The 66,323-nt window shown below is 42.2% G+C and overlaps 2 protein-coding genes and 1 long non-coding RNA gene across 3 annotated transcripts; 1 reads left to right on the top strand and 2 right to left on the bottom strand.

The window, feature by feature from the left end:
* Positions 1 to 320: 320 nt before the first annotated feature.
* LOC134440686 (leukocyte cell-derived chemotaxin-2-like) lies at positions 321 to 4,499 on the bottom strand. The gene is made up of 4 exons (XM_063190816.1): positions 4,414 to 4,499; positions 3,474 to 3,594; positions 2,742 to 2,911; positions 321 to 819 (listed from the first exon to the last, which is right to left on the bottom strand). Exons 1-4 carry the CDS (start codon positions 4,451 to 4,453, stop codon positions 638 to 640), a joined length of 513 nt encoding a protein of 170 aa, XP_063046886.1. The 5' UTR covers positions 4,454 to 4,499; the 3' UTR covers positions 321 to 637.
* Positions 4,500 to 16,722: 12,223 nt separating this feature from the next.
* Positions 16,723 to 58,371, top strand: LOC134440335 (organic cation/carnitine transporter 2-like). Its single transcript, XM_063190370.1, has 10 exons — positions 16,723 to 17,085; positions 50,468 to 50,571; positions 51,271 to 51,425; positions 51,567 to 51,738; positions 52,539 to 52,680; positions 53,179 to 53,285; positions 53,454 to 53,668; positions 54,388 to 54,570; positions 57,906 to 58,041; positions 58,225 to 58,371. Exons 1-10 carry the CDS (start codon positions 16,723 to 16,725, stop codon positions 58,337 to 58,339), a joined length of 1,692 nt encoding a protein of 563 aa, XP_063046440.1. The 3' UTR covers positions 58,340 to 58,371.
* LOC134440338 (uncharacterized) lies at positions 38,612 to 43,417 on the bottom strand. Its single transcript, XR_010032947.1, has 5 exons — positions 43,353 to 43,417; positions 42,413 to 42,462; positions 41,710 to 41,812; positions 39,479 to 39,542; positions 38,612 to 39,055 (listed from the first exon to the last, which is right to left on the bottom strand). It is a non-coding gene; the product is annotated as an uncharacterized LOC134440338 (long non-coding RNA).
* Positions 58,372 to 66,323: the final 7,952 nt, after the last annotated feature.

Below are 66,323 nucleotides of genomic sequence, written 5' to 3'. Positions count from 1 at the left end.
ATATCCTCCGCGCTCTTGCACTTCACAATCTGGTGCGTCTCGGGAAAGGACTTGGTTCCTTTCTTCCCCTGCATTTATCATTGAATATCAGGCAAGGTATCAAACAGAACTGACACAGAGCAACCAATGCAGACCAATGCAAACAAAAAGTGCAATCTAAGTGGGTGGTGGTGGTTGAGGAGATAGGCTTTAGATCAGAGGGTTGCAGGTTCGAATCACACCCTTCAACTCCTTATCTCACTCCCTGGTTGAAGTCCCTTGAGCAAGGCACCTAAACCACACTGCTCCAGTGACTGTATCCAATACCCTGTACCTTAAATAACTGTAAGTCGTTTTGGATAAAAGCGTCAGCGAAGTATAATGTGATGTAATGTAATTATGCAAAGCACAAAGGATAATAAGTATCGATGTATTTTCTGACTGCAAAACAAGACATTCTATATAGAGAAGCAAGTGAATATTTCATCATATTCTCATAAATGGGCTTGACCAATAGGCCTACTCAACGTTGTTGATCAGAAAATATGCCATCATCATAAGGAGGATATCACAAACAGGAAATACAGTGTCTGTTCATATGTTTTCTGTCAGAACATGTCAGACACCATTGTATTGTCGTTTGTAGAATTTGGCAGTTTCAAAAATACTTAGTTGGGTCAGATTTGTCACACATCTGGACATGAATGTGAGATGTGATACCAGGGTAGACGTCCTGCATGTTGAGCATCACACCGATCCTAGCACCCTGCTCCAGAGTGCCAGAGTACTGGTCTGGCTTCACGTAGAACAGCTTGACACACAGATCTTGGAATTTTGGTTCTACAAGCAAAAAAGAGATAAATACGTAAGGGTTAACGTTCGGCGAGAAGGTCGCTACCGTGGAATAGCAGCACGACAGAGAGAATCTTTAGACCCCGACGCGGAGCGGAGGGGTCTTGTTCTCTCTGAAGTGCTGCTATTCCACAAAGCGACCGACTCGCCGAAAGTTAACCCGCTTATTATATGGATATACTTAAATGATTCACACATGGCGGGGACATTTCTTTAGACCTATTTAATGTTAACCCTGTGAAACCTGAACCATGAAAGCAATGAGAGAAAATTCAAATTTTTTGGAATTTGCTTCAATATTGGTCCCTTATAAGAAATGTAAAAAAAAAAATCAAAATTTTGTTAAGGTCGCTGAGATATTTAATGCATCATATATGATGCATCAGGCTTTTAATGAATGAAAATTCCAATTTCATGACCATTGAAAAATGACTTTTAATGCATTTACAACTTTTTTTTTAATTTAAAAAAGTTGTCAGACAATTTAATTTGAGGATTATCTTTAGATATTTAGTGAGATCCTGCCATTTTTTTAAGCCTATCCTTGTTTTAGCAGGACCATATTTTACATTTCCCACAGCCTGGTTGGGTAATTTTTTAAAATCTATGTAAAAACATAGCTGATCGAATGCTCAACAACCTATTTATGAGTGTAATATAGATCATTATTCATTTTTGATGTGTAATTTGAATATATGGGTCCATTACTACAATTGGACCATTTCTCCATTCACTTCAATGCATTTTTTACGAGATCATAATTTCAACATTTTGCATTACATTTTCAAAATTGCAAGTAAAACCTGTTTCTTAAGGCAATATCTTTGTCTTGAAGTAAAACAACTTGTGTGTTTTGTTAAACGATCGTCGTGGTGTGCTTTGTAAGTTTCCCTATGGAGCAAATGCATTGATGGCTGACTTCCTGCCACCGCCGGATGGTGCTTATATGTCTCATCAGTTTTAGCACGATCTCTCTGCAACACGGTGTAAAAATATAAACTCTTCCTTGCTTAATTGCACAAAGCAAGTGTTCAAATTAAAGGATGTAGAGTTATATTTCGGAAATTTGTACACAAACCTTATGCAATTTGACGAAATCTCAGCGTCGGTCAGGGAAACCGCTTCTACCCCATTTTCCTGTTTTTCGCCGAGCTGTGGTCAACTTGTTGTCGACCGCTGCTCTCTTGTGGCGGTTTCCGTGTACTGCAGGACGTTTGGAAATGACACGCAGGATGTTTTTCAGATCGATTTTTTTTTGTGTCAGCGTGGAGAGGGCTTTGAATTTGATGAGACATATATGATGCATCCGGCGCGATAGGGTTAAGATTGTTGCTGCGCAAAACAAAACAGTGCCGTTGTGGAACACCGCTAGGCAACAGCTAGGTAGCCAGGACAACAGGTGTTGTCTATCACAGCAGCTGATTAGAGTCTTGTTGAAAAGTCGCTTTAGCAGTGAAAAGTCTTGTTGCCATTGACAGCGGTCTGTTATAGACCAACCCGTCCGTTATCGAAAAATAACAGACGTGCGAACGTTGGGGAGCCCCGTTGAAATGAATGGAGCATTCGACCGATGACGTCACACCATATAATAATTACTGATAACAGTGTCAAAATCAACAAGATGGAGCACTGTCAAGAAGACATCACAACTGTCTGCCTTATACTTATTATTAGGGAGGGGTTAAAATAGCTAATACTGTCGTGTATTTTGTGCTGCAATATGGGCCTTGTGTAAGGAATCGCCTATCAATCAGACTGGGAACTAAAGGCTATTGGGCATTCCTTCTATTTAAGCTAGTAAGTGTTCAAATTATTTGTCTTTCTATTTTATGGAGTGAAATGCTTCTATCTACACAATGAAAATTAACGTTAAGAATAACATTCTGCTCTTGAAAATGACAATGGCTAACCTGCTCCGATGATTTTTACCCCGTCGTTGATCTGATCTTTGGGGGAAGGAGCAGGCCAGCGATAAGGAACGGATACGCCCTCCAGAGTCAATTTAAATGGTGCACGGACTGTGGCACCATCCTTGCATTTTATGTCAATGCCCTCATGTGTTCTCTGGTTTCCATTCGATCTGTAAAAAAGTAAATTTTAATTCCTTAAAAAAATGTTTCTATTTTGTTCAGCTTCATTATGTGTTTGCACTGCAACTGATTGTATGGCATTGTTAGCCTATATCAACAGGGACATCAGATACCACCTCATGAAGAAAACTTCCTTTCTCATTCACAGTGTGTACGGTTTACTATTTTATGGACTAGCAGCCTTTGACTTCTTGTGTGTCATCCAGGGCTGAACTGGGACCAGATAAATGACTCGAGCACTGTTGGAATAGACCACTACATACTATAAAGATCAGTCCACGCCAATTGAACCAATCTCCACACACTCAAAAAATGCAGAGTGCATGGAGATTTGTTCAGTTGGCGTGGTATGAGCCATGAATGATGGGCTCAGTCCAGCGTGTTAAGGAGGCACCAATAAGCCACCTCAGCTAAATTGTGGTCCGATCTCTAAGGTAAAAAAAAACAAAAAACACACAAGCTTCGGTCCCTGAGGACTGTTGGCCCACCAGGAAAATGTGTGTCAGATAACAAGTCCAGTCCTGGTGTCATTCATGCGTCTATGTCTTTTACCTCCTGCCCGCACCATAGCCTCCACAGCCGTAATTATCACAATCTCTGACTTTGTTGAAAAAGACTCTGGTGCACAGTCGACCAAATTTTGCCTGGCGAGCCATGAAGAAAGGCTGGGTCTCTAAAAAATGAAAACAGAAGTTATGCCAAGAACTATGACGCTATATTTTTCATTTGTGTTTTTATGTCTATAGGCCTACAGTACTGATATCCAACAAACCAATGGAGTATCAAACTTCCAGAGTAAACCTTTATAACCCCAGATAGATTTACAACAGTGTGGAGAGGCAAATCACTCCAACAGTGGAGTCAAAAGTCAGTGTAAAATGTTGCAGGTGTCCAGTGTAACTGTAGCTAGATGATTTCTTCACATCCCAGTGTTGATATTCACACAATACTGAATAGAATTGGCAAACGTTGCACTGAGTAAAAACATTTTTAGTAGGACCAGTTGTTATCTGAAATTGAATTCATTTCAACTCTAAATTAGTTATATTGACACACCCAACTTCTTACAATCCAGTGGCTGTGCATTAAACAATTTGATCAATATGTTATTGACAGTACAAGATAGGCCTACTTCTCTTTTTGTCAGATGAAAACATTGTCTTTTTTATTAGAGCTGTAATGACCTAACACCAGAGACAATAAAGTCTGTTTTTTTCTGACTTCAATGTGAATAATTGGCTAAGCCCTTTATGTCACAATAACCATTGGTGATGAATGGATTTAGAAGATTATCGTGACATATTCAGTACAACATGTTACTTTCTCCCCCATTTCTGACTTGTAATACAGTACATTACCAAAGCATAGTACTACAACTACATTCACAACTTCTACCAGCCAGCATAGTCAAAGACAACACTGATAACAGCAGCTTAGAGTCATGCTTTCTTCTATCCACAGTGTAGCCCATTATAACAGCTGTATGACATACCCTTCCACAACAGAAGCACCAGTATGACTATGAGCTTCATTCTTCTCTTTGTTTCCAGTGATGATCTGTAATGTAACTACTGCAGGTGTGTGACTGGGGTGTTTGAATATGGGACTACAGCTTAGGTGTTTTTATGTACACTGAGGACAATAGGTCTTTAACGGAAAGTATCCTCATCCAAACCACTCCCACACGCATGCATGCATGCACGCACGCACGCACACAGGGATGCTGTCATGCACGCACACACGCGCTGACACACACACACACACACACACACACACACACACACACACACACACACACACACACACACACACACACACACACACACACACACACACACACACACACACACACACACACACACACATGGGCGAGCACAATGTTTTATCATTGGGGCAGGCCTGAATCTGTCCATTGATGGGACAAATAAAAGTTTCTTGGTCTGAACTTGACTGAACACAAACATATACACACACAGGTGCGCGCGCACCACAAACAGGGGCATGCATAGTACTTGTCTGGTTTCATGTACCACAGCTTAAAACAAAGAATTTCTACAAGCAAAAAAGAAAATCCTACTGATAACAGTGTCAACATTAGAAGAGCAACGAAACAGAGCACTGTAAATAAGACATCATAACTGTCTGTTTTAATTAACAGGGAATATCTTATATAATTTGTGCTGCAATATAATAGTTCTTGTGTAAGAAATAGCCTATCAATCAGACTGGGAAATTGAAGAGATGAGAAAATATAGGCCTACTGAGCATTCCTTCTATATACGGTAAGCTTGTAATTTCCCAAATAATGCCAAAGGTTTGACTTTCCATTTTTATTTTTCTACACAATGAATGTGTTTTATGTTGGATGGTGAAGTGTGCACAACAACAACAACTACATGTCTTTATATATAATAGCACAATATCACAGCTGTACAGTTGACTACAGGCTATGTGAAGATGTGGGATCAGACCTTACATGAGCATATTTCAGCAGACTACGCCTATTCTTGTATGAGCATGCAAAGGAATTCTTGTATGAGCATCCTTCTATATTGTAGCCTAGAGCCTGTTTCATTATGGCCTTGAGAACTTTGCCGAAAAAAGCAATGGCTAAAGAAAATTGCCTGTCTGTAAGCTGGAAAGCATATCACTTCACTCAAAAGGAGAGTTCATTCTTTTCTCTTGAATGTCTATAGAACACTAAGTAATATTTTCAGACGTTTTTGAGACAAAATTGTGTGGATATACTGTATGTTCAATAGCCAGGGCGTGGAATGACAATGATAGCCACAAAACACATTAACCATGTCAACCAATAGCAGGGTTTGACAAGCAGGTCAGTTGTCCCAGGCCCAGAGAGAGACAGGGCCAATAATTGGGTCCTCATTACATTGTTTGGTATTGGTGGTGGCCCTGTCAACTGATTTTGTCCTTGGCCCAGTCAAAGCTAGCCCTGCATAGAAGTATTATTCACCTCACATGCTCCTAATGTTAAAGGCCAACTTCCGATAAAACTCAGTTTTACTCACTCCTTTCGAAGATCGGACGGTCACCCCAAGTTAAACTCACTTGCAAGGCTCTCATAGCGGTGCGTCAACTCTCCTGGCTGTGTTTCCCGGTGTTTCCCAATTTACATAAATAATGCAGAGAAACGAGCGAATCACGAAAGCCTTTCTGTGTTTCGTCACGTCGAAAGAAGGCGTTGCCCACAAAGGTTTATATCGACCCATTTATCTAAAAACATGTCGAGTAATTTTTTTCTGCTTGTTTTCAAAACAAGCAACGTCTGGTTGCCCGAAACATAGCTTAGCTTAGCTATCAGCTGGTTGCTACTCTCAGGTACACACACAGCACAAAGCCTCATACATAAAGCCAGCTCACTCTGGTTGCTCCGTGCCTGCAGCTCACCTAGGGGTCGCTGTCGAAAGAGCACAGCCCTGAATGGAGCCTGCACGCCTCCGTTGGCGCCCCTATAGTGCAGTACCACCCGGGGAAGTGGCGACTCTGTTTCCCATTACATTCTCTCCAAGAACTGGAGGACTGAGCCAATCAGAGACGCGTTTCTTCGAGAGCAGGAGGAGTGAGCCAATCAGAGACGCATTTCCACGAGAAACACGGAACACTCTCTCGTTTCTCCACAAGCCACCTTGCCAGCTTGCAAAAACGTCTTGAAACAAAGCAACCAGAACGTTTTTTTTAAAACAGGACCAACGCGTAACACATTCAATAACAATTGGGAACACGGCAATATTAATTAAATGACGTTGAGAGGCCATCTTTAACAACTGTCATGTTTGTGCAAGTTGATCCGACTCTCTTCAGTGAACAGTACACTATGCTGTTGCGGTGTCCTGGCCAAGGTCAACATGGTCCCCAAGGTTCAACAGTGTTCTTTCTTCTTATTTTATACTAATGTGGTCCTTTCAGTAGTGTCTTTCACACCATTATGAGTTGATTGGCGATTAATAAGTAATAAAACTAATAAAATAATCTGCCATATTATTGAGTCAGGCCAGCCCTGTGGTATGTAGTAAGACATAGCTTAGTGTGAGGTTTTTTTTTTCATCTCAATAAAAGGAGACTAGGAACACAGGTTAATGACAACTTTACTAACTTATTGACATTTTTCATCGAACATACAGCAACACAATTATATTCAAAACAAAGAGAATCAAATTTTCTTATAAGGAAAATGCAAACAAAAAAGTGTCAGTGAAAATATAACAAAGCACAGGGAGTAGGCGTATCACTGTATTGCTTTAGTATACATAAAGGACAATCTTCAAAGACGCAGTGGAATATTTCTTTATCATATTTCTTTAAAATGGGCTTAACTTGACATCATGTCTCAGCCAACCAGGAAATCCATTTCATGTTCATGTATTTTCTGTGAAAACATCAAGATCTGCAATGTACGCAGACCATAGTTCGGTGTGCGTAAAGGGGTTAAAAAGGATTAAAAAATACATCTTTGGGTGAGTGTCACATGATGTGTGATGGAATGCAGGATTTTCAAAAGTACTGGTTGGGTTCGACCTGTTGCACAACTGCACGTGTGTGTGAGATGTCATTCTGGGGTAAGCCTTCTGCATGGGAAGCATCACACCAATCCTCTGACCCTTCTTTACAAAACCTCGAATCTTGTCTGGCTTCAGGTAAAACATCTTCACACACAGACCTTTGAAGTCGCCTATCAAGAGGAGAAGATCAACAACACCATTAGTAGTCATATAAGACATGCTCAAGACAACTGCTTTCCTAATCTTAATTCTTTAAGAATGGATAGCTTCTTTGTGCAGATTACTGAACTGATTAAGACTTGGTCATCACCGTTCTAGTTATAGGCTCTGCAGCACATACTGTAGGGATTTTAAAAGTAATTCACTAAAATCTTCCATGTTAGTTTTGCTCTGTGTAAGGAATATCAGGAGAGAATGAAAAAGAGATACTTGATGGCGACTATGGGTTAATTCAATTAATTGAATGTATAATGTCTTGGATTTCTTTGGTTGCTACAAAATCATAGAGAATAATGCTCTCAGTATTGTTGTGCTGCATGGGAGAGAAAAATGAACATGGCCAACCTTCACCAGTGAAAGCCACCCCATTGTTGATAATTTTTTGGTGTGGTTTTGGGAATCTATACGGACTAGATTTGCGTGTCAGCGTCAAATCAAACGGTGCGTAGACTGTGGTCCCGTCATTGCAAGCTATGTCAATGCCCTTGTGTCTTCCCCCATTTCTGTACAAAAACAAACGTGAACAATGTTAACTTTTTTTTGTTCCATTGGGTTCTAATGTAGCCTATCACGGAACTAAATTGGTAGACCACTGATACACCAACAGGACCAATATGCACATTTATGAAGATAGAATAGACAGTAGGAAACTGTTAACTACTTTATTTGCTTGAAACAGAGGACTGACAATATGTTTTCTTTCATTTTCTGTTATTTAAAAGCGTTTTTAAGTTGCATCATAGTGCCCACAACCCCAACCACAACAGTCATATTCTCTGCGCAGGTTATTGGGATTTCCACTGCAGAGTTGACCAAACTTCACCTGGGAAAATACTGTTAGGCGAATGAAAACATCAGTACTTCAGTTGATGCTATCGTTTTTTTTGTGTATTTCAGCATGGCAAGGGCTTGTTGTGATATCCATTGGCCACTGCTGAGCAGTGCAACATTTGGATTACATTGGCAGTTACTTGATCAGGGGTACGTTTATCGACATTATCGTTGCTAACTCAGTTAGCAACTTACTTGTTTGCAATGCAATTTCCCATCGGGAACCAAGTAAGTTGCTAACTGGTAAGCAATGATGTTTTCAAGAAACAGGTTTTTTCCAAGTTTATAGCATACACAAGGCGCTTGACTAATTGTGTCATGTCAAGTCTTTTTCATTACATTGTGAGGATTAATCTCTGTGTTGCAGCAGTATTCTGTCATACCTCTTTTCTGATTCTGAAAATATGATCCTTAATACTAATAGGGACATGGCTAACACAAACACTTCATGTGACAACCATGGACCAGAGATGATCTGATTTGGAAGAATATTGCTGTGACCACATGTTCAGTTGCCACATGTCCTTCACACATGGCAGTAGCATGTCTACATCCTCTTGATTTGCATGTAGAGTATAGTATATTGCTTTATGACATTGCCAATGCATTCATCACTTTTATCTGTCAGCATGCGGTGTAAAGCATAAAATATGAACAGCTACTGTACCAATCATTCACTGGTGTTTTTTGCTGTCTTAATTCAACACTCAGAGACTAGGATAATCCATAGCAGACTTCATCACTTTGTGCATATCTTATTCAACACATGGGTAATTAAATTTTACATTTTTGTATGCATACATAGGTCACACCCTCTAATGTTTAACACTGAGAAGTACACTCTGTGCAAGGTGTCCTGACTTTCCACAACTTGAGAATAAATCCTATAGAATAGAACTAACAGAACTTTGGGAGTATTAATAATAGAAAAAGTAATGATGAAAAAAATAATAATGAAAAATGGACACTCTACCTGCCGGTACCAGCAGGGTCAGTATGATTATCAGCCTCATTCTTTCTTCTTCTCCTTGTGCGGCTTGCTGCGTTGGATTCGAAAATGCTGCTCAGTGACTGTGGTCTGTGTTTGGAGGACAGCTGAGGGGCTTTTATGTGAACCAAAGACAAATATCCTCTTGTGGAAAGTACTGTCCCCAAAACCACTCCTACGCACACTTGAACACCTCACCCACCCACCTACCTTTCCACACACACACACACACACACACACACACACACACACACACACACACACACACACACACACACACACACACACACACACACACACACACACACACACACACACACACACCTGAATGGACAATGAAAGGTCATGCTTTGTTTTTAACAGCACCATGATAATTGAGGAAGTGGTCTAGAAAAACACGTCTTTCGTGGTAATTCATTCATTATTAGTGGACCTAGTCTAGTACAATGTTCATTTTTTATCATCTGTGTTTTGAGAAAACGTGGATTAGCGGTAAAGCACTGTCCAAAACAGAATTATCAAATAGATGTGTCATGAGACTAGGCCCAATGAATATTGGACTGGATCTGGAATATGCGACTGGTAAAAAGAGAAGTGAAAACCCTGCCACAGTGGAGAATCAATGATTGCAACAGTTATTTAGTTGCAGCATACATGTTACAGCCCCTGGAGAAATCTTCTTTGCTAAAGGGCATTTTTAGAAATGATCCCTAATTTCCGGCCTATAAGCTGCTACTATGTTTCTACAGCTGCAGACAGGGAGCGTACCTATGTTCCCCGGGTCCTATGTTCCCCTGTCTTTGTATGGGAGCGGGGAACATAGGACCCCTTTTCTAAAAGAGGGTTCTATGTTCCCCGCATTGTATGTTTCCATTTTTCAAATTGTGCCCTTCCCAAAACCATCCCTAAACCTAACCTGTCAGAAATGCAATGTTTCTGAGTTGTAAATTTGTGCCCTAACCAAAACTATCCCTAAACCTAACCTGTCACAGTTGCAACAGCAAGCTGCACTTCGCCATGTGGCAGCAGTCTACTTTGAAGCAGTGGGGAACATAGAACCCTTTTTTGAAAAAAGGGTCCTATGTTCCCTGGTAGAGGGGAACATAGGACCCGGGGAACATAGGACCTGGGGAACATAGGGATGACCCCCTGCAGACATGGACAAACGTGTAACAGATACCAACTAGCACAGTTTGTGGTAGAATGTTAGAAGACCTCCTTCTTGAATAAAGATGTGGTTACACTGAGCCTAGACCTTTGGGGCAGTCATGGGTAAGCGGTTAGGGCATCTGACTTGTAGCCCAAAGGTTGTTTTGTGCACGTGCACTTATGTGCTGTGGAGTGCTGTGTCACAATGACACTGGGAGTTGGGGTTTCCCCAGGTTGGGCTTTCACTTTTCAGCTCAGTGGTATTGTACCTGTGCCTCTGATGCCGAACAGTAGCTGTGACTGGAAGATTGTGGGTTCCAGCCCCAAGTGGGGAACTGCGCAGAATGACCTTGGTTACACTGGTGCCGTGACCAGGTTTAGATGGGGTTGTGAATGTAACGGACGCCAACTAGCAGAGTTAAACGTTTTTTTTAGCCTCTCTCTGAAAGCCTCTCTCTCAAAGCCTCATACAGAGCTGAGCTATGGCCTGGAATTTTGTCTCAATGGTATCATACATGTGTGTCCCAATGCGGAACTGTAGCTATAACTGGAAGGTCGCAGGTTTGAGCCGTGAGTGGCGGACTGTGAAGGATGACCTTGGTTGCATGCACATACACATACTCTACACATACACAGACACATACACACACACACACACACACACACACACACACCTACGCGCGCGCACACACACACACGCACACGCACATACACATACATGCACACCCACATACGCACACACGCTCAGTGGGCTGGGCTGGTTCATATTTTGTTTTTAACAGTACAGTATTGATAATTGATGATAATTGAGGAAGTTCTCTATAAAAAATATGGATCATGGGCACGTGTTGGACAATGGAACGTGGTCATTCATTAATAATTTCTTGACTTGTCTGGTACAATGTTCATTTTTTATCATCTACAGTAGGTTTATTCTGAGAAAACATGACCTATTTCGTAAACAGATAGAGCACTGGAGAAAGTTGAACTGTGGGCAAAGGGACTGAATAGCCAGCCATGAATGAAGCACCCAATTTCCTTCACTACAGTTGGTTAACATTGCTGGGGCATCGGTTAGGCTTCCCCATTGCACCGGGTGAGGCAAAAATATATTTCGTTTGTTTGAAACAAAGCTTGGACATAATTTGTTGGTCCCCTCTCTCTGGACCTCTATGTCAACAGTGATCAGGGGTTTGGGTGCGCATATCCATAAAACAATTATCCAGGTGCCAGACAAAAGTGGTGGACCGTGTGACATAAGCTCCACAAATATAAACATTATTTTATTTCAGGCCTGAGAAAGATCCCACTGATGGATCGAAACGTTGCCATTTGGACCACTTCCTCACTAGCCTGGGCGAATAGCCGACTGTTGACTTTGAGGCAAAATTTGTGGGCGGAGCACATAGGATGGCGTCGCCAGGCTACTTCATCACACCCTCTATGTCAACAGCCCATGCCAACTCCTATTCATGACTAAATGGCTTTTGTCACAATTGACATCAGCACAATATAATGGAAAAGTTACCAATCTTACATTCTTGGGTATAATTTGCGTACCACAGTTCATCACACATACGGCGGGAATGGTAACCATTTTATTTTGTGGCAGAAAGACTTGGAAAAAAATAGGCTGGAACATAGTCAAATATTCTATCAAGAATGTCTGCACTCTTTGAGTGCATTTATAGTCTTGGACATAATTTGTATGCGTACTAAAGTTCATCACACATAACGCGGGAACGGTGAATATTTTGTGGTAAGATATTTTTTGGTCAAATAGAGTGGCAGCTAGCAAGCCACCTCATGTTCTTGGGTGTGGACTTACAAGCAGTGTGGGAATAACTGGCCCACAGCGCCCAGGGGGTAAACACTGGTAGGCCGCCCCTTTGGTTCAAGTTCAAGTTGGCAGGGTACAACCTTACTTCTGGTCCCAATGCAATGGCAAGCAATGTACCCATATAGCCAAGATCGTTGCACAACAGTCGAGGTTTGGTTGTACTTACTTTTGGTGAAAACAACCAACTGTGCCGTTGTGTAACGGAGGCCAACTAGCAGTGTGGAGTGTGGAACGTTAGTAAACCTCCCTCCTGAGGCCTCATACGGTGTCGGTAGCGTTGAGCTATCAGACCTGTCCTTTAGCTCAGCTGTATCATGCTGTGCCTCCCCTATCCAAACTGGAGTGTTGACTAGGAGGAAGCAGGTACGAGCCCCGAGTGGAGGACTGCGCGGGAACACCTCAGTTACAGATGCAACTTGTCCATATTGCTGCAAACTTTCACTTTTAACTTTTATGCAGTCCTTCAGCAATGACATTTTTTTTTTTACTTTACTTTTACTTTTTTTTTTACTACAGCCTTGTGGATGTGCAAGCATTGTTATTCATTCCAGTCCAGACGCATTACCAGACCAGATTGCAAACAAATTAATAGACCGACTGCATGCACTAATAAACAGGCTATAAAGGATTTACAGTACAGTCCTTGCCAGTTTAATTGCGACAATATTTAATACCAGGAGGAGAGTCTACTGTGGCTGTAATAAAGTACCCTATCCTAACCACATCGGCAGCCTGGGCGAAAGCCGACTGTTGACTCTGTCAAACATTGTGCGGAGCCAATATCCTTGGGTGGGGTACATACCTTGTAGGATGGCGTCACCAGGCTACCACATTGGGCCCTGCCATCAACCTTCTTCTACCCACATACATTTTTGGCACCTTCACAGAAACAGGTGGAAATAGGTCATCAAAACAGTGTGGACTCATATTGCATACTAGATGAAACTAGACACTTAATATTGATAATAGGCACGTAATGTACCATATGATGAGAGAATGAGCTATTTTATTTTTTATCTTTTTCATCCATATGTGCCTGTCAGTGACATCTGATACAGAATATTGGTCAATATGATACCACTTGCTGTTGTATTGCAAAATACACCTAGGGTCTCATGTATTAAGACTTGCATGGATTTCTATTAGGTTTTTTTCATGGAAGTGAAAATCTGCAGATGCAGTACTAATAATTCGGATGTTGGCCTATAAATCTATGCACAAACAGGTTTTCATGCACATTCTCAAGGCACATACCATTTCATTCCAAATTCAGTGTACATGCAGTTTGTAACATTAATACAATCTTAGTATATCTGAAGTTTGCAAGAGATGTGTGCATGAGACGCTTGCACATGGCGTTCCAATTTCATTCTGACTGCAGTTCATGCTTTAAACATCAGATGGCAGAGTTGTGTAAGCAGAAGCCACATTCAAGCTTGGTCTGCCTAAGTAGGAAGCCCTCTGGTTTCAGCTGGTACCCCTCAGGCCACAGCATGTATCATAATACACCATTCAGTAATAATATCTGCGTTGGAGGGCCACATGTGTGGATTCAACAAATCCAAAATCCAAAACAGGGCTCTATAAAAAATTATTACAAAAGTTGATTATATATGATTATATAAAAGTTGATTAATTTAACCGTCTAATGCTGGGGAACTGAACTTGTCTTTATCAAGCCTGAGGGAATGTTTACATTTCTGGGATGGCTTGCATCTTCTTCATGTTGGGGACTTTTAAAGCATGGGTTATATTTTGTGAGTGTGTATTTAAAACATGAAATGAACTTCATAGGTGCAGTAATATAGTGTGAGGCACAAATCCATGATCCGTGATTGCCATTTGCCATTTGCTTTTTGCATGACCGCATTGTTCAATAATATGATTGTGTAAATTAGCAGCATTCTGGATCAGCTTCTATTTGCATTTGAGAATGATGATTTTATTTGTCACATCCTTAGCAAATATTACTTGCAGTGCTCCAAGGTCGTCTGTGTGTGTATTTTTTTACTTCCTTGTTCTTAGTGTTTAGAGCAGGGGTGTCAAACTCATTTTGGTCCGGGGGCCGCATACAACCCATGTGGACCTCAAGCGGGCCGCATTAGTAACATCATTGCCAAAAAAAAACGTAAAGCAGAGGATTAGTGTTCAGTACTATCACGTTTTAAGTGTGATGAAAGCAATGCAATACTGCTAATACTATGCAAAATGTCCTTGACTTCATTCATTCATTGCCAACCTTAAATGAATTAAGTATGGGACAGTTCATTTTGGCGGGGGGTCTGGGACCAGCAAACTTTTGTATTTCTTAGATGTAATTTCCTGCATTTTCACGCATTCTAACGTTCCATTTCCAGTTTCAGCTTAATAGGAATCAATACAAATCCAATTATATGTATTATTTAATTACAACCAATACCAATACAATATGAATAAGAAGTATTAACATTTTATCTCTATATATGAGGTCTATAATATATGACAGGGGTGCTCAACTGGCGGACCCAGGTCCGGATGCGGACCCAAACGCAATGTCATCCGGACCAAGACAAAATCCATCTGTATTTAATATGTATAAATTATACATGAGATTTCGCTGCCATGCGAGGTGTATTTCTGCGAAGCCAGTCTTATGACAAATAAAAGTATCATCACTATGACAACTCAGTGAGTGAGCAAGAGGCCAGTGCGGCCAGCGAGTGAGGCTATTTTCTGCATCGGTCCGTAGCGACTTTTTTGGACCCTGGAAACATACGAAATTTGGCGAGTGGACCTTTTCAGTTTCTAGTTGAGCACCCCTGATATATGAGCTTTATCAAATGCCTGTTACAGTACAAATTCACCATTTATAATAGAAGTGTGATGTGCACTTTACTACATATATACAGTATAACAGAGGGACCATTGGGTTAATGTCATGCAGGTCTCGATTCTGCCCCGAGGGGCGTAATTGCGCATTTCAGTTATTTCATTGAAAAAAAAAAAAAAACTTTTTTTTTTTTTTTTTTTACATCCGGTCCGGATGGAACCCTCTGGCGGGCCGGATGCGGCCCGCGGGCCGTACGTTTGACACCCCTGGTTTAGAGCCTATGGTCGCTAACAACATCTCAAACATTTTTTTTAATGTGTGTTTTTACATGTAAATTTTGGAGAAGTGTCATGCAAGACCAATCTTTGTGTAAACAGACAATAAAGTTTATCTTCTCATCTCATCTTATCCTGGTTACAGGTCAACAAGATCACACTAGGCAAACTCAATCATAGAGCTTCAGTCCAATGAAGTATTTTCCCTTCTCTTTCCTTTTAGTCTTTTTTACTTTATTTTTGATAGGACAGTGAAGGTGGTGACTGTAGTGTAGTTGATCATATGAATAAAGAATCATGGACATGTAGCTGCAGTTGGAACCACCATAACGTAGCCCGTTTACTTCATTCAGTCACGAGCCAACTCAGAACACACAATACATTCACCTACGTCCGTACGTAAGGTTAAGACGTCATCAAGTAATTAGTACGGTATCTAACTAGGGACAATTACATACTCATACTACAGTGACAGGAAGTGAGTGGGAGAGAGAGAGACGGGGAAGGGCCAGCAAAGGACCCAGGTCGGGAATCGAACCCAGGTCAGCCGCATGGTAGACGAGTGCCCTACTGGTTGGCCAAGGAAGGGCCAAGTATTTTTCCTTCTCACATTGATGTCAAACAAGTTCTGTTTTGAAGTGAAGCAGGTAGCGCACAAGTAGTACCACTGGTTTCAGGTAGTAAATTATGGCATGATATGTTTATGGCTATGCGCTCATACCTGGTTTTGAATTTGAATTGAAGCGATCTGACGTCACATTACCTGAAGGTGAAACTGTAGTTTTTGACAAGAATGTAGATCTCTGTAATGTAGTTAAGCCAGCTTGTCTTGCCTTACATGAAGGCATATAATTTCTTATTGACTCCATGTACTAGATTTGATCAGATATAAAGCTCATAGAACCAAAAAATAGTTAATGATGTCTGTTGCGTACATCTTTCTTTAATTTTCAGTTCATACTTTTAAGAGTTTCTAAGACCTAGGCTATAGCAAGTGTATGGGCTTGTAATGACATGATCCTAAAACCATTTTGCAATGCCCAAAGTGGAAAGATAAACCCCACCCCTTATTTCTGCCCCTGCCAGTTTTTTTCAGGTTTTCCTTGGCTGGGGATACTATAAGTGTGTTGGTTGTACTGACATCTGGTCACTTTTCATTGATACTCCAAGATGAAGGATTATGAAGAAAGCATTGCACATTTATTAGGAGGGTGGGGTCCTTTCCCAAGACTGATTTACATTGTGTTGACTCTTAATTACATTCTACATGGATACATGTCCCTATCAATGGTCTTCGTGGCGGATACTCCTCCTCATCACTGCAAAGTTCCATCCCTGAACAGCAGCTATGGAGGACTGGGCTACAATCTGTCCATCCCGACTGAGGAGCTGAAAGGGGAGACCATCCTGAGTCGCTGCAGACGCTACACTGAACAGGAAGACTCGGACTCTGCCTACAGAAATGACACAGAGGGCTGTGTGGATGGCTGGGTTTTCAGTAAGGATAGATATGTGTCCACTATTGTCACTGAGGTGAGTGTAAATTGCACTAAATTCCCAGTTGGTGCCAGCTAATTCATATATGAAAAATAATATTCAAATGATAATGAAATTTTACGGCAGGGGCGAGTTTAGGCTATTTTTAGTGGGGCCACGGCCCCACCATGACTTGGCTCGGCCCCACTAGCTCAGGAGTCTTTTAAAATATTAGTTGTGAATTGTATTGGAAATTAATGCAATTGCGCAGTCGCTTTGCCCCTGCGCAATATTCTGCTGCGACTGCCCCGTCTGGCAACCCTGTGTATGAACTTCAAGAAAGGTCTTGTGACGAGTCTGCTACACCTCTTCTGATTGGTTTGCATCTTCATGCAACTGTTTGCCGCCAGAGTTGTGTTTAGTTATGATTTTTGTGAAAGTAGTTTCTGGATTTATCATGCAGCCTAGGCAGAACCCAAATCCACGCATATTCTTGTGATGAGAAGTTATGATGCACACTACACACAATAAAGTGGTGTAGGCTACTGCAGTTCTATGTGCAGACTATGATAGCATTGTCATCATAACTGACATAATTTTGTAAGCTGGTAAATGTTGGTAAAAAAAAAAAAGTGCTGCAATGAAAGATCATTAAAATCGTCCATTATTAGATTGTGGATATCCGTGAAACATGCTTAACATAGGTAGCGGTGGCTTTTGTCAGGTGGTGCCTTGCGACGCACAATAGCCTACTTTCACTTTCGCCAGTGTTATGGGGCTCTCTGTTGACCACTTCATGCAAGGTGAGTCAGTCAGAATCACAAAAGCTTGAGGTAGCAAGATAACGGAAAGGAGAGTCAAATACAGATGGAATACAATGCGTAATCAACCTATGCCTACTGTGGAAACCATGCCATTTCTTTGCAAATGTATCAGGAAAAAAATCAGAGTACAAATGATGAGGACATAGTGCTAAATAGGGGTTGTTACCCAGTTGTTACCCAGGGGTTGTTGCCCAGTTGGTGCCAGCTAATTCATATATGAAAAATAATATTCAAATGATAATGACATTGTACGGCAGGGGCGAGTTTAGGCTATTTTTAGTGGGGCCACGGCCCCACCGTGACTTGGCTCGGCCCCACTAGCTCAGCAGTCTTTTAAAATATTAGTTGTGAATTGTATTGGAAATTAATGCAATTGCGCAGTCGCTTTGCCCCTGCGCAATATTCTGCTGCGACTGCCCCGTCTGGCAACCCTGTGTATGAACTTCAAGAAAGGTCTTGTGACGAGTCTGCTACACCTCTTCTGATTGGTTTGCATCTTCATGCAACTGTTTGCCGCCAGAGTTGTGTTCAGTTATGATTTTTGCGAAAGTTTCTGGATTTATCATGCAGCCGAGGCAGAACCCAAATCCGCGCCAGTGTTTCCCACAGAAATTTTGGAAACTATGGGGGCAGCCGGGGTTTATGTTGTCGGGGGGGGGGGGGGGGGGGGGGGGGGGGGGGGGGGGGGTCTTCTCACACAGGCATTTTTTTTTGGGGGGGGGGGGTGTATTCTTGCAGCGTAAATGCAAAACGGCAAAACAATGACTACAGTATGACATTGGCGCATGCAGAAACTGGCCTGGGCCTATATTTCAGCCATTTATATTTTGAGAAATAAGGCTACATAAGATTTTACCCATGACTTGTATAATAGTAGTACATTGTCATTGTCAAAAAATGCAGTACAGTGAATAATTTCTGTTTACAACACAGTTTCATTCGTCCCTCATGCAGGGGTCTGGGAAACAATAATAAAACAAAATAGGAGCAGAGATAAGAATTTAAGAGCACTGTGAAATTGTTAACGCATAGACAAAAAGGGTCTTAGAGGGTAGGCTATGCCTTTTCCCCCACACATATCTGTAGGCGTACACATTCTACATGAGGGGTGCTGGTCACAGGGCCAGTTTTTTCCAAATTCCTCCCATTAAAAGGGCTGAACAACATATTACACATTTATGTCTATATTCACATTCATTACACATTAATTTCTATATGCAGCCCGATGTCTCCTCTGCTGTGTCAATGAAGGTCTGTCACCAAACTCATTACAACTGTAAAACAAAGCCTAGGGAGTGTTAGTAAACTCATCCCAACTGTCCCTTCTCTGAAGGTTTTTTATATTGCTCCCAAACCCAAGTAAACTACAACAACTTGACTAGGCTTTTGATCCCTGTCTTTCAAGCACCTGTGGTTCTCTCTATAGCAGGGGTGCCCAACCTTTTTTTAACCAAGATCTACTTTTGAAGTTGATGGTCTGCCGTGATCTACCAAGTCAAATTCAAGGATGTCAGTATGAAAATTTAAGACCACCATTTATTAATCACCATTATTATGAACAAAATGTTTTCAGTAGGCTACTATGGCCGTATCTTTTCAGTGTGTTTTTAAAGTGTGTTGAATACCCAGATAGCAAGCTTACATTGAATCGATGTAGAATCAGCATTCCATTGCCGACGCTAAACCATTGAAACAACATCAGATGTCGATGTTGATTTAGCATCAGTTTGCACCCTCGACTAACATTGAAACTATGTTGATTTTGTAACTATGGATCCACGCAACTTCAACTGTATTTCGATACGCGCCTATATTGAAACAACATTGACATTTCGACGTAACTAAAAATCAATGAGCTTTCAATGTTATTTCAATAGAAAGGCTACCAGAATTATCTGGCTCATATATCCTGCTTTATCTACAGCCAGGATCCACATTTTAATAATATAAAATAATAAATATGAAACACAAGATGTTTATTAAGAAAGATGTTTATTATTTGAATTATTTTAATTACTGTCACCGCGACTGGCACCAGTTCTGTCCGGCCAACACGTTCTCACCCCCATTACCTCGAATACAGACGCTTTGTCAAGACCCGTGGCGTCGGCGTTCGAGTGAAAGGCAGCCCATTTGCGTCTGTATCCGATGCGAAGGCAATAAGCCCATACGACTTTGTTGCGAGCGTCGATGTTGCAAAAGGCACGTGAGCGAGAATTTGTTGTCACGATGTGGGTGTTATTAAATACAGCGTATTTAAAGTCGGCCACAAATATGAACGAGACGATGAGCTCGCACCGGTTTGCTCTACTAACACACCACGTGTGAGGAGTGGGGGGACAGGCAGTGAGGAGGAGCTGAAGTGGGGACCTGCGCAAACTTGTGTAGAGGTGTGAGACAAGACCCATATACACACGTGAGTGAGTTGTTGACCAACCAGTTCATGGGCGCGTGACCTCGGAGGCAGTCCGCCGACGAGCGTTGAAGGGGATAAGCAACTGCAGAGGTTGCAAGATCTGACTGCAGCCGCATTCATCCCGCGATAGTTTTACACCATGTGACATGTCACCTCGTCAACGCAACGTCGACGAAATTTCGAAGTTTGACAGGAAATCTAACCGTCATGCAGCATTTTCCATCCAGGGTGCATTGCTGTCTAAATGTGCATGCATGCGTTGACACATCTCGAATGCACCTAGTTTCATGCTGCAAGCTGCACAACGAAAAGCTTTCTTATCCACATGCGCAGCAAGGCTGTTCTGGTCCATGAAATGGCACGGCACGCATTTATAACAGAAATAAACATTTATTTTGGCTACCTGCTTTCTCACTACAACAGCATTTCCATCGAAGCCCTATCCTAAAAAGCCACGACTTAATATCGAACTTTGGACAATTTGATTAATAGACTATGCAAATAATATTTTATCCGAATAAAGTTTTATACAGTAGATGCGGCATATATTGCATACCTTTTTAATAGGCATATTTATTCCCCCGATGTTTGTTCTTCTGACCGTATCGGATTAGTTTCAGGATGAATTAAAAACTAAACATTTGCTTCCTACTGTAATAGAAATTATGTCATTTCCTGAAGAGGGCTTGCGTGCGCCTATGAAATTTGAAAAAAATGTGCTGGATTAATCGAATAGTTGCCCATAATGTCGCATTTTTTGAGTATTTAACCTACTGCTGTTTTTATGGACGTGATTGTTTTTTTGGATTAAAAAATAAATAAATGAAGTTTGGAAATGATTGCGCTTGCAATGATGTCATTTCCTTGCGGATGCCTGTAGCAGTTGACAGCCAAGTTGTTGACAATTTGCTTCCACGGTGAAATTGTTCTCTCTTTGTCCTTATTGGTAAGTAAGCCTACATTGATGCCGTTAATAGGATCAAACTATCAATATTTTTGTAACATGCATTGGCATTCTTGACAGCTGGGTCGTGTCAAACTGTGTTTTTCATATGCCGTTCGTCAAGCTTGTTGTCAAGATGGGCAGGCTAGGTTAGCCTTCGTCAAATCACATTTGAGCGCTGGAACTACAATATTTGAGCTTCTATTTTTGAGTGAAATGTATTGATTCAATATCTAAACAGCCAGGGAACGATTAGTCATCCCATCCTCGTTTAGCGTCGTTCTGACGAAACTATTTGGGCTTGCATGCAAGGGCTTTTTAGTAGCCGATCCGGGAGGGTACACCCACAGCTAAAGCCCATGAAACAGGGGTGGGGATGGGGAACCTATGTCTCGAGGGCCGTTTGCGGCTCTTGAGGCAGTTTTATCTGCCCCCCCATATAGTTTTAATGTTATGCAGCTTCACATGAAATATGACATTGTAAAGCAATTTTAGAAAACACATTTGCAATACAGCTAAGTTATATTTAGGGAACCTAGAGAAGGTGGGGTCTGTTTTAAAGGTGACTGCTTCAATATAGTCCTAAAGTGCAGAGGGAAATCCTGGTTTGTGTTCATAATATGGCCCTCGCAGGACTTTAACGTCCCTCGGATGAATTTGAAGTGGCACCTTGAATGAAAAAGGTTCCCCACCCCTGCCATAAAAGAATGTACTCGCAATGAACGAATACTCCTCAGATAATCCAGTAAAAGCCAAGGAAGCCATTTAAGTTATATAACAGTAGTGTTTTGATTGCACCATTCTTGTGTACTATAAAAACACTGATCCACTGTGCATTCTTCTCTTCAATTTGTTTTCATTTATGTTTCCAGGTGTAGCAGGTGAAAATGCAGCCGTGGCCTAGTGGTTAGAGAGTTGGTCTTTAAATCTAGGGGTTGCCAGTTCGAATCCCCCCTGACCTCTCCATACTCCTCCATCCATGGCTGAAGTGCCCTTGAGCAAGGTACCTAACCCCACACTGCTCCAGGGACTGTAACCAACACCCTGAAAAATAATAGTTGTAAGTCGCTTTGAACAAATGAAAGCGTCATTGTAATGTAATGTAATGTAATTCATCACTTAAATCATTTTTAGTGCATACATGTCTAGAAGTTTGGGTTGGGGGTGAGTGGTTTCATTGCCTTGGGCACAGGTAAGGGGGTGCTTTTAAGAAAAAAAAGGTTAAGACTATGCCACTATGCTACACGATATGTGACCTAAGATTGACCTCCGATTGAGAAAAAATCCGCCTGATTTCCAAAAAGTTGTAAGTCTGACAAATTGTGTCAAAATTGGTCTGGATTTCTGATCTAAGCCCAATTTCGACCAGATATGCAGTTAGTGTGTTCTTGTATGGTATGACAGTATTGGCAAGGAGTTCATGATTCAATGAGCGTCATGGTACACATGCCATGATTCAATACCATCACAATGCATTACGATACTTGTGTTATTGCAATACATTGCCTGCATACTTGCCTGATACTTTTTGCATTCATAAGTCAATTGATGCAATGCACTGCCATGACAATTTTATTCATATCCCTAATGGTTGGGGTGTTGGTCTTGGGCTCAGAGGTTCGAATTAGAGTCTTTCAACTATTAAGTATTTATATGGTGTCTCTACACTTTCATGCATGGCCAAACCACAATTGAGCATTAGATGACTGTGTCAATTAAGTAGGTCAAGTTTAGCTGTCATTAATATGGTGTGTCATGGTATGGGCTTTGTGATTATATCTGTGGAGGCTGCCCTATAGCCTCGGCTTAGACTTGAGATGTTCTCTCACACGTAGCAAAAAAGTGCAGTTCCAGTCCGAAAATCCCTTTGGGGTTGTTCCCCGTTTATTGCAACAAAAAAGTTTAATACAAAAACTAGATCACCATAGTGCTGTGCATAGTGTCATTAAAATGTGCTGGCTGAATTTGGCTGGATCCACACGGCTACGGTAAGAACCGTGTGTTTCCCCAGTCCAAGCCTCATCAACCATAATCACAGGCACCTGTAATTATACCTGTTAACCTGTGTGACCTAAGCTTACGTGAAGTGCTCCCCCAAGTGGCTAAATCTAAAACTACATTAAAACCTATCCATAAGTGAGACTAAAATGGCTCCTACACCCCGGCCCCTAATTGTGAGTGAATATTAAAACCACAATTACCCATTTAAAACTAAGGAGCCATTTGTGCAAATTTAAAACGAAGTGAGTTTCTACAAATAAACATCTTAAGACAGCCAGGTCATCAGGTCATCGGGTCATCAGGTCATCAGGCCATCGGGTCATCGACTATGCAGTCATCTTGGATCTTGGGATTTGGGACGTCTCCATCATCTTCAGGACTTGGGAGGTCTACTTCCATCAAGAGGCATATCTTCGTGACTGGCCTTTCAAGTTGACCCGTTCTTGTTTTCAGCTGGACTGACCGCACATGGCCTCTCTTGTCTGGATACGTCTGTGTGACTCGTCCCATCTGCCATGACCCTCTCGGAGCAAGTGGGTCCATCACGATCACAAGGTCGCCAACCGCAAAACTTCTCTTCGGCCTCATCCACTTCTGTCTCTCCTGGAGCAGCGGTAAGTATTCCTTCACCCAACGTTTCCAGAAAAGGTCAGAGAGAAACTGCACCTGTCGCCATCTTCTCCTCGGATACAGGTCATCCTTCTGGAACAGCCCCGGAGGAAGGAGTGGCTTTGTCTTCAGGAGTAGAAGGTGGTTGGGTGTGAGGGCTTCCAGGTCGTTGAGGTCTTCAGAGGACTTTGTGATTGGTCGACTATTCAGAATTGCTTCAATCTCACATAACACTGAGTGGAAGCCTTCATCGTCCAGGGTCTGGAGTCTGAGTGTAGAGGCCAGGACACGCTTCACAAGCCGGATCAGACGCTCCCAAACTCCACCATGGTGAGCGCCTGCTGGAGGGTTAAAAGACCATGTTAGACCATTTTGTAAAAGAGCATGCTGGATCTTGCTGTGGTCTAAGTTTGAAACAGCCTCCCTTAACTCTCGCTCAGCTCCGATAAAATTTGTGCCATTATCAGATATTAAATGAGAGATTTGACCTCTTCGACACATGAACCGCCGTATGGCATTAATGCATGAATCAGTGTCAAGAGAGTAAGCTACCTCAAGGTGAACTGCCCTACTCGCCAGACATGTAAATAAAACACCATATCGCTTCACTCTTGCCCGGCCTTTCTTCACTTCCACTGGACCAAAGTAGTCAACGCCCACGTTGGTAAAAGCAGGCAGGTCTGGAACAACTCTCTCCTCTGGGAGGTCCGCCATCTTCTGCTGTCCCATCTTTCCCTGGAAGCGGAGGCAATCTTTGCAATCTGAGATGACTTTCCTGCAAGCAGAGTTTGCATGAATTATCCAGTATTTATTTCTCAGAAAGGACAACATATGATTACGACCTGCATGGCCCAGACGCTGGTGTACATGTTTCAGCATGAGTTTGCATACATTTTGATCTTTAGTCAGAATCACAGGATGCTTCTCCTCTTCAGGCATTGCTGCCCTACTGAGCCTACCTCCAACTCTCAGCATTCCATCCTGCAACACTGGGTCGAGGTCTTGAAGATCACTGCTGCACTTTACAGGCTTTCCTTCCTGCAGTGCGGCAATTTCCTCTGGAAACTTCTCTCGCTGATAGAAGCGAATAATGGCATCTTCCGCCCTCTGCAGGTCAGCTGGTGTCAATGGTGTGCCAGTAACTTTAATTCTGTCCTTCTGCTGCTCAGGGTTAAGAAGCTTTCTCTTTTGTGACAATGTTAAAAGCATGTCTCTGAATTTGAGAATCCATGCAACAGATTTCTTCAATCTTGTAAAATCAGAAAAGTAGTTTAAAAACATTGCTGTTGCATTCAGTGATGTCTGTGTTACAATGGCACTCACCAGCAGTTCCCTTTTCACTTCAGGGTCATCAGCCGAGACCAGAGGCTGGTCCAGGATGGTAGCAGGCCACTCCTCTTCTCCTTTCAAAAGAAACGGGGGTCCCTTCAGCCATCTCTCACAGGCCAGGAACTCCTCAGCGGTAAGCCCTCTGGACGCCTCATCTGCCGGGTTCAACTTTGTGCCAACGTATCTCCACTGTGCAACACTGGTCAATTCTCTGATGACTGCCACCCTATTGGCTACGAATGTGTGAAACCTCCTGGTCTCATTGGCAATGTATTTTAAAACAGTGGTGCTGTCTGTCCAGAACACTGATGGCTGCAAATCAAGCTGCAATTCTCTTCTCAGCATCTTGTCAAGGCGGGCAGCCAGGACAGCAGCAGTCAATTCAAGACGGGGAATGGTAGTTTGTTTTAAGGGGGCTACTCTAGCTTTTCCTAAGATGAAGGCAAGACTCACTTGATTCTCCTTGTTCTCCATCCTGAGGTAAGTAGCGGTCCCATAGCCATACTCGCTGGCGTCTGAGAAGTGGTGTAGCTGCATGCAGGTCGGTTCCCCAAAGTTGTTGGGCTTCATGCACCGGTCCACTTTGATCCCAGCAACATGATGCAGGTTTGTAAGCCAGTTGGACCACTGCTGAGAGAAGATCTGGGGTATTTGGACATCCCAGTCGATGTTCAGCCTGCACATCTCCTGTAGCATTCTCTTCACTGGCAGTGTGAATGGCGCGAGAAAGCCTAAGGGGTCAAACACAGAAGACACAACAGACAATATGCCGCGGCGTGTGTGAGGGCGCTCTTCTAAGGCTAACCTGAAGGTCAGGATGTCATCATCAATGCACCAGTGCAGGCCAAGAGCAGTTTCAACCGCATCTGTCTTTTGATCTAGGTCGAGCCCCCTAGTGGTCTTTGATCTCTGGGCATCCGGAATGCTGGCCAAGACTTCACTGCTGTTGCTTGTCCACTTCAACAGACGGAATCCCCCTTTAGCGCATGCTGCAGTCAGCTCACTCACCATCTCCATGGCTTTTGCTTCTGAGGACACAGAGGTCAAACAGTCATCCATGTAAAAGTTATGCAGTATTGTGTTTAAAATGCATGGGTCAAAGTCTTCTTTGTAATCTTGCACAATTCTCCTCAGTGCGTAATTCGCACAGCTGGGCGACGACACCGCTCCAAAAAGGTGCACCTTCATTCTGTACTGCATGGGGGCAAGTGTTAGGTCACCATCAGGATACCACAAAAAGCGTAAAAAATCTGTGTGCTCTGGAGACACTCTCACCTGATGAAACATTGCTTGGATATCTGCCATCAACGCCACACATTCCTTTCTGAATCTGGTGAGCACACCAAGCAAGGTGCTGGTGAGGAAGGGACCTTGTAGGAGCTGGGAATTGAGTGAGATTCCTCGATAGACAGAGGCACAGTCAAAGACCACCCTTAGAGTTTTCTTTTTAGGGTGGTATACCCCATGGTGGGGTAAATACCAAAGCCTGCCATCTGACCTATTCAGCTGTTGACATGGCACAGGCTCAGCATAATCATTTGCAATGACTTCGGACATGAACTCAGTGTATTCTTGATGGAATTCTTGGTTCCTTTTGAGTTTTCTTTGAAGACCTAAGAGACGCTGCTCTGCGACACTACGATTGTCTGGAAGAGTGACGTCAGCAGCCTTGAGGGGCAAGTCAAAGCAGTAATGACCCTCGTCCTGACGTATGGATGACTCAACAATCTGCATAAACCTATGATCTTCCCTGGACAAACAGGAATCATCTGCCATGACTTCATTGAAATCCTGATTGTATTGGGCGACTAACAGATCTTGTAGCTTGGTGCCTGAGATCCTGTTGGCAGTAACGGCCGGACAGTCACACATGCCCTCACCTTCCCTGCCTCTCAGCGAACCGCTCACAACCCACCCCAATAGAGTTTTATACGCCCAAGGCCCCCCCCCTTGGCTATTGATCACTTCCCAGGGCTCCATAAGCTGTGGTGCGTTGGTACCTATAAGCAACTCAACATCTGCCTCCAAGCTGGGAATGTTAATGTCCTTAAGATAAGCCCACTCCTCCAGATCTTCTTGAGCAAGAATGTTACTTCTGCTTACCGGCATGGATTTTTGTGTGAACACTTCCGGCAAATCCAGGAATGTGTCTTCAGTCAGGCTAGAAATCTGGAGGCCTTTGAGTGCAGAGGTGGTGACTGTTCTTTCTTGGCCTAATGTGCGGAGCAGAATGTCAGTTTTAGTGCCTTCAAGATTCAACTTCTTTACAAGTGATTCAGTGCAAAAAGAGGCTGAGCTCCCAGGGTCAAGGAAAGCATAAGTGTTGATGGTGCGACTGCCGGACTTTGCCTTCACCTGCACGGGCACGATGGAAAGGACACACTCATCTTCCCCGGCCCCTTTATGGGCGCATGTCTGCAATGACACAAGAGCATTACTAACTGAAGCATCTGGTATTTTAAGTTCAATATGCAAGATAGTCGGATGACTCTTTGCACACACAGTGCAAGTGAGAGGTCGATCGCATGCCTTACTCATGTGACCTGGCATGAGGCAGCGAAAGCAGAGTCGATTTTCTTTCACAGCATCCAGTTTCTCTCTGTGAGTCATTTTTTCAAGACTGGGACATTTCACCACTGAATGCTGGCCTTTACACACAAAGCATGCTCCGTGATCATACCTCTGTACAGATGGACCCTTACGCTGATTTTGGGGTGCGGAGGAGTTTGGTGGTCGGACAGCATCGACAGCAGCAACTGTAGCGTGCCCTCTTCCTGAAGGGGTGGCCTTGGACTGAGAGGAGGGGTGGTGCGATGATGTACCCTGCAAATCTCCAAAGAGAGGGTCAGACATTATTTTCACCTGGTGCTCGATGAATACCACAAAGTCAGCAAACATGGCCCTTGTGCCACGTGTCTCCTGAAGTCCACATGCAACTGTCCTCCATCTCTCCCTCATCTTGTACGGCAGCTTGAGCATCATCAAGCGCATGTTTGATGGCACATTCATCTCCTCCATGTACTGCAGGTCTTCCATTACATTGCAGCAGTCCCTTAGGAAGACAGAAAAAGACTGCAGGGCATTAACATCATCTGGTTTCACCATAGGCCATTGCACAGCCTTGTCAATATAGGCTGCTGCTATTTTCATTTCATTACCAAAATACTGCTTCAACAAAGTTTTTGCTCTGGCATACCCTTGACCTGGCGCCATGTTAAAACAGCTCCTGACAAGCTCTCTGGGCTGCCCTCTTGTGTACTGATCAAGGTAGTACAGGCACTCTTCTTTGTCAGATGTTTTCTTTTCGATTGCCTGTTCGAAAGCTCTGATGAAAGCAGCATACTTTAGTGGGTGCCCATCAAACTCAGTAATGACTCTAGGTGGAAGGGAGGCTAGAGCTTGATTGTTAACCAGCTGAGCTGTGATATTATTCTGACGCTGCATGAGATCATACACTGAGGGTAGATGGTTACGGGAGGGCTGATGGTTACCGGAAGACACAGCATGGCTTGCATGTGTCTGGGTGGGTGGATTCCTGCGTGCAGGTGGTGGTGGCTGATGCTGCATCGGGGCTGGGTTGCTGTTCCTGGGTCCACGGCTATCGCTGGGTGCAGCTGGTCTACGTGATGATATCTGCACTGAAGGTAGAGGGTTACTGGGCCCATGTGAAACATGTTTGTCTTTAGGCCTCACCACCGGTAGAGCTGCATTTTCCTGGTGGTGCATCACAGGCTTGGGATGAGAAACAGAAGTGTTAGACGACTTCAACTGGGCATGAAGATAGGCATTCATTGCATTCCCCCCCTCATCATCATCATCATCATCACCACCACCATCATCATTTTCCAGGACATGCAACTTAGCTGTATTAGCTTCCAATTTAGCCTCCATTTCCAGACGTTGCTTTTCTCTCCTCAGTCTTGCCCTCTCAATTTGTAAAACTTCCTCCTCTGCGTCCAAGCCATGCACCTTTTCTAGCACAGCAGCAGACTTCAACAGAGCAGCCCTTTCAGCCTTTGCCTTAATGCGCATTGAAGCGATGCTGGATGATTTTGAACATTTAGACATTTGGCTTTTGTGTCTGGAGCCTTTACTGGAAATGTTCGAAATACTGTCCTCCGGCCTTACTTCAGGTTCTTTATCGGCGCACTCTGACTCTGCATTCGCCAACCATTCACACACATGGCTTTCAAATTTTTCAATTTCCTTATTTTTTTCTATTAGCCAGCTTTGTTGTGTTTCATGTTCGGAGTCAGGCATTGGCATTTCCAACAATGTGTTCTGGGCCTCTATGGCTTCCTTGCACAGGACAGTAAATTCACTCAAATACTTCTTAATCTTACTGATTGTGTAAGAAGTAACCTTTACAGACAGCAGCTCATTTATCTTTCCTTTTCTTTTGCCTGCTTGCATAAGCTTTGATTTTCGATTTTTCTGGAGGTTTTCGAACACCATTACAAGGCCCTTTGCCGTTAATCTCCTCACACGTTTCTCCTGTTCTTCTTCATTAGAACACATTGGCGTGTCGGTGCGCTCCGATGCAGGCACGGCGGCCGTAGCCTCGCCGGGTTTGTCTTCCATGTTGCGCAAAGTTAAAAAACACAACTGGGTAGACCGTCAGAAAACAAACACAAAAAATAATACTTCAAAAGCAATGTGGCGTGATAGCCAAAAAACACAGCGGTCATATAGGCCTATTTTCCTTACTTTTAGACCTTTGTGTGGAGGTGGCACACACAATAGTGACGGTCTACAAACAGCACAGCACTTTTACGCAACAGCACGGTGAACAAAATTCAATATGGCAAAGCCGTTACTTTTTCCCATGCAAAGTCCACATCAAACATCAAAAAAATAGAAGGGATTAAAGTTTCACCAAACGCATGAAGAGAGCAGCTTTGGCTTTTTAGTGTCCTAGAGCGTACATGCGCTTACTCACTCACTGAAGTTCATCAACGCCGGTGGGCACCGCAAGAGGCAAGTAATCCGGTTTCCTATCGCGGTTACAAACTTCCAATCATGCTGGCGTAGGCCTTGACAGATCCTCAACTTTTCCAATAGATGTGAATCCGATTGATGAGCACTCACTGATAGTGATAATCCTTTGCTTGATTCCTTTAATCCACGTCTGGTTTATTTTATCCTGTGGTGTGCGTAATTCCTTAGGTGTCCACAACAAAAAGTTCAGTCCATTGAGAAGAAAAAAGATGGGAAAGGGTTCTTACGATGTGGAGGCTGCCCTATAGCCTCGGCTTGGACTTGAGATGTTCTCTCACACGTAGCAAAAAGTGCAGTTCCAGTCCGAAAATCCCTTTGGGGTTGTTCCCCGTTTATTGCAACAAAAAAGTTTAATACAAAAACTAGTTCACCATAGTGCTGTGCATAGTGTCATTAAAATGTGCTGGCTGAATTTGGCTGGATCCACACGGCTACGGTAAGAACCGTGTGTTTCCCCAGTCCAAGCCTCATCAACCATAATCACAGGCACCTGTAATTATACCTGTTAACCTGTGTGACCTAAGCTTACGTGAAGTGCTCCCCCAAGTGGCTAAATCTAAAACTACATTAAAACCTATCCATAAGTGAGACTAAAATGGCTCCTACAATATCATAATGAAACACATTTCCAAACGTAATGACTGATATGTTTAAGATAAGTGGCAAACGGCTGTCTTACTTTCAGGCTTTCAGCTAACCCATCACAAATCTCCACTTGACAAGTACATGGATGTATGATTGGAATGATGCATACTCTGTCTCTGTGTCTGTCTCTCTGTCTCTCTGTCTCTCTCTCTGCCTTCTTCCCTCCCTCCCTCAAAACACACACACACCCACATAGTTACAGGTGGTTAGGAGGTGATTGAACACTCAGTCGTTCATTCATTCATTCATTCATTCACACAGCTACTTTTACTGTCTACAGTACGTAGCATCAAAAATGTATTCACACACTGTAATGGCTCCCAATAGCATATTCTGATTTTACTTGTGCTCCTTTGTCCTGCCTGTGATGTTCTTAGTGGCCATCACATGGACAACCAAGTAGTGTTTGTTATGATTTATTATGATCCAAGAAGGTGGATTACAGTAGAACGTAGTCTAATCCATGTTTCTCAACTCATCTTCTCTTCTTCTACCACACTGTCAATGCAGTTCCTGCTGAATGGGCCATGCTAAACGTACAGCTCAGCTACAGCACGACGATGAACAGCCACATTACAGGTAAGCGTCTCAGTCACTTCCTCTCTATTCATTTCACTCTTCACTTCTCTTCAATTTCACCCATCCAATTTAATCATAATAATTGGGTTTTATATGGCTTTTCTTGATGGTCAAAGATGCTTTACAAGTGAAAAAAAATATAGACAGTACAAACACACAGTATAAGGAATGGCTGGACAGAGGTAGGAAGAAACGGCAGTGCAAAAACAGACAAACAAAGGGCAACAACAGATCTGGAGGGAGGAGATGATGGTGATTAGTGGCACTGGACGCCTCTGGTGTTATACATAGTTTGGAAAAGGTGGGTCTTGAGGATGTGTTTGAATGATGGCAGTGAGTCAGACTATCGGATGGGCAGGTGGAGATACAGTAGTTCCAGAGGGTGGTTGGTACTGGTGGCGAAGTCTCTTTCCCCTGGGTGCAGTACTTGAGGATGGGAGTGAGGAGGTTGGCATCCGAGGAGGACAGGGAGGGGGGTCAAGGGATTCATCAGTGATGAGAATCTTGAAGTGTATACAAGTGAAGCATGACAAAACAAGGTGTGGCAATAAACTAACTGACCTATTGAGTGTGAAGCAGGACAAAACTGAGTAGAGGTTAGCTTTGTTATGCAGGGAAGCTCTCTTGGAAGCGATGAGTCTTCACAATCTTCTTGAAAGTTTAGAGTTAGTTTTTGTGGCACTGAGTTATTGGTCTGGACCTTAAGCTCAGTGGTATCATGTGTGCCTCTCATGATGAATTGGAGCGTTGACTGGCAGGTCGCTGAAGCCCAAAGTGGTGACTATGCAGGATGACCTTGACTACTCGTGCTTTTCTATATGAAGCCTATTACATTGGGTGCTTTTGTTGCTTTTGGTGTATTTGTACTGTAGGGTCAAAGACGTTTAAAATGGCATTGTCATTCAGTGTAACGGATACCTTCTGCTGAGTGTAACGGTAAAAAAACATGACTCTTTTATTTTATTTTTTTCCCCAGTGAATTCATGAAAGCCTCTGCTGTCATGCATTCACTTGAAACAATTTAAAAATCATGTTTTTTTACCGTTACAGTCAGCAGAAGGTATCCGTTACACTGAATGACAATGCCATTTAAAACCCTGTAACATTGATTTTGGTTTTGAACTGTTCATGTGTATACTCATGCCATGTTACATGTTTTTTTTTTCAGGTGTAACTAAAGAACCAATGTGACCGCAACAAAGAGCTGCACCGTGGATTGCTTGGCCCAAAGCCTATTCAGCTGCTGACAGCCCCCCCAAAACTTATGCATAATGTAATGACCCCATTCTGGGCAGGACAACTGAGCCGTTTGTCCCACTCTTGTCTGACTTTTTCAGTACTGCCTTTGAAGTCTTTGTAGTTCTAGGGTCAGTGGTTCTCTGAGTAGCAGTCCAGTTTACCATTGTGTCAAAGAAATGTATGCTGCATAAATGCTACACATCAGGCGTATATAGTAACAAGCTGGCTCAGAAGTAAATCAGGCTTAGTTAACCTACAGGAAGTAGTAAACCGGCTAATACATTTACCTGCAAGTATTGGCAAGGGCTTCACGATTCAATGCGCATCACGATACACATGCCACAATGCCATACGATCTCGATGCATTGCGATACATGTATTCTTGCAATGCATTGTGATATTTACTTAATTCATTTTTTTTACCTTTACCAACATTATACAATAAAAATAAAAACCATGATAGTTCATTCGTAGAAAAGGGTGCAAAAGGTTAATAATAACGTTTCAAAATAATGATGATTTGAAGCCTGGGAGCACTATCACAATATCATGTGGTTGTTTTCTTGACTGAAGGGCAACAGAACTTTGAAAGGACACACCACGATACTGCGCCCTTGCATAGCGCTTCAGTATCATGAATGTGTATCACAACGAATCACGATGTGATTCAATATCTTCAGTCTACCTGCAAGCGTCATTTAGTTAAGAAAATTAGGATTCCAGTCTCTTCTATTAAATGATTTACCTCTGCCTCAAGGTTAACCAAACCTAGTTTACTACTGTGCCAGCTTCTTAGTATACCCACCTGTTGTAGAGTCAGCACTGTTGATGTTCTTTGACTGAAGATTCCAAAACGTGTGTGTGTGTGTGTGTGTGTGTGTGTGTGTGTGTGTGTGTGTGTGTGTGTGTGTGTGTGTGTGTGTGTGTGTGTGTGTGAGAGAGAGAGAGATACACAACACAACACCTTTTCTTCAATGTTGGACTATTATTGAAGGAATACTCTATGCACTGCAACATTGGAGAAATTTAAGGACACTGGGATGACCATGAGGTCTACCCCCAAGTTATTTGATCTTAACACTTTTGTGTTGTCGGTTTACTGTGTACTGTACAGTATTGTGGATGGGAGCTTTTTCTCTTGCAATATTATAACTTGTGTTTGCTGCTGTACACCATTATTTCCTTCTGCATTATTAAAGTTAATCGAATCTATTCTACATTTTGTATTTACCATTATTTGTCCAAATCAATCAGAAGTGTATGTCATTATATTGCAATTAAATAATGTCACGTTTTTTGGAATTAATGAAACATGTTCGTGTTGATGCACTAAACTATAATGGTCTTTTTTATGTTGTGATCTCTGACATTGTGCACCTTGGTCAAGGTTAAAGATATTCACAAGGGCAATACAATACGATACAAGGCTAACACTGACTTATGGAGTCTTAGGTACTGGTGTTGTGAACTCAAAATGGAAATACAACAATGTAAAATTAATCCATGCTGCCTTTTGTGCACTGCATTTGAAGAGTTCAGATGCAAAACCCCCTAATTGCCTTTTCAGAAACATTTCGTAATTCATTTTTATTTAATACAAAACTATCAAAATTGCATATTTTTTTTATTTTATTTATGTAATTTAAATATTTATATGTATTATCAAGTACATGAATGTAAACCAAACCAACAATGGGGTTCTCTAAAAATATAGAAGTGCAGGTCTTCAGAAATGGGGTTTTGCATCTGAACTCTTCATTTGACATATCAATACATAGCATTTCCAGCTACATTACACACTGATGGAATGTGGTTTGATAATCTACATGCTATGACATGGTGACATGTGCTTACACTGTAACCAGAACGTGTGTAATCTACAATTTACACAGTCAAGGCTCTGTAGAACTCCCTAGTTATGCATTTAAACAACATGCAAATCTCCATTCCCTGACATTAATCAAGCAGCCAGAGGTGACATACTCTTAAGAGCAATTTGTGTAATCCCTGACAGCAACACATACTCATATAAACTTTCAATAACTGGGCTCATTGTACCACAGGCTATTCGGCCTATGGATTTTGTGAATCTTAGGGTTAGGGTTTGCCTTTCTAACGTCCTTTCATCATAAGAGGACAAAATTTGGTATGCAACATCATTATTTCACGCAAAACATGGGATAGGAGTCTTATTGCTGATTACTCATTGTTTAACTCAATAGCGCCCCCTAGAAATGCATTTTTTTGTCATTTTTAGCACCACCTACTGGCAACACACAACAACCTGGACATATCAAATGTGGCATGTGACATCTTTGCGCCTCAAAGAATGAGTAAGTAAAGTCAAATTACAGTGTTCACAGTCACAGACTCCATAGCGCCCCCTACAGTTTCATGTATTTTCTGTATTTTTTACAACTTTGGCCACACTCCCTTGAAATACAGAAGTACATACAGACTTAAGATTGGATATGTCACTTATATAGGTCACACTTAACATATGAGTAAAGTCAAAATGCAGCCAGCACATTTGCAGACTCCGTAGCGCCCCCTAGAAATTCAAACTTTTCTACGTTTTTCTCATCTTTGGCCCCTCCTACTGGCAACACCTAATGAGGTAGACGCCTGAAATTTGGTATGTTAGATCTATGTATCACACAGAACAGGAAAGTGAAGAAAAATTACAACTTCTATGTTCACAGACTCTATAGCGCCCCCTTGAAATTCCACATTTCTGAACTTTGGCCCCGCCTCCCAGCAACATACAAGCACCTAGAGGCCTAAAATTTTATAGACAAGTTTGTCACTATAGACCCTATCAAAATATGTGCCATATGCTGACATTCCATGAAAAAAATGGAATTTGCCATACCAAGCCCTACATGGCTCCTTTGCTTCTTTCGATGGTACTTTTTTAGGATATCTTTGGACTCCGTCTTGACAAAGCATAAAAAGTTGGTACAATATATATTTTTTCTGTAGATCACACATTTCTGGATCAATATAACTGAAAATATCAATGTTTTAATGTTTTTGGGGGAAAATATTGAATTTTAACCACTAAAAGTCACCACTGTATGGTGCAAAAATTACATATTGCAAGCATTTCTCTTGCCCCACAGTGGCTACTGTAAGTCACATGCCTGTAAATCGTTTAATTTAAGCACAGTACACATTAATCTGTCAATTCAAGTGCATATGTGGATGTATGAGTGGGATTTGACTTATTTATTTACTTACAAGTATAAAAAGTCATAGCTGTTGGCTGCCAAAATGATGCATTTCCAATAATCTCTCCCATCCCACAGTGGTCACATTGAATCCAATGACCAGAAATTGTTTTATTTTACCCCAGCCCACATAAACATGTCAATTCAAGTACAAATGTGAATGTTAAAGTGGATTTTGAATTATTTATTGACTTTTAAGTACAAAAAGTCATGTCCATTCGCTGCTGAAATTATGTATTTCCAAACTTCTCTGCTGCTCCACAGTGGCTACAATGAATCAAATCTCTGAAAAAATGTTTTAATTCAGCACAGCATGCACAAACCTGTCCTTTCAAGTAGAAATGTGGATGTTTAAGTTATTTTTTAATGATTTATTTACTTTTGAGTACCAAGATCCATAGCCGTTGTCTGCCATAATGATGTATTTCCAGCCATCCCTGTTGCCCCATAATAGCAACATTGAATCAAATATCTGAAAATGGTTTAGCTTAATTCAGCTCAGCACACATCAACTTGTCAATTTAAGTACCCACATACAGTATGTGCATGTTAAAGTTGTTTTTTGAAGGATTTATTGATGTGTAGGTACTAAGTCAAAGCTGCTGCTAAAATTATTTATTTCCAATAATCTCTGATGCCTGGGAATAGGTTTGTTTTAGCACAGCATACATCCACCCATCAACTCAACTAAAATGTGGATGCTTAAATGCAGGGTGTTTTGTGTGTGTGTGTGTGTGGGGGGGACCTCTTTTGTGGCTGTATGTAACTCCATTGATAATGAATCTCAAACATATCCCCCCTTCTGGGTCTTCAACAAATCACACCTCGCTTAAATGGGTTTTGAGTGAAGGTTTGTGTGTATACAAAACATACCTACTTTATTTGGGAAGAAAATTACTTGTTTGCATACTGTGTATTTCCCAAACGTTTTCACCTCAAAAGTTTGAATATTCATCAGTTTCAGAATGGCACACATCTATTGAGCCTAACTGTATATGACTCAGGAGAAACAATTCCAAGTGGGTTTTCAGATATATGGTGTGAATATAATCAGTGGCAGTGTGTCTGCAGACTTCAATGCATCTAAAATGGTGTATATTATATTTCATTAAAGCTGTTATGGTGATGTATAGAATATTTTACTTCTGCAGCCTGAATGCCAAAAGAGTAGCCTGCATTTCAGGTCTCTTCTGCCCTTATCTCACACTTTCACCAAGTGTGAAAATGATTCATTTGTTTTGAGAGTATGTAAAAACACCAAAGAATATGTGTTAAATAGGACCTACATAGGAGAACACATAAAAGTATATTTGCAGGATCTTCACTGATTTAAGGTATGTGTACAAAAAGACTCATAGTTTGTTTTACCTGCATTGAACAACACACCAAAGCAGAGGTGTCAAAAGTAAAAGTGATTTTGTGGTGTAATTACAACACTAGCACATGGCATTACATAGCTGTTACACCATTTACTCTGTTGTACCTAATGAGATAGATAGACTGTGTTGTTACTAAAAAACACTGAAAACCTAACAAGGACAAACAACAAACTTGATCCAACCAGTGCAGAGTTAGCTGATCATAAGACAAGTACATGGGTCTACTGGTTACTTAGATAAGTTGCTTATGTTGGAAGGAAACTGTGTTTCTTTTTTTTACTTTTACTTTTGACACCTCTGCCCCAACGTCAAGCAACTCATCTTAACAGAACCAATGTAACACAATACTGCACAATATTTGGCCTCAGTTTAATGTGTAGCTTCATTCAAAAATGGTCATTCAGCATCAGAGTAAAATGAAGTCAACTGTGTATCCCCATTTGACTTAACATTATAAGGAGGTACTGTAATTATCCGTCATACCAAGTGGTGATGGGCAGGTCCTTTGAAGTAAACATACCTAAAACATGTTGTGCATAGTTCAGAATTCTTAGCAGACATTATTATTGCTTAGCTATTTAAACTATTGATATATCAAATATGACCTTACTTATAGGGGATCATGTGCAATTATCGCTGTACAGGCCTTTATTATGCCATGACCAAGTGAAGATACACTGCAGTTCCAAAGTCAAGTAATGATTTCCAGTCATGTAGTGCATGGTGAGCTGGACAGACATTCTTGGGGGAGTACAGAGCCTGTGCATAGTCATATTTTATGCAGTTACAGTCAAACTTTGCAGTTCTTGAATGATGATGATGATAATAATAATGCTTTCGTTTCATATAGCACCTTTCAAAACACCAAAGGATGCTTAACATAATATTAGTATAAGTGTATCAGTATACATGTACATGTGTGTAAGTATGAAGGTGTGTGCTTGTGGACACTAGAAGCCAAAGAGCGTCCAAATAGAGATGAGATTTAAGGTGTTGTTTAAACTGATGGCCAATGAAGGGGCATTTTGAATGTGGTTCAGTAGGTTATTCCAGAGGAGTAGGGCAGCTACATGAAAGGCTCAGTCACTGGTGGCCTTGACACTGGCGCGAGGGAGCGCGGGGCAGCGCAGCGATCTTGAGGGGTGGTGGAGGATGTCTGTGAAGTGCCAGATCATTGAGGGACTAGAAAGTGAGGAGGAGATGCAAGATTGGACGGGGAGACAGTGTAGCAATAATGTGTAGTAGGTCTGAGTGTATGTTTTGTGTTTGTGGATTCATGTAAGGTGTGTGTGTGTGTGTGTGTGTGTGTGTGTGTGTGTGTGTGTGTGTGTGTGTGTGTGTGTGTGTGTGTGTGTGTGTGTGTGTGTGTGAGTAAAAGAGGAAACACGGAATTAATAAAGGTGCTCTACTTTACTTTACTCTACTCTACTCTACTCTACTCTACTCTACTCTACTCTAGCTGTCAGGGTACGGGGGTGATGTGCTGCCAGTTTCAGCTGTGCTGTTTCAGGATCCTGGCAGGAGAGTTCTGATATTGTGCATTTCCAGGTATGGCGAGTCAGAGTCAAGTTTGGGAGTTGAGCAGTGGCTGATGTGGCTAGGAGTGGCAATTCAGCATCCTGACAGATGAAGCTGGTGAGTCTGGTGCACACGTTCCTGTGCCTCTACACGGAGGGCAGAAGGCTGAGCAGCATGCATCACTGCCAACCGTCAGTCCTTTAAAGATGAAGCAGGGGGTATGTCTTGCAGGGGGGAGTGGAGCCTCAAAGGCACTTGTAGCTTGAGCAGCTTCCCACACAGTTATGCAGCTGAAGAGTATGGTCTTAGTTGTTCCTCTGTGGATAGAAGAAGATGTAAATGTGTGCATCACAACAAAACGTAAATGAACAATCCAGAGACATGATAATGGCTTTCCATTTCTTGGTGTGTTTGGGAAACAATGCATTAAATATCTAAACAGCTTCCAGAAACTTGCCCTGTACTCCCACAAGGTGGTTCTGGCCCCCAAACTGTTTCCTGTCATTGTCCCTAAATGGTGGAATAAGCTAGGGACTGCCACAAGACCAGGGTGATCGCTCTCAACTTTTAAACAGCTTGTGAAGACTCATCTCTTCTAAGAGCGCTTCCCTATAACAAAACTACTTGTGAGTTTACTTTGTCCTGTTTACATACTGAATAGGTCCTCCAGTTAGTTTACTGCAGCACTTTTTGATATGCTTTGTATATTTAACTGCGGTGTTCCTGCGCAGTCCGCTTACCTGTGATATAGCTGTACATCGCTGTGGCGAGCTGGGAGGTTAGCATGGCCCATTCACTGCAGCACTGACAGAGGGACAATGACATTAGGACATTAGGACATTAGGACAATGACAGAGACAATGACATTAGGTTGAGAAATATGGTTTAGAGTACTTCCACTGAGAGCCACCTTCATGATGCACCCTACCACTGTCTGATTGGTTGTCTATGCATGTAAGTGGACGTCAAAAACATCTCAGATAGGATAAAGGAGTACAAGTTGCAAAAGAATATGGGAGTTACAACAGTATGTTAACAGTCTATTTTAATGCTACAGTGCAAACCAATAATGAGTACATTCCTTTAATGTACAACAGAAGTCAACAGAGGTTAAAGCTGGAGCAACAGACATTTCGGACATAGTCCATTCTCAATGTCTCCAGTAGCTACTGGATCAAGTGATAACTACTTTTTTGGAGCGGACGCACCAAGCAATACATGAATCAAAAGTGTAGGCACAGAAGCCGACCTTGTTGGTTTTTGTCCTTCAATAAAGTTCTGTGAGAGCCTGCACACCTTGAAGGCTTCTTTCTCAGCAGGTGCAGCTTTTCAAGGGACTTAAATAAAAAGTGGTGAACCGTGAAGAAGCAGAATGGTACTCTTCTTTGTGTAAACTGTCCTTCAATAAAAAAAATCTGAAATCTCATGAGCTTGAATGTTGAGTCATGCAGCTCCAGGCACTAGGGTCACGGTGAATGTTGCGCTACGCAACATTCAGCATCAATGGGTTAATACACCATCTGTGAAGTGAAAGCCCAACTGGGAAACTCCAACTCCCATTGTCATTGTGACACAGCATTCCACAACACAAGAGTACACTGAGTGCCCGAAAGGGAGCAGTGTGGCGGGGCCGTACCATCCTCAGGGTACCTCAGTCAGGGAGGATGGGGGAGAGCATTGATTAATTACTCCCCACACCAACCTGGCGAGTCGGGACTCGGACCGGCAACCATTGGCCTACAAGTCTGAAGTCCTGACCACTTACCCATGACTACCCCGAAATTACCACAGAAAATAATTTTTAAATAACACTTCACACAAAGTTTTCATTTCCCATTTCTTGATGTAAGCAATAACACCACATAGAAGAGAAAAGACAAACAAAAAATCTGTTTTAGTTTGACGCTATTGGAAGACCATCAAAGCTTTACTCATATGTCAAAATACTGTGTCGAATGTGGTCCAAAGTTTTAGGATACCCTAATGACTTTCCATGGGGACCAAAACATGTTTTACATTCGTATTCTGGTTTAGATTTTGCCTAATTATAATGCTTCCATGCAGAATTTTGGTCACAACCTCAGCACAAAAAAATCAGCACACCCCCTGAAATCTCTGGCGCACCTCAGGTTAAGAACTACTGGTGTAGCATACATGGGGTAACAACAAGCAATTTCACCTCAGTACAGGACGGTACAGTGTGAATAGGAGCTGAATAGCTGCTATTGAAAATATCTAGTATATCTAGAATATCTAGGCATACATCAGTGTATGCCTAGTGTATGCCAATTCCCCTTCACCTCATCATAAGTCTGCCAATGCCCTTCTAAGCATTACAACAAAATAGACTAACTAAGCCCTGACCCATTAGCCAGGCTGTGCCCTCCAAGTGACGAGACACTTTCAGCGTTGCAGCTAGTCAGGTCAAGAGCAATGCAAGTACTTTCTGAGTTCCAGCAAATACGGGAACTCCTCCCAGAGGTCAGTCATGCCGTTTGGGAAACGTTAATTGTTATGCTCTTGGTCAGACCAAGTCTCGAAGAGATTTGAACGTTGATGATAATAAGGCTACTGACCCATCTCAGCTGTCTCCTTTTCCCTAACACCCTCTGGGGGGGCTTTAGTGCCCCATTGAGACACACTACCCTAAACAGACACCTATGGCCAATGTTGATTTTCTTTTTGAAGAGACAAACTGGACATCAGTGAGGGAATTCACTTTTGCACCACCGTAGTTACACAAAAATGGAAAATATGTCAATAAGCTATATTTGAAACTTTTTTCAGTTGTATGCAAGGAGGTCTACTTACTGTATCATTAGTTGTATGCCTTGCATATTAAAATCATTCCATGCAAATTTTGGAAATTGCTTCTGTATTTGTGTTCAAAATGTTACTTTTCAAAGGGGTGTACTATAATTTGTATGCATTGTATGTAGCCTACTGTTTGGACAGTGAAAGTAAAACAAACCTTTCAATGTAATTTTCCATGGTGAGGCCGCACACCGTGACTGTCAGCATGTTCCATCATCCTCTCCTTAGCATCGTCCTCCATTACAATCTGTGTTGAGCTGCTGTAAATGTATTGAGAATTGTTACAATCAGACAATTGCAATTTACTTTTCACATGGAGATTTACTATGAGTTAGATGAAACCACTTTTGCCACTTGTGATAGCGCTCAGACAGTCATTGTGATGTAATCACACAGCATTCACATTCATACTAATAAGGACATACGGAACCTTTATATTATTTCATGCCTTCATCTTTAAGTAAGTTACTGTGCAGTTAATTAACTGTAGGCTATTGTTCTGCAGAAAGTTGGGGTTAGGGGCATTGCTCAATTGAAGTTCGGTCACAGCAGAAAGTGTAGGGAGACCAAACAAATTCTTTCCCCAACACCCCAACAATTTGGGCATGGTTAACTCAGTAGGCCTACAGTACATGTGACAGTAACGTCAAGCAGTAGGCTACTGACAGAACTTGCCCAAACTCAAAATACCCTAATGTCAACGGTTCAATCACTTTTATACCCAGTAAAGGGTGGATTGAGACTTGAGTCATCTTCCAATGCAAAGTATGACTCATCATACATTGCAAACTCACAGTGTATGAATTAAGTAGTGACTTAATTCGTACACTGTGAGTTAGTGTACATCTTGTGTAACATACCATCACGTCCCATGCACTCCGTTGAAATACTTTCTTTTCCCCTGCGACACCTGGAAACATAAATGAAAACAAATTGAAGAGAAGAATGCACAGTGGATCAGTGTTTTTATAGTACACAAGAATGGTGCAATCAAAACACTACTGTTATATAACTTAAATGGCTTCCTTGGCTTTTACTGGATTATCTGAGGAGTATTCGTTCATTGCGAGTACATTAATTACCATTCTTTTATGGCAGGGGTGGGGAACCTTTTTCATTCAAGGTGCCACTTCAAATTCATCCGAGGGACGTTAAAGTCCTGCGAGGGCCATATTATGAACACAAACCAGGATTTCCCTCTGCACTGTAGGACTACATTGAAGCAGTCACCTATAACAGACCCCACCTTCTCTAGGTTCCCTAAATATAACTTAGCTGTATTGGAATATGTGTTTTCTGAAATTGCTTTACAATGTCATATTTCATGTGAAGCTGCATGACATTAACACTATATGGGGGGGCAGATAAAACTACCTCAAGAGCCGCAAACGGCCCTCGAGACATAGGTTCCCCATCCCCACCCCTGTTTCATGGGCTTTAGCTGTGGGTGTACCCTCCCGGATCGGCTACTAAAAAGCCCTTGCATGCAAGCCCAAACAGCCACCTTAACAGTTTCGTCAGAACGACGCTAAACGAGGATGGGATGACTAATCGTTCCCTGGCTGTTTAGATATTGAATCAATACATTTCACTCAAAAATAGAAGCTCAAATATTGTAGTTCCAGCGCTCAAATGTGATTTGACGAAGGCTAACCTAGCCTGCCCATCTTGACAACAAGCTTGACGAACGGCATATGAAAAACAAAGTTTGACACGACCCAGCTGTCAAGAATGCCAATGCATGTTACAAAAATATTGATAGTTTGATCCTATTAACGGCATCAATGTAGGCTTACTTACCAATAAGGACAAAGAGAGAACAATTTCACCGTAGAAGCACATTGTCAACAACTTGGCTGTCAACTGCTACAGGCATCCGCAAGGAAATGACATCATTGCAAGCGCAATCACTTCCAAACTTCATTTATTTATTTTTTAATCCAAAAAAACAATCACGTTCTTAAAAATAGCAGTAGGTTAAATACTCAAAAAATGCGACATTATGGGCAACTATTCGATTAATCCAGCACATTTTTTTTCAAATTTCATAGGCGCACGCAAGCCCTCTTCAGGAAATGACATCATTTCTATTACAGTAGGAAGCAAATGTTTAGTTTTTAATTCATCCTGAAACTAATCCGATACGGTCCGAAGAACAAACATCGGGGGAATAAATATGCCTATTAAAAAGGTATGCAATATATGCCGCATCTACTGTATAACACTGTATTCGGATAAAATATTATTTGCATAGACTATTAATCAAATTGACCATAAAGTTTGATATTAAATCGTGGCTTTTTAGGATAGGGCTTCGATGGTGTTGCAGTGAGAAAGCAGGTAGCCTAAATAAATGTTTATTTCTGTTATAAATGCGTGCCGTGTCCTTTCATGGACCAGAACAGCCTTGCTGCGCATGTGGATAAGAAAGCTTTTCGTTGTGCAGCTTGCAGCATGAAACTGCCTTCGCATCGGATACAGACGCAAATGGGCTGCCTTTCACTCGAACGCCGACGCCACGGGTCCTGACAAAGCGTCTGTATTCGAGGTAATGGGGGTGAGAACGTGTTGGTCCGGCGCATAGCCTTCTGCACAGCTTGTGTAAAAACAAGATCATCCATCCGATTCCCACCAGGCTGTTGAGCGAGGGCATCTGAAACACACAAAATATAGGCCTAGTTTTATTAAAATGAATCCTAACAACACACATCGGTCCATAAAACTTTTCAAAATATATTGAAAATCCCATGCTATTTCTGAAATAATGGGTGTTATCACAACAGGTGTAGGCTACTCGTGTTGCGATATAGAGTAGCCTAGGCCTACATCTGTTGTGATAACATCCATTACAATACTTACACATCTGAAGGAATACAGCAGGAAATATGGTATTGTGGAATGAATGTAGCCTACCGTATCCTTACAGTTAGCAGGGCGTTCTGTTGGAGTCTTCCTAATCAAGGTCCCCGACCTCTGCTGCGTCTGTCTCCCTCCTCCTCCATCTCTGGCCATCGGTCCTACTGGGCTTTTAGGTCGTTATGATTGTGATGGGCCAGGAAAGTCAGAGCTGGAGCTCTCGTCATGGTCGTGGAAGGTCTAAAGCACATACACACAAGTTAAGTTTATTACGTTGTAAGTGTGTGTTCCAGCAACTGACACCAGTCCAGTACACGTACTGCTAGCTGCAGTTCACAGAATGGCTGCAGTAAAGTTCGCTAGCCGGCTAGCCTGTTTCATTCAGCTTGTGTTGCCGATCGGAGGAAATCGGCCGTGACCGCACCAGGCGCTCTCGGAAAACGGTGGCCGTTTATGGATCGCGGACCGGGGACACTTACTGTGTAAAAGTATGAAAGTCTGCTTACCTGTAATTGTTCCTGGATCCGAGCGTGCGCCACTCTTTGTCTTGTCCCGTTCAGCAACGACCGATAACTTCAATCTTTCCCGGTAAACTATATATCGATGGCCTTTCGATCATACGTGATTACCAAATATCAATGATACATCAATCATAATAAGGACGACCATGAATCAATGTTGTTTCAATATCATTGCTGTCAACTTTATTTTAGGTCGGGTTACATCGGTTTAACAATGGTGATTCAACATCTATTTTGCATCAATATTTCAATGTCGACCATTCTGATGATTCAGATGGAAAATCAATATCTATTCAATGTCAGCTTGCTATCTGGGTATGCTATCTTTACAAAGCAATGCAGCACTGATAGTATGCACAGATAATTTCAGTCATACACAAGTCATAAACAACTGAAACAATTTCAAAATGATAAACATTTGGTATATAAAAGGCACATAGGCCCTATTTCTAAAATATGATGAAGCATTATCATGCCTTCAGTGGTATAGGCTACAAATTAAAAAGGGCTCAGAAATTCACCATTTGTTATGGGTAAATAGTAGGCTACTATGAGAGAGAGAGAGAGAGAGAGAGAGAGAGAGAGAGAGAGAGAGAGAGAGCTCATTGGATTGGTTAACACCCCTGTTAAGTGTGACTTCTTCTATGAAGGTTTTTTTTTTCAGCTCTCTGGGACAGTAGCACAGCAAAGGCTTTCTATTGTGAGTTTGGCCAATCGTTTTGTCCACAACTGAAGCAAGAAACAGCACAAATTGAAGTGAATTCCATACATGTCAACAACTAACATTTCACTTACACGCGGCACGCGATGTAAACGCAGTTAGCGATGATGCATGCGACTAGCGATTTGGACGAAGATCCTCGCATATCGGCGTGTCATAACGCATCGTTGCGCACATGTTCTGTTACTCACCCGATGTTACACGTGTGCACACATGAATCAACTGTAATACCCTTATGCCCCGTGTACATCAAGCGCTACCAACGCGACCGGGTAGCTGGGGTAGTTGAAGAAGTTTCGCCATGAATTCGTTTTATTCGCTCTGGACGCTGCACTGACATGTTTGATTCAGCTAATCACATAACGGCTCTGTCTTGACAACCTGGGACATTCCTCGATATGAACGTTCCGATTGGTTTTCGCCGAACAGCGTCATAGCGAATTCGCTTAAGATTAGCTTGAGTTTAATCGTCAAAAGTCGCCCTGGTCGCTCAAGAAGCTTCACCCCTGGCGAATTTGCTCCGGTAGCGCTGGTCGCGCACCCTCCATAGAGAATGAATGACTTCCGTCGCTTCATTCGCGTTGGTCGCTCCCGATGTACACGGGGCATTACGGTCACTTCCTAATGCTTTCCCCTCATTCTGTGTTAGAGTGGGACTACTTATCTAACCAATACAGAGTCTATGATGTATTTACTCCAGGAGGAAAATGCGAAGGAAATTCAAAATCGTCATTCAAATCGTTTTTAACAAAAAACGGATATCGTTAAAAAAAAAAAAAAAAAAAAAAGTAATTTTTTTTTTTTTTGCATTTTCGTAAACTATGGCGGCCAAATTTAAACTATGGCGGGCCGCCATAGTTTCCTCAATGTATGGGAAACACTGCGCGCATATTCTTGTGATGAGAAGTTATGATGCACACTACACACAATAAAGTGGTGTAGGCTACTGCAGTTCTATGTGCAGACTATGATAGCATTGTCATCATAACTGACATAATTTTGTAAGCTGGTAAATGTTGGTAAAAAAAAAAAAGTGCTGCAATGAAAGATCATTAAAATCGTCCATTATTAGATTGTGGATATCCGTGAAACATGCTTAACATAGGTAGCGGTGGCTAAGATTTTGTCAGGTGGTGCCTTGCGACGCACAATAGCCTACTTTCACTTTCGCCAGTGTTATGGGGCTTTCTGTTGACCACTTCATGCGAGGTGAGTCAGTCAGAATCACAAAAGCTTGAGGTAGCAAGATAACCGAAAGGGGAGTCAAATACAGATGGAATACAATGCGTAATCAACCTATGCCTACTGTGGAAACCATGCCATTTCTTTGCAAATGTAGGCTATCAGAAAAAAAATCAGAGTACAAATGACGAGGACATAGTGCTAAATAGGGGTTGTTACCCAGTTGTTACCCAGGGGTTGTTGCCCAGTTGGTGCCAGCTAATTCATATATGAAAAATAATATACAAATGATAATGACATTGTACGGCAGGGGCGAGTTTAGGCTATTTTTAGTGGGGCCACGGCCCCACCGTGACTTGGCTCGGCCCCACTAGCTCAGGAGCCTTTTAAAATATTAGTTGTGAATTGTATTGGAAATTAATGCAATTGCGCAGTCGCTTTGCCCCTGCGCAATATTCTGCTGCGACTGCCCCGTCTGGCAACCCTGTGTATGAACTTCAAGAAAGGTCTTGTGACGAGTCTGCTACACCTCTTCTGATTGGTTTGCATCTTCATGCAACTGTTTGCCGACAGAGTTGTGTTCAGTTATATTTTTTGCGAAAGTAGATGGATCATGCAGCCGAGGCAGAACCCAAATCCGCGCATATTCTTGTGATGAGAAGGTATGATGCACACTACACACAATAAAGTGGTGTAGGCTACTGCAGTTCTATGTGCAGACTATGATAGCATTGTCATCATAACTGACATAATTTTGTAAGCTGGTAAATGTTGTTTAAAAAAAAAAGTGTTACAATGAAAGACCATTAAAATCGTCCATTATTAGGTTGTGGATATTCGTGAAACATGCTTAACATGTAGCGGTGGCTAAGATTTTGTCAGGTGGTGCCTTGCGACGCACAATAGCCTACTTTCACTTTCGCCAGTGTTATGGGGCTCTCTGTTGACCACTTCATGCAAGGTGAGTCAGTCAGAATCACAAAAGCTTGACGTAGCAAAATAACAGAAAGGGGGGTCAAATACAGATGGAATACAATGCATAATCAACCATAGGCCTACTGTGGAAACCATGCCATTTCTTTGCAAATGTATCAGAAAAAAAATCAGAGTACAAATGATGAGGACATAGTGCTAAATAGGGGTTGTTACTACTAATAGCCTACGCTACCATCAGGACAGTCAAAATTATATATCTGCCTGGCAGCGTTTAGAAGTTGTGACTCGAGGGAATGAAACATATATGCGAAAGCATATCAGATGGTAGGAATCAGGTAAAATGAAACATGCTTCAGCCTTGGAATAGCGAACAGCAGGCAAATCTCGGCTGAAAATTATATTACGGCGAGTCACCATTACATTGATAGTCGAGGTTCGCCCATATGCAGGGGAGGTTTATCCATATTTTGGTGATGCTATAGGCCTAATTGTGATGTGAGAATGCGGGCTCTCCAACTTCTCACTTAGCCTACTGATTTTAATGATTGGGAACTGTGTGAAGTTTATTGTTATTGTTATCCGAACATACTGGCTCGGAATGAGGAGTGACGTTGGTGCCCGCGTGGTTTCTACTGTCCATTTACATGTGTGACAGGGAGCGCGCACCTTGCTGGGAGATTCCCATCATCGGCATGACTTCGGACAGGGGATGTTTTAATTGTTATTTTTCTGTTTGCTTGAGAAGGAGATGTCAGAGTTTAAAAAGTCACAATGACTATTTATCTGTTGAGCTACCGATTGGAACTGTGATTTGTGGTGCAAGGAGCGGATATGAGAGAGAAAACTCTTCGGACTATTTTTAAGTCACTCAATGGCCTAAATAAATATATTGCAGATATGCAGTAATACCATCCAATTAGGAGTCTTAGTTCTTCAGTGTCTCTACTTGTTGCATTTAGCCATTATGCTGCCAAATGATGGAACAAGCTTCCTGTTCAAATCACTGTACCTGTAGAGCTGCCCTAACAGTAGGCTATCAAGTTTTGACAAAAAAAAGCTTAATTTTCATCTGGCTTCGTATGTACTCTGTATAATACTTCCTATCGGCCTTCTTTATTATAATATTTCCCTCTCTCTTTTTCTTTCATCTCAATCACATAAGAACTATGACAACCATTAGGGTGCATATAAGACACACAGTAGGCTACCAATCACAAGGATCACCTATGTAGGTAATGTAAGTTAGATTTCGTGGGGGGAAATGTAATGTCATGACTTGTGGGTAGTCCTTCATTGAGTGAACTGTTATTTAAAATTGAAAGCCTTTTGAAAACAAAATCTCAAATCTGAAATAGAAATGGAACGCTTGCTCTGTCAGGTACCTCTGTCAGGTACCACTGTCAGGTACCACTGTCAGCACCAGGGGCCAGGCCCCCCTAAAGATCAAAAGCTAAAACCGCCCCTGGATATATAATATACATTGTGACGGTACATACACACCAAGATGTCCACGTTCGCTTAATGTGCCCACGACACTATGCACCAAAGACCTCAGTGCACTGTGTGCACTATCAGTGCAGTGCACTGACACAAGTGCGTGATTTGAGACATAGCCTACGTGGCGCCATCCAGACAGCGCAGAGGAGCGCCAAGGAGTGCAGAGGCTGTTAGAATGAATGGGGTCCCATGGAGCTCAACCACAGATGCTGCCATTGCTTTGGGAGAGAATAGGTATCATCGTTTCATTTTATTTTTCCCAAAGGCAGGATAAATTACCCTTTCAAACAGCACTTTGAATGTTTAAACTCGTTGGATCTTTGTAAAATACGTCTTTATTATCAAAATGACGTCACGAGTGGCTTCACACACTGCATTTGGATTGGTCGGCCGGCTGCATTGCTGTGATCACGACGGCCAGATGTTAGCAAGATGCTAGCGGAGCCTGACTCATAAATGCCAATGCTGTAAGAAATCAGAAGGACATAACTCCCAGGTTATTGTACATTTCATTTACATCCACATTGGTTTCTCAGAACTTACAATAATATTGTCAAGTTTCAGCCGACAGCGAGCACAATTGTCAGTTATTAGCGCCAGCCTTATGAGCTCTGCTGTCTCGACAGCGCTCCCTAGGTGAACTGCAGGCACGGGTTAGAGGGCGAGATTGAACACTGTATGTAAACCCACTGTGACTGCATTTTCCCGCCATTGTTAGGGGATCATCCTGGCACTTTCAGTGCACTGGCTCAACTGAAATTTTCAGCGTGAACACCCTAAGCACTGAAAAACAGTGCCCGAAGTGCACAAGTGTGTGATTTGAGACATAGCCTCAGTGGACAGTACCAACCGGAAAAAGTCGCGAGATTCGTCTCTCGTATTACCCATAGATCCTCTCTGCTTGCACACTGCACAGTCAGCGTCCATGTTCTGTCCGCGGGCAGCAGCCATTCATGTTCAATGGTCATTGAACGCGGACCTCTGCGCAGGAAAATAGACTCAAGTTCTATTTTCAAGGAGCATCGCGGACATGTCCGGTCGGGCTGGACATGAGCCGTGCCTACACCGCGCTCCAAGGCATGATCTGTTTACATTCTAACTGTTTCGGACTGATACCGGACACGTTAAGTGGACGTCCGCGCTGGCGGTGTGTATGCACCGTGATTAACATTCACCTTTTCTACTGGTTTCTGTGTTCACAGTGGAATCTGGTGTGTGATGATGCATGGAAGGCTCCATTCACATCAAGTGTGTTCTTCTTTGGAGTGCTTGTTGGATCTTTTTGTTCAGGAATTTTGTCAGATAGGTAAAGCTTATATTTTCAACAATGCTTAATCCACACTGAGGTTTCATGCATTTGTATTCACATTATAATTTTGAGAAATGTACTGCACATCTATGAAAAAGATTTAACTTTGGTTTGAAATATGTTGAAAAGCAGTTCACCTGTTTTACCTGTTTGAACTCACTATTTGCAGTTCTGTAGAATCACTTCAATACGTTCTTCCGTGTCATGGTGATATCATTCAATTCCATCTGGGTTTTTTTTAGTCAATTGACATGAAGTCTGTCATTAGGACAGCAGTTTTTACAGGGCATGGGCAGGATTGTAACCATGAAAAATAATAAACAGACCCCTTGGTCTGTAACAGACCCCTTGGTCATTATCTGTATTTATTTTGTTTTTGAAAATGTAATTGATTTTTGACAGAATTAGCAATTTATAGCTGGGACGTGTTTTTGCCAAACTCTCTGTGACCTATAGACACATTTCATGGCCCTTGACTCATCAACAATGTTGCATTATACAACAAACAGCGTTGGAGTAATGTTACATAATGCAGCAACCGGCGCCAATGGGTTAAGCAGCATTGACTCCCAACATTACCAAATATTCAGTCTCCTCTAGTAGGACTGATAATGGCACTGTGATAATGTAAAAGTAACTTTTGTAAACAAAGCCTCACAATTTTACTAATTTAATTCCTTTGTCATCTCTTCACAGGTATGGCAGGAAGATCACTTTAATCACAGCAAAGGTCTTGCAGGTTGTCCTCAGCTTCATTCTGGCTTTCTCTAACAGCTGGGAAATGTTCTGTGTGGTTTACTTTGGTTTAGGAGTAATGACTACTTCCTGTACGTGCACTAGCTTTGTACTTGGTACGTCTTCAACTTCAAAATCGTTGATACAATCTGAGAAGCATTGGCATTTATTATCCCATTTATTTACGTACAGAACACTAACAATGTGAAACAATTTAATTCCTTCAATTTCTAGCATTTTGGGTTTTTTTCTGTTAGGTTCTGAGATACTCATTAAATCAGCCCGTGAGAGTTTTGGGATCCTTGGGCACGGTCTGGGCTACGCCACTGGCTATGCCATCCTGCCTCTCTTTGCATACTTCATTCGGGATCGGATGCTGCTGCAGATAGGACTGTCTTTGGTCGGATTTTTATTTATCCCCCTCTTTTGGTAGGTCACACAGACACACACACGCGCGCACACACACACACACACACACACACACACACACACACACACACACACACACACACACACACACACACACACACACACACACACACACACACACACACATTTCACATTTAATGTAAACAAAGCAAAGGGTACAGTTGATACCATCACATTTGTGCTGTTTTTCTTGATCGTAGCCCCTTAATCCACGCCGTACCTCCAGAGCTGTAATTGTCATTGAAATGTAACTACTATAGCACTACAATACTATGACACAACACAGGCCCTTTAGTAATGCACCACGACTTGGTCATTACCATACTGGTAACAACAAACTTATAAAGTCGCGTCTTAAGGGGCTACAGCGATACTACCCAATTGTTGGAAATAAGCACATTTTCCATCTCTCCTTGCTACTGAGCTACCAAGTTACCGGCTAGCCAACAGTATCGAGCTAGCTAGCTAACACAGAACACGCTATGTTGACAAAGATCATATTATGCAAGCATTGAACAAGCCCGAAATTGCTCAACATTTCTCTGGTTGATCAAGGAGGGCCATGTGGTTAAAAACGGCATTTTTGAACTTTGTAAGTGACCACACAATTTATTAGGAAGCATGTTTTGGTGGCTGTGGTGGTCAAAAGCATCCATTCCTATGGAAGCTTGTATGTTGCGCTTCACCTAAAAAGGGGCGTGTATGTTCTGAAATGCAGTTGTGACGTTACACCGAACTCATGGTCAATGCTGATATTAGAAAGTTGTTACATAAGTCTGCTGTGTTTCTGTTCCCCTCAGGTTCATCCCAGAGTCCCCCCGCTGGCTCATCACTCAGGGCCGGTTGCAGGAGGCAGAGGCCATCATTCGAGCTGCTGCCAAGAAGAACGGCATCACTCCACCAGAGGACATCTTCCAACTGGAGCTCATGAATGACACCAATGCCTTGGTCAGACGACACTGTTTTAGCCTGTTTTTGCCCAGGACTTCAGGAATTTCACACATAATTCGGCCAGCCTTCGTCATTCTTAAGCTTTGCACTGAATATACAACCCTGTCAGAATTTTGTTGGGAATCATAAAACTAGTAGTTTGGCGTGATTTATTTCTTCTTCTGGTGAGCAACGGAGAAAAAAATACTTTTTTCCCCCAATACTTGTTTTTTATTGTTCATTATTATTATTATTATTATTATTATTATTATTATTAACCAGTAGAGTATTAACCGGTAGCTAGGAAAACAAGCAGGGCAGAAAGTTTGGCGATCGAGTCCATAAGAATTAAGTCAGTAATAGGCAGTGTGATGGAGTGGCCATCACTAGGGTTGTGGGTGCGCTCTGACTGTCTCGCCAATGAGCCTGGCTCCTCAGTGTAGCAATTAGAGCCCCACTAACGATGTGCCATAATATCTCCACTTACTTATCTCTTACTTATTTTTCCAGGAATCTGAGCACAAACCCAGCATTGACGACAAGTACACGTACACTTGGCTGGATCTCCTAAAAACCGCAAATATGAGGAACATCACAGTTATAAACATCATAATCTGGTTGGTGAAGCTTTTCAGAAATGTATTTTAAGTTATTAATAGCACAGTCTGTTTAATGTGTTTATATTCTGCATGCTTCTGTTTTATTACACTTTCTGTATGCTACATTTTGCCATGTCTTTTTCATTTGCTGTCTCTGGTCTCAAAATAATGTTTGTATTTCTACAGGATTAGCATATCCCTCACATACTATGGCCTGTCCTTTAATACCTCCAATCTGGATGGGGATCCTTATCGCAACTGCCTCATTTCCGCTGCCATGGAGTTCCTTGCCTATGCTATTGTGTGGTTCATCGCACGTTACGCACCTCACCGGTTTGGTTTGCCATTCACTGTTATTCTTGGAGGAGCTTTGATGCTGCTCATCCAGCTTGTGTCTGATGGTGTGTATGTTGAAGCTTACAGAAACACCACACAAAAGGAACAGTGCACCATGTTTGGTGCTGGACACTATTTTTTGCATTTAGTTTGTTCATTAAGTCATTGGCTATCAAACGGAGCTGAAATTAGAAGTGACCTAGCTCTTCCACATTCTCCCATATTTAAAAATGTTTGCTTGACTAGTCACCAGATCCAAGTCTGGTAACACAAAATTAAATATGGTGATTTTCTATGGCGATAATAAATAGGCATTACGTGAAAGGTGTAATAACACCGCATAGAAAATCACATTTCATTTTGTGTTCTACTCACTCGAGTGGTATTAAATGGGGAAAACGTACAAGAGCTCAGTCCCTCCTACTGTAACTTGGGGGGCAATCGCTATTCCGACATACCGCTATTCCGACATACCGCTATTCCGACATACCGCTATTCCGACAGCCGACATACCGTAAGGTTAGGGTCAGGGTTAGGGTTAGGGTCAGGGTTAGGGTTAGGGTTAGGGTAACTGTATGCACTCTCCCTAAACTTAGTAAAAGCTGAGCAACGTAGCACAAACCAAAGAAATTGCATAACTCGCGCCGGTATTCAGACAATAGACATCAATGTCGGAATAGCGACATGTCGGAATAGCGCCACGTAACCCTGTAACTTCAGCTCTGTGTCATACTCAACACTATCCCATCATTCATATTGTGCTCCATCTCTTTCTTTCCCCCAGACCTCAGTGGGTTGACTGTCACCTTGGCAATGGCTGGAAGATTGGTTATGACCGGGGCCTATCAATTTGTTTATGTCTATTCAGCGGAACTCTTTCCCACTGTCGTACGCAATATGGGATTGGGTGTCTGCTCCATGGCTGCTAGAATTGGAAGTGCTTCTGCACCACACGTAGCTTATATCGGTAAGTATCCTAAGATAGAAAAAATTGCAACAGAGAAATTGACCAAACTCTCCAGGAGGAGGGCATGATTAAGGCGGCTGGGGGGCCCTAGGCTACAGGTTGCTGTCGCCCCCCTTTAAGGCAAAATTTGCGACAGTATTACATAGACTGTGTCATACAGTAATTCCAAGCAAGGAATTAAAGGTGGACTGTCTATATCTTTAGTAGTTAATTTCCAGAATTCATGCAGCCCATTAAAATGTTTTTACCCATTTCACAAATACTTACCACCACCATAAGTATTCATTATGACTGAGAAAATTACACTTTTCATACATGAAAAGGTGGATCTTCTCCATGTCCGCCATTTTGATTTTCCAGAAATAGACATTTTTATCTGCAAAACCTACTGCACTTTGGTCCTACTAGTAAATATTAGTTGATTACTCAGTAAATATTCATCAAAAGATCAAATTTGCCTATACGCAACACATTTTCAATGAGCAGCATAGTTGCAATATCTACTCTGGCCTCAATCATTCAAGATTCAAGAAGTTTATTGTCATTGTCAATGAAGTCAACAACACTGTGTAGTTTGAAGTAGGCCTATTGACCCATTCAGAGTCGACATGAATGTGTGGGAATCGCTGACTCAAACACACCAGAGATGTTTTAAGGACATTACGAGAGACTCCACTCTTCTGGGTGGTACTGCACTCTAGGGGGAGTGCAGACTCCATTCAGAAAGAATGGGCTGTGCTCTCTCGACAGCGGCCACTAGGTGAACTGCAGGCATGGGTAAAATAGTGAGTGGAGAGGCTGTATATAATACTGGCTGACAAAGCAGACACTAAAGAGAGAAAACTGACGTTCTGAAGTGTGTACGTTGATAAAAAAATAGAGATTCTGAAAAGTACACTTGTTATGCTCTTTTGAGAGGAAAGAGGCTGTTCCAGAAGCATAGGAGATGTTTGTTGTTACAAGACATTAAACTACTGACTGGACTGATGACATCACCAGGAATGCCTGTGTCTGTGGTGCCCACTGTATATCTGAAGTTAGCGCGAGCATCGGTTATCTTATTTCGGAAAAAAACACCTGTCGAGTCTCTGTACAAGTGAACGGAGCATGGTCGATTCTGAGGCAGCGATGCGCACACAGGCAAATTACGTCATATCTGTTTACAAACTCTAAAGGGGTCAATAGAAGTAACCAAAAAGTAGTAGTCAATGAAAGTCTAAATTCATTAAGTAAATCATGAAGTACAATACATTAAAGTAAATAATAGTAATAATATGGCCTCAATCATACAGGTCACCTTTACGGATGACATGTCTGCCAACTGTGGAGAGGATTTTTATATCCCCGAAACGCGGAGCGTCGGGGATGTAATGGTTTTGCGTGCGCCGCCGCCGCCGCGCAAGGTCTTTCGTGTTAACGCGATAACTTTTGAACGGATGTTTGGATATGTCCCAGATTTTTTGGGTGAATGCTCTAGGGCAGGTTCATGAACTGATTCGAGTTTGGAGGTCAACACTTTCAAGATGGCTGAATTCAAGATGGCCGAATTTTTGTTTGGTCCATAACTTCTGACCGGGTGGATGGATTTGTCCCAGATTTGGTGTGTGAATGCTCTAGGGTAGGTTCATGAACTGCTTCGAGTTGGGAGGTCAACACTTTCAAGATGGCTGAATTCAAGATGGCCGAATTTTTGTTTGGTCCATAACTTCTGACCGTGTGGATGGATTTGTCCCAGATTTGGTGTGTGAATGCTCTAGGGTAGGTTCATGAACTGATTCGAGTTTGGAGGTCAACACTTTCAAGATGGCTGAATTCAAGATGGCCGAATTATTGTTTGGCCCATAACTACTGACCGGGTGGATGGATTTGTCCTAGATTTTGTGTGTGAATGCTCTAGGGTAGGTTCATGAACTGATTCGAGTTTGGAAGACAACACTTAAAAAATGGCGGAATTTTCATTTGGCCCATAACTTCTGACTGGGTGGATTGATTTGCCCGGTAACACCTTATTTTAATGGTTCACCATTTCAGTGAATCTACCATATTAGGTACAGTGTAATAACCAATGTAACAATATTTAATACCATGTAATACTAGTGTAATACCAGTGTAACAATATGCAATATCAGGTACAGTGTAATAACGAGTGTAACAGTATGCAATACCATGTAATATAGTGTAATACCAGTGTAACAATATGCAATACCATGTAATACCACTTACGCACAAACACATGATGTAAGTTAAAAAAAATGGCGGTGTTACACTGGTATTACATTGTATTAAATATTGTTACACTGGTTATTACACTGTACCTAATGTGGTATATCCACTGAACGATTAAAACAGTATTACCATTTGCCCCATTTTTTGCTTCATTTTCACAATAGTCGTTTGGTTTTAAGCCTATGCACGTCATGTCACGTCTGAATGTATCATATACGTTTACGAAATGGTGGACGGGAGTGGTAGGAATGATGGGGGACTGGAAGCGTCGCGTTTCGGGGATATACCTTAAGCAGTTGAAGGCGACTGCACAGGCAGTCTAGTTTTACATGTAATACTGCATCTTGTCACAACTGGGCAATTAATGAAATGTTACCCCCTTTGACCAATCGGGGGCCTCCAGGCAGATGGGGGCCCCTAGGCTGCAAGTCCGTCTCAACACGCACATCCGTCTCGAAAAAGTTTTGGGTGCATGTCTAGCAAAGTCGCATGAAAAAAATAAAATAAAGTCTGCACACCAAGCTCCCATTTATCTCATTTTAATGTGACGTTTCGGGCAGCATGCCCTTCATCAGACCCCGAGGCTACAGCCATATCTAGCCTATGCATTAATCAGGCCCTGTTCAGGAGCACATGTGCCAACCTTGTGAACGACTAATCAAAGACAGTTTTGGTTAAGAAACGGTACTGTATTGAGGGGTCTAATAATTTTGCCCTTGTAATTTTTTTGCCACTTTTATTTGTTTAAACTCTGTGTAATTGACAATTGCTATGTTTACATGAGGCATTTTATTCGGAATTAACTGCCTTTATGCCGTCATGTAAACACCTCTTAATTCAGAATTAAAGGAAAGATCAAAGTAAACTCGACAGAACTATTTAATCATGGATACGTAGCCACTATGCTGTTGAATTTTGGTATATCGAAATTCAACTAATTGGACATTATCTCCATTACATATTGTATTTGTTTCTAGAATAACAGAAATAGGTTAATGGTTATTCTCATGGAGAAATCAAGTGAGATGTCTAATTTCAAGAGACAATCATTTTGTCTTCAACTGTACATACAGTACACATACGTACACCCACTGTATTTTTGCTTTTAGGTACGTATAACAAGACACTACCTTTTATTCTGATGGGCACAATCTCTCTCTTCTCTGGTGGTCTGAGCCTGTTGTTACCAGAGACAAAAGGTGAAAACCTCCCAGAACTCATTAGCCAAGTCAAACCTCTACAGTGGTGAGTAGTGTACTTCTGTGAAAGCTATTTCCATTGCATTTGTTGTTTTGACATTTTCATAAGAGTAAGAGTGTGAGGCCAGGTTCAGGACACACGCATATCTGACTTCTAATCTTTGTTTTGACATTAACATGGGATCATTTCAGCTGAAGTTACTTTGGTGTTTTTTTTTTCTTTCCCAAGTTGCTGTCATAAAGCAACGATCGACAGAAATGGTCTGGGCGGAGATGTGCAGTTGAGGAACGACGATGAGCTGACGCCTACAAGAGGACCAGAAGATGCTGTTGTCAAATTTTGATGAGACACATTATTGTTTTGGATGGATCTTGCATAATAATAACAATAACAATAATACTTTTGTGGTCTTTTCTGAAAATAGGAATTTTAAGATGGAGTATTTGCTTATGTTTTCACAATAAAGCAAAAACACAGTTAAAATATCATAGGTAAACCAGATACACATAGGTACCAGAGACACAACCATTAGTTAGGAGTGGTTACAATATGTTACGGAGACAATTTAGTCTTAAGCTAACAAATTACTGTTATTAAGAATGCAAGTCATTATTATTTACTCACCAGCTTTGATACATGGACAGGTTCAATATTATGGTACATAACTGCATTTAATACGTCATTGCTAGATTACGTATATTTATACTGATTTATACTGTACCCCAATCATTGCTGTGGAAAACGCGCATTTCCTCAAGGAAAGGTGTGAAGAATAATTGTCAAAAAATAAGCAGGACATCAACAACTGCTGCAACTGTACCTGTATACCTGTATAACCGTGTTTTCAAGGTAAATAGGAAATTCAGCAAATTAGGTAAATAGCTAATCAAACAGCAAATTCTATGGAAACAGAGACATGTCTGTGAAGATTCTCATTCACCCAGGTCATAGTTTTCAAATTTGTTACTAAACTACACGTATGATGTTCTATGAAAGGTACACAACTGTATGACATTCAACACCAAACGTTAGCAGAATGAGCTTATGACATTCATGACATTTCCCTGGCTGATCCATTGTAGAAATACCTTTATTCCGTCGTGATGCTCATTTGTATTGAATACTCTTTTGTACAGGGCCACTGACAGCTTTGGCTGGGCCCAGGACAAAGACATCTGATAGGGCACCCCACCCAATACATTCAATTCAACAAGGATCAAATTATGGACTGACTCCCCATCTCCCTGGGCCTTTGGCAACTGACCCCTTTGTCCCCCCTTATCGGCTTCCCTGCTTTTGTATACTCTTTTGTATTGAAGCAAAGCAGGGGTGGATTTCTCGAATCCGACCAAAATTAGCCTTCGGACCAAGTAAGTCCGAACGAAGTCCGACACAACAACTAACCAACAACTATGATTTCTCGAAACCCTCAGACCAAGGTGGTCCGATGTAGGTACGAAGTAAGTGCGATGAAATTCCAACCAAGTAAGTTCAGACGCACGATGAAGTTGTCGGAAATGCTCGGAGTGTCTCGCCTCAGCTCGGGTGCATTTGTCACAAAGCAGTGACGCTGTACCACACAGTGCCTGTCAAATTCAGGCTATAGCCTACATCTATCAAAGTCCACAAATCTTTGTCAACACAATCATGTCCCCGACTTCACCCCTCTTCAACTGCAGTTACCAAATGCGACATTACAATCCGCCATGTATTATTTGTAGGTTTTGCATATAATGTTTAATATTGTACGCTATAGCCTACCACTAGGCTATTATGGAAGCGCCGTTGGTGGGTGAGTGGTTAGAATGTCGGAATTCCATACACGTTTGCCGATTCCTTATCGGAGGCGTGAGTTCAATCCCCGGTGAATATAGCCCTAGGCTATATAATAACCACCCATCACATCTTTTTTCCAGAACGGCAAGCGAAGTCATTCTCACGCTCATGGGCAACGCAACACTTTCAACAGGTCATGGCCAGGCAGATTGCAGTTAAATGCTGCTTGAAATGATAACTGAAATTACGCTTGAGAATTAATAAAACATATCAGAATGTTTATTTAATTTTCCAGTCTGCACGCGTCTTTACGCGCAACGTAAGCGGGTGGAACTGCCATTATTGCCGTTGTACATAAAGACGCGCAGGAAGGGACCTATGGAAGGGGCCGTTAATGTCTGTAAACATGGCACATTCAAAGTCCTTCAACGTCGGAAAAGACCTGTTAACACAATCATATCCCCAAAATCCACCCCATTAAATGCAGTAACCAAATGTCGGTCTACACATCACCATCAATGAAGAGCAATGGGTGGTGAATGGTAAGCGCGAAGGCATTTTCAGTGTGACAAGATTTCGATTCCCTCAGTAAGATAGGCCTACATTAAGCGCAGGTGCCTATTCCTCTGCGCAACTGTTTATCCACCCTCTCTCTGTGTGCGTAAAGTGGCCGATCCACGCGTATTGTTGGGCGCGAGTGTGGAGCGCTGGCATCCGAGAGTCCTTGCCTCGCAGTCACACACGCAGTCACATTAAGGCCAAGTAACTAACTGCTTTTCACCTGCATTTTACAAAAACACAAAACGATGGCCCAATTCACACAGATAGAGAAAGAATGACACGATGCGCTGTGTTGTTTTCTGATCCCCCTGACTGCACTGCACTTCGTGCGCCATGGGCCATGGCGCTATTTGGAGTGTGCTCACAACATATGCTTTAACATTAGCCTATTGGCCGTTTGGAGTTCTTGTGGACTAAGGCATAGCCTACAATGCAAGGAATAGGCCTACAAGAAGGGTCATCGCACACGGGTGCCTTTTAAAAAATAATAGTGAACAGCGCATTTCCCAATGGCAACTTATAGGCTACATTAGGGCTGGGCGATTCACCCCTAAAAAAAATCTTCGAACATCTCAACAGAAGATCTAACTAAAAAAATAAAAAAAAAGTTCAGACTTTTGAAAAAACAAAACAACAAACAGCAGCTTTGAAGAACAGCAAGTTTCATTCCATATTAAACAACAGAAGATGAAAACAAACAAAAAAAACTCTTGTTGCGCTCTCTATGTGGCTGTGTGTGAGAGAGAGAGAGAGAGAGAGAGAGAGAGAGAGAGAGAGAGAGAGAGCGAGAGAGAGAGCGCTCTATGTGTGTGAGAGGGAGAGAGGTAGCTGTGTGTGTGTGTGTATGTAAGAGAGAGAGAGCTGTGTGTGTGTGTGTGTGTGTGTGGTGTGTGTGTGTGGTGTGTGTGGTGTGTGTGTGGTGTGTGTGTGTGGTGAGAGAGGGAGAGAGGTAGCTCTGTGTGTGTGAGCGTGAGACAGAGAGGAGGGCTCTGTGGGCGTGGTGCTGTGTTTGTGTATGTGTGTGTGTGTGTGTGTGTCAGAGAGAGAGAGTGCTCTGTGTGTGTGTAAGAGAGAGAGAGGGGGGGGGTGTGAGAGAGAACTGTGTGTGTGTGTGTGTGTGTGTGTGTGTGTGTGTGTGTGTGTGTGTGTGTGTGTGTGTGTGTGTGTGTGTGTGTGTGTGTGTGTTAAACATTCTTCGCAAGGAAAATGAGCTTATCAACAACAGCAGGCTTCAAGCAAGCTCGGTTGCAGGTGACAATACCCCCGCCCACACTAAAAACCCGCTCAGATGGGGCGCTAGTCGCTGGAATGGCAAGATACTTTCTGGCCAGACGACTGAGCCGTGTGTAATCGGGCTCGTGACGCTTCCACCAATCGAGGGGGTCGATGTCTGGGTCCACCTCAGGACCCAGCAAGTAGGAGGTGAGCTCACCTCCAATTTTTTGCCTGACTGACTGCTGTGACCCAGCAGCAGGTGCTGCTTTCTTAAAGAAGGCCGCTAAAGTCTTCTTCTTTGGCGGGCTCTTTTCGCACTGCGGCACAGCAGGGTGCTCTTCCTCTGAGCCTAGCTCCGCAATCTCATTGATGGCCCTCATCTTGATTTCATCCAATTTGCTTGGGGTGATGTAGGTGGTGCGAAATCTTGGGTCCAATAGCGATGCCATGTCCAAGAGCTCATAATTCTCTGGTTCCCTGTATTTCTCCTCCAGGTAGTTCAGGATCTTGCCCTTGATGGTGGTGGTGAGGCGCAAGTCACCCTCCTGTGGCTGCAGGAGACTGGTCCTGAACAGATGAAGTACTGGCTTGACACATGACACGCTAACATAGGACTCCCCCGAGAGTGCATCTGTGAATTCCTGGAGTGGTTTTATAGCTTTGTCTATGGACTCCAGCACCTCCAAATCCTGCCAAGCTGGCACGAGGTGTCGGGTTTTGCGGTCACCAGCCAAGATTCGGCTTATGACCTTCTCTTGCTCAAGAAATCTCTCAATCATTTTTTGGCGTGAACCCCATCTGGTTGGGGACTCTGTGACCAGCTGATGAGGAGGAAGGCCCAGCTCAACCTGAAGCTCTGCCATATCCCTTCTTTTTTTCCAGCTGTAGGAAAAGGCAGAAACAGCCTTTCTGCACAATCCAATGGCACGGTCCGTCTTCTCATCTTTAACACCATTCACTGCAGCAAAGAATAAAGGAGAAAAAAAAAAAACATTATACATTTTTTTTAACATATGAATATGTACACCACATACAGCTTAGATCCATTATTTTACCCACATAAAACATTGTGGTCCATTTAAATTTGTCATTCAGAGATAATAATAATAATCCTTGATCTCACTTATACAGTAAAGGTAACAATGTAGCTCAGACATCAGGTGGCAGTCTACAGCCACAGCTAATGGCCATTAATTAATTAATTTGTAAATGGAGTTAGTAGGCTGCCTATACTTGTAATAAATGTTTCCTAAATAATCTTAAAACCCATACAATTTACAGTATGTCTAATTAGCTGAGGTAAACACCCTGATGTGCCACTGACCCAAATACCAATATAGCCTACTGTACCACACACAATTCAGAAAGCTTTTTTGCTGTAATATATTCATCTTAGCAAACAAACATACCTATGGCATTGTGGAGTCGATGTCCAAAGCATTTCAGGTTTGGCCAGTTGTTGTCCTTCATGGCTTTGATAACATTGGAGCCGCTGTCTGTCGTGACACAGCTCAGTCGCTCCTCAGTAAGCCCCCAGGACCCGAGTGCATCCTTTAACTCAAGCGCAATGCTTTCGCCTGTATGATACTGCGGGAAGTATGACGTTTGTAGACACACACTTCGCATTTTCCAACTTTCGCTGACATAATGCACCGTAAGGCTCATATACGGCTGCATGGTGCGACTAGACCAGAGATCCATGGTGGCAGCATAAAAATCGACTTCTTTCAACTCTGTTGCTACCTTCTGCCGAGTGAGATTATACAGGTGAGGGAGCGCAACATCTTTAAAATATTTGCGGCTTGGGGGTTTGTAGCGGGGATCCAAAACTTTAATCAACTGTTGGAAACCTGTCTTTTCCACTGAGTATATTGGAAGCATGTCGGTCGCAATGTAGCTGGTAATTGCGTCCGTAATCGCTTTCCACCTTGGCCCCCCCTTCTCGTACTGGTGTCAAGCAGCCCGCAGCTACCCGCAGCTACCCGCAGCTACTCTGGACTTTACGGTCCCATTCACTTCAATTCATTTTTTCGCAGCCAGAACAGGTTTTACAGATTTCGGACTGTGCCGACGCCGCTGGTGTCGTGCGAGGAAAACAACAATTGTGTCGGACGCTACACCTGGTCATGGAACGACATGCGTAACAAGAATGATCATACTTGTGTCATTTCGAAGATAATTAAAGAAAACCATTTTCACAATGGGACTTCTCATAGACCTGTTTTTGCATGTCTCTCATCTCTTTGCATGTTGACTGTGCAATCACCGTGACAAGTTAACAAGGTGCACGGCGCACAGCTGTATGCGTCCAAAAAAGAAGAATAACATTTCACGATGTACATCTGGAAATAATTCACATCAAAGTGAAGTGTTATTACATAGGGCACCATGGTAATCAATATGTGTGTAAGAACATGTGAAAAAAATAAATCGGTCAGTTTGTCAAAGAAGACACAAAAGATATGCACCACAATGCACAGTATGCACCACACCGTGCTTTTCAATTATATAAAGAACAAATACTGACGGCACGAATGTTTCTTCCCTCAATAATCCCACATGTCACATATCAATCAAGCAACTGAGCTAATGTGGCCACAAAGGGGCGGTGACACATTCGAAGTCCTACAACTCAGATACAGATAGGCCTACAGTCATGAATTACCTGACAAATTGCTGCTAGGCTATTGCAGTGGGAGCGCTACACTAAAGAACTGTGTCCCATATCTGCCCCTTTCATATTCATACATTGACAATTGAATTGACAAATGAAATACTAATATTTTACTGCGTCTTTTACAGGTGCCCGTATTCTTCAAGTCTGTCGTTACAGCGCAACGACGGTCAGCGCAGATGTGGCGATGTGAACACTCTTGCATTACACCTTTTGCATGTTGTACATGTCTCCAATCTATATATGATTGACTGGTGCCATCTGCTGGCCTCATAAGGCTGCAGCGTAAAGCTCGAAGGAGAACGTGAAATGATGTCGCCCCTAGGCCTACAGATAATCATAGTTGTGGCCGAAGTATTTCTGTTGCATGTGATATTTTTGTGAATGACTATTATTGTAATTTCAGCAACATTCATTATTACTATTACGAGGAGTATTATGTAGCCTAGGTGGTCCTATGACTTAGTTTTGATTGAAATGTGCCGTGCGCTTGAGAAGCAGCAATATGTAGGTGCCCCCCTATCTGTCCTGCATGTCATTCAGGGACACTGTGTGGTTCGCACTGCGTGTTTTTGTGGTGAGATGTGTTCAAATTCGGAGGACTAAAGCATTTTTTGTGTTCTTGGTGTGTTACACGGTAATAGCCTACAGGTTGCGTATTACCATGTCGGGACAGTAAAGTTTACTGTGAAAAACTACAACATGAAAAGCGCTGCCGTGTCGTTGTATGTGTAGTTGGAAGATATAGGATACCTATTGTCATGTCAGGGTAGTTGCACGGTGAACATAGGCAAAGTTGGAGAGATTGAAACGATGAGTGAATGGCAAAGGCCATTGCGATGAGAATGTCTTTGATTATCTTCGACCTGACGCGGGAAATGCCATTCTTGATCAGCAAGCCGTTTAATAGTCATGTTTAGCATCCGAGACAATTGTTGTTTAGATTCATGACATCATGAAATAGATATTGGCTGTAGTCTCACTGTAGCACTCAAAGAATTACAGCTTTTGAAAATTGGCCATATTAAGAATGCTTCATGTATGCAAATGATATAGAGGGGTTTAAACATTCTCCTATGCACCCAAGCTCACTTGAAATAGACCCAGAATACATGGGAAACTGTCCTTTGCTTACAGTGCAGAAGTCCATTCTTTTTGGAAATATTAGAGTCTTGCACAGCCTGTGCAACAGTGAAAATCATCCATCTTGTGTTAGTGCTAACTTCAAAAGTCAGCCTCCATTATGGCATGGGGGTGCAGTAGTGCATTGGTTAAGTTGTTATCACTCATCTGTAGAGTTAAATACAGTGCTGAATGATATAAATGGGCTTTAAACATCATGAAAAGCCACTCATGCACCGTATTTTGGGGAGAGATCAGCCACTAGCTAGGACAAATTGCATTCTCTACTATGTTTTAACCGTTTAACTCCATCATAAGGACCAGAAGGTGATAAAATGGTGGGCTTTTGGTCAAGACCTGTCACACTGAAAGCACTACAGAAAGGAAAACATTGCAAAACATAACAAGGAATACACCCACCATTTAAGCTGGTGAAATCATGTCCTAGATAGGAATTAACACTGTTTTTTAAATAAAGTCATCTCATCGGTTAATGTATTTAACTGTTAAGTGTTGTCTTTTATTTTGTTTTTAGTCTTCCTCGACATTTGCTGCCTTTTATTGTCACTGTCCCAACTCTTTTGAGACGTATTGTTTTTACATTTTCACGAATATCCACTAATTTTGGTCAGTTTTGATGGCTGATATGTTTTCTTTGTGCCATTCTCCATCTAATGTAAGAATCAGACATTTTGAAAATGGCAGTATTTTGTTATTATTCACAATTTACCTTGTGTCCCAACTTCTATGGAGTTGGGGTTTGTTCATGAATAAATACAGAAGAAGACTCAAGGACATTACACACAAAATTGCACATACAGTATATTCACAAATATTCACCATAACATATATTCACAGGGTCAGATCTCCCTATCCCACTTATAGCCTACACACACACACACACACACACACACACACACACACACACACACACACACACACACACACACACACACACACACACACACACACACACACA

The sequence above is a fragment of the Engraulis encrasicolus genome, chromosome 23 (assembly GCF_034702125.1).
Source record: "Engraulis encrasicolus isolate BLACKSEA-1 chromosome 23, IST_EnEncr_1.0, whole genome shotgun sequence".
In the NCBI taxonomy this organism is placed as follows: Eukaryota; Metazoa; Chordata; class Actinopteri; order Clupeiformes; family Engraulidae; genus Engraulis; species Engraulis encrasicolus.
The sequence above is the reverse complement of the archived record's forward strand: the minus strand, read 5'-3'. Positions and strand labels throughout refer to the sequence as shown.

Bases quoted from the DNA above. Each gene is read 5' to 3' on its own strand.
- LOC134440335 (XM_063190370.1), top strand. From the start codon at position 16,723: ATGAAGGATTATGAAGAAAGCATTGCACATTTATTAGGAGGGTGGGGT. The intron at 53,669-54,387 runs GTGTGTATGTTG...TCTTTCCCCCAG, and splicing joins CATCCAGCTTGTGTCTGATG to ACCTCAGTGGGTTGACTGTC. The intron at 58,042-58,224 runs GTGAGTAGTGTA...TTCTTTCCCAAG, and splicing joins CAAGTCAAACCTCTACAGTG to TTGCTGTCATAAAGCAACGA.
- LOC134440686 (XM_063190816.1), bottom strand. From the start codon at position 4,453: ATGAAGCTCATAGTCATACTGGTGCTTCTGTTGTGGAAGG. The intron at 3,595-4,413 runs GTATGTCATACA...TTCATTTTTTAG, and splicing joins GGTGCTTCTGTTGTGGAAGG to AGACCCAGCCTTTCTTCATG. The intron at 820-2,741 runs GTTAGCCATTGT...TTTTGCTTGTAG, and splicing joins GGTAAAAATCATCGGAGCAG to AACCAAAATTCCAAGATCTG.